Genomic DNA, 72,089 nt, shown 5'->3' with positions numbered 1-72,089 from the left:
GCCAATCATTTAAAATATCCGTTGTTGCAAGATTTCAGCCAATCATTTAAAATATCTGTTGTTGCAAGAAATTTAAATGTTGTTGGGGTAGGAATCAAGAAGAAAAAACTGGTGCGGATCATCGAGTATGATATTTCACTAAACAAATTAAACAAGAGCTAGAGAAATGATTCCACAATGGAGAAAGATGGTTTGACTTAAATATTTGCTTTGCAACACTTTGAAGTGTACCTCAGGCCCTTCTCGGATTAATGTATTTTGTGATCACATTCTCATTACATTCATTAAGAAAAGGAAAAAACATAGATAAGATATTGTTGAGTTAGAGCTTAATGTTGCCTCAATACAAATCGATATTATAATAATAATGGAAAATATAACTTGATTGCAAAAAGCATATTCACGTTTATATAAATACTTAATTGTATTTTTGGACATATTTTGTGTCATCAGACATCTTTCTATGTAACTATTATTACTTTAATCAGACGAATGTGTGTCTATCATGTATATTTATGTTATTTGGCCAAATGCAGACTTTTGTCACTCATTGTAACTACGGACTGAGGAAAAAAAAACGGTTTGTTGCCAAGTCTGAAATTTTAAACTTTTTGATTCTGAAACTCCATATTACTTGAAGAGAAAGGAAGATGCACATAATAGTACACATTAAGGCTGCATGCTCTTCAAAAGAAAGATGAAAAATAACTCAGATTATAAAAGTTATTATAGTTAAAGGCACATTATTTACATAGCCGTTTAATGTTTATATATGGGCGTATACCCATAATCCATTAGTTTCTTTAATGTATTTTCTTTTTTTAGTCTATCCCGATCCAAACATTACCTGACAGTATCGCAACCCGGTATTCATTGCACAAGTTATATACATCAATTATACACTTTGACTTTAGTGCATGAATTGTAAACTAATGAATATTCCACATGTCTACGTGAGCAAACACACGTACGAATAGTAAGACCAACTGTATATGAAGAAGGATTTTTCTCAGAGTCACATGTAATATGAAAATTTCATAACATTTAATATTGAAACCAATATTATATTACTCATAATAAAGGCAAATATAGGTGTGTGCTTGCGAGAGATAAGGCGATAAAGATAGAGATAGGTTGAGAAATGGATATAGAGAGTTATTTATTAATCTTGTGTTTCCCTGCTATATTGAAGGTGTTTCCCTGCTATATTGAAGGTGTTTCCCTGCTATATTGAAGGTGGGCGAAACATATTTAGCTAGATTTCGGAGCAGCAGATACTGTTTTGGCTCCTGCAGGTGGATGTGGCTCGAGAACCCATGCCTAGCGAGGATGGCCGCCAGATTCTGGAAATTGTGTCAATGGATTTAGAGCGTGGGGGTACATCAATTAGTGCTTCGTTCATTACGAGAGCGTGGGGGGTACAGTAATTAGTGTTTCGTTCATTACGAGAGCGTATTAAATATACAGCAGCAAAAACGTCAAACATTCGTTCCTTGTGAACTTGCCCAAACACAACTGCACAGCAGAAATGCTTCCCCCTCTTAAGAGTTTTAAGCGACCTCTGGATATAAAGGTGATTTTTTAATAAAATAAATTCAAAGAGGCAATGTTGACAGTTTTGATAGGTTACCTTTAACATGATAATTGTGCAGAAAGCGACTAATAATTGTTGTAAGAATGGTATATTTCATCAGTATTGAATGTATTTGGCACAGATATTTACAACGAAATTGATATATAATTGTCTATAACTTTGAAACGACAAAAACTATGAGTTATGTCTTTCAAATTAAACATTTAGGTCAACAGGTAATGCATGTTGTTGTCACATTCGTAATTCTTATTCATGCACCAAAATCCATTTGTAACATATTACATCAACATAATAACATTAAAGAACCGTTTATGTTCTTGTTTATTTGCGTAACAGTTTCCCAATACCATCAAATATATTTCAACCTGAGGAGCTAGTACTCAAACACTCAAGACTGGCCCTCTGTTATTCTACAGCCGAGTATTGCTCTCATGTCTGGGCTCGATCATCCCACACTAAGTTAATTGATGTCCAGCTCAACACAGCAATGTGAATAATCTCTGGAACACTTCGCCCTACCCTTTACCATGGCTGCTGGTACTCAGCAACATTCCTCCTCCACATCTGAGTGGACACTAAGCAACCCAAAAAGTATTGGGTAAGGTATATGCCAGTAAAAAACTTCCACAGTACATGGCCATTACCTCACATCCAGCATTCCGCTTGACTTCGAGACGTTCAATCTGGTTAGGTTTGTTACTGGAGGATATGGCAGCTATTTTGACATCGAGAGTCCAGTAGTCTTCAACAGATGTTGTAAACCATTCCTCGTAACGTAGCCATCAGTCTGCTGTCCTGGCCTCAACATTCCACGTCATCTGTGGACCACACTGAACTGCATTCGGACAGGACAGGGTCGTTTTGCAGTCAACCTTGTCTGCTGGGGCCAGACAACTGACTCTTCATGTAGCTGTTGAGCTCTACAGACTTTGTATCACATTATGAACAACTGTCCACTAACAAAGTTCCCCGGTGGACTGCAGGCTCTGCACGTTGCTGATGATGACGCTGTTAAATGACTGAGTACGCACTGAACACGATATATAATAATAAATACCAGCAAACAGCTTCTTTAATATATAGATATCAATTCTTCGACTTCTTCGAATCTTTGCGTTTGAATTATTATTCGTTTATGTAACCACTATTTGTTCTGCGATTACTTCGATAGCCTCTTCAAATGATGCATTTAAGCTCTTTTTCTGTTGTTGATGTTGTTATGGGGTTTAACGCCATTGGGTTGGAGTCTAGGATTCGGCCAATGTGACCATGCATGACGGTCAATATTAATGGTGGAGGAAGAACTCGGGAAAATCCCGGGAAGTACCACCGACCCACGAGAAACTACTGGCAAGCTTTCTCACATGCTCACATTGGCCGAATCCTAGACTCCAACCCACGCAGACAGAGATGAGATGGCAGTGATCAGTAACGGAGAGCGCTTTAGACCACTCGGCCACTCGGGGCCCCGTCTTTTTCTGTAACAAAAACGTAGTTGAATAGGATTGAGCCTAAACGTGATCAGTTTTACGTGCTTTAAAGTTGCATGCTGCCTTCCTTTAGGTTGCATTGAGCCTAGTTTATCAACGCGTGTTTGAAAGCGATTTGAGCATATATACGTTTAAATAGGTTCTCAAAATAATCAAAATTTACAGCTCCCAGTATGTCATGTATTACATTAAAGTCTGTAGAAATATTATTCACGACAGAGGTTCAGTTTTTAACATTCAGTTATTTCAATAAATGCAGCAGAATCTGGATATGTCAATAGAACGTGTGTATACAGAAGTAGTGTCATCTTCACATACATGGTATGTACAGGGAGAAATTGTGTCCTTGTTTTGCAAAAGCACTGTTTTACTTAAATATTGAAAATAATTGCTTTCTTCGTTGCCGACGTTATGTAATTTTTTTTCTCAATTACATCGTGAACAGCGAACTCTTTGTAAGTCATTGAGCTGTCGCATACTATTTCTGAAACTGGTTCGACTTTAGCATTTGAATGGATATGACATATCGCGACATTTACGATCGAAGCGTCTTGCAAGATAATTATACAAGCTTGACCTTTTCAGATGTGCTTGTGCATGGTTACACTTCAGACCAGTTTGGCCTCATTTTACTAACTTTAATAATTAGATACTATTGTTATAGTTGCATATCTTAACCATTTATATTCGCTTCGAGTGCTATCTTTCAAATCAGTATATACATATTTTCTTTTGTAGTGATATTTGTTACTAAACTTATGTAATAGAATGTACTTTTTTGTTATACAAGATAGAGCGAGTTTCAGATGCATCAAACATGTGATAATATATCATACGTATGCTCATACTATATATATATATATATATATATATATATATATATATATATATATATATATATATATATATATATATATATATATATATATATATATATATATATATATATATATATTAACTTAATGATTTACAAAGTTCAAATTTGACAATGAGGATTATATAACGCTCATACCGAAGAAAAGAATTATCTGAACCCTATAAATGCTATAAATGAATTACTGCTTTCAGCAAAAACAGGAATAAAATTATCTCCCCTCGATGTAAAATTAGGTATGTGCACGCCGTCATTACTAACATGCACACAGTGTTTATTGGCAGATAACTATCATTATGTATACATCTAAATAACATAATAATTCAATCTAAACCTCAATCATCAACAAATACTAAAAGGCTACAATGTAATATAAGACTTAAAGCGAACTAGCAATTAAAAATATTTCTAAGTACCTGTACTTTCGAGACAATTATACTCAATAATGCGAGAGTAAAAATCTATAACAACGCAGTGGGGAATTTTATGTTACGGGGAACGGATCAAAAGATTCTCAATTACAATCAACTTTGTTTCTAACTTACACATATCGTTTGAAGAAACTACTGAATAAATAATAAGGAATAGCGTTTACATCTTAGGGTCATGAAACAAACTGAATTGGTGGTAGTTATCAGGTATCTGCACGTTAAGGTTTTGATTGATGGTGTTAAAGAAAATGTTGCGTTATTAAACCAGGACATAACTGTGTCACTATCGGTGTTACACTAAATAAAATTTTAACAAGTGTATAGGGTAAAAGTGTAACAATTGTGATATTTAAAACAAGGTTTTTTCTTTCCTTTTACCTAGACTTTGAATTTGAAAGACATCTCTCTTAAGATCATAAGAGTGAGAAACAACGATTCTATGCGAATTTATCATTGCGCAAGGCCACTGGAAAAGGGGTGGGGTCCGTTGTTTCTGTAGTTGCCTTTTCCATACACGCTCGCAGTAATGTAACTGCTGATTACTGTATCATCACGACCTAAATCCAATATCACATTTACAAGACTTTCGTCGCCCATCGTCGCTACCCATGGATAGTTGATCTACATTTACCCTGTGCTTATGTAATAGCCACTATCCTATTCGATGCAGCTCAACTACACCCATCCAATCGGATTAAAAGCTACCTTAATCTAGAAAAATATATGCAAATAAGTAAATCAGCTTCGGTAGACGGCGACCGGTGTAAAGTGTTTCATCAATTTAAACAATTCATTGCGTATTTTGCAAGCCAATAAATGTGGATATAATTGAAATCACCATATTGGACAAGTAACAAGGTATCCAATTAGTTAACGAAGTTTGCTTTATATAGACAGTAACTCTTCGTTTTAAGACTAATGTCATTTGGATCCAATCCATAAACCATATTAATAACGTTTCTACAGCCCGATAGGAATAACATACTTTTTTCTTAAAAATAACATAAAACATAAGCGTCTTATCGTAACTCGCAAAAAGTATTTAGATTTACATATTTGCTCTCGATGTGCATTCTAGTACCATTATTCAGACAGGAAAACGCACTTTCTCAGTCGCAAAATAATAGCAGAAAAGGTTTGCGAAAATAGGCAATTTTTTTCGAATCCGATATTTTTAAAAAAATTGAGATGTTATCTGTCAGCAAGGCATTAACTTAAAATTAAGCGCCAAAATATACATTAGACGGTTGTGCAAGTATTCAACGGGGTTTTAATCAAAGGAAAACGTTTAATTTGAAGTTGAGCTAATAAATATGCAGTAAACGGTTTTTAAATATATAAGATTTAACAGCTTTTACAATTTGAGTTTTCATCTTCATTTACATAAAACATGTTAGAGAGTCATAAATTGTCGCCCTATCGATGCGTGAAAATTCATGATCAAACAAGCTGACATCACAGATTTGGCAATAAATCTTCTATTAAATCCTCTTTATAATAATGAAAAAAAAAATCCGCATTTAGATAATATCCACGACAGTTTAGACACATATATGTTAAACTCGGATGCAATTAAATATTGGCAGGTAAAAATATGTAAAAAATTATTCGTTAGGCTTACATTATTTCTAGTAGTAAGAGAATTGCTGAAAGAAGGATGGGCATTTAGTATAGAAGCTACACTTTTGTAGTATCCGTCCTTGTCTCAGTTATTCTGACCTGAGATCCAAATGACTCAGAACAGGTGATAAATGCACAGACTGCAGCATTCGCGACCACGTTAACAGCGACACATATTTTGCCATCAGAGTTGTGAATGTTGATTGAAGAGTGGGCGAAAGGTTTGGTCACACGGTATCTTAGAGAAAAGAGTCAAAAAGTAAATTTGACATAAATAGAGGACTTTTTTTCGAGTTCTCATTGCCAATATAGTTTTGATTCCAACACCATGTAATATCAAAGGTATTACAGTTGAGAGTATTATCGAAATGGTTTATTGTATGACCCAGATTTTATGATTTGCACAACTTTCTTTCTCAGTCTATTATTTATATTACTCCGTGTCATTTGTTTTTATTTCTGCCTCACTCTATTTTCATACATACACAAGCACATACATTGGAAACCGTATAGAGATTATCTATCGAAATATTTGGGTCGAGGAACGACAATCACTGGGCTTAAACGAACTATATAAATATTTAAGAATAATTGATTTTGATCCTATGGGCAAAGATTGAATATGCAATATTAATGAAAAATAGTTATCTTTTTCTTAAAAGAAGGAATGACTGTATCTGCCATTTAAGAATTGATCATATGGTAATTTGTAGTCGTTTTCTGTTGTCTTCAATGGCTGAAATGAGCACGGACAAATATTTATACAAATTTTCAATTGCTTGAAGGTGCGCACTGTAATCAAGGAAATAATGATTGGCTAGAATGATTTTGTAGCCTAGAAGAAATAAAAGAAAACCCTCCGGTTTATACATTATGAAATATATGTAACTTATTAATAAAGGAAGGTGAAAACAAGAGTACACTGGATTACTCTGAAGTTTGAATCACAAGGTGGACCAAAAATATCAAAAATTAAATTATTCAATTTCAATATTGTCCACGTATCAGTTATTTCCAATGATCAATCTGAAGATAAGTCTGACCAAAGACATTACCAATATTTCAGTTACTTTTAGGCCCAGTGTGTATCATCCAGTGAAGACTGGTCTCTATCGCTGCGTTTGGTTCACTAGTCCAATAGTTCTTGTAATCGAAATATCTAGTTACATTCCCGCGTATAAACTGTTTCCGGGAGAGGACATATTCTCTCTAGGTCTGGTACTTATTCAGGTCAGCAGCTGCGGGATTATGATACAAGGGAAGGCCTAGCATTATGTTTATGGTATCACGGTACCAATTGTTTTTCCATATACCTCAATGCTAATGTTTTGTGAAATAAATATACTTTCTGTCCTACTTGGGCATGCATGTCACACGCTGTCATATAGAACAATGCTAGATTGTCAATTTGACAATGACATAACCAGGTACTCCATTGCATTTAAGAGAGATAACTCTACTGGAACTAGACAGGGGTAAGAGTTATCTAGTCACAACAAGCACATTTTCAGTCATGTGTACCATATTTTAAAAAAATCATAAAAAATACAAAATATGATCTAGATAGAAATTAACACAAACTCACATGTTGCCAAGAGGCTCAACTTTTTTTTAAGCCAAACAGAAAGTACAAGTCTTACATAATGCACCAATCACAGCTAGTTTTGTTCTTTAATTCTGAATACAATGTTCCATACACCTTAAGCTCCGCCCACCTGGACTTGCGCAATTGGTACCGTTATACCTATAGCAAACCTTAATTTTTCCAATAATCTGTGAAATAGTTCGGGACTGTATAAGTAACAAATATACTTAGTCTCACTTGTGAAAAACAATTTGATGAGGTACTAACCTATGTCTTACATGAATGTGTATAGAAATGTCATTGAGCTGTTTGAACTATTGTTTTCATACTTTTGCTTCACCATCAAAATCATCTTTTGAAATAAAATGAATTCTTTCAACTATGAGTTGCATCTTATTCATATCAGCAATTATTGAACTTCACATAGGTGATATGGGATAAATCACATTATATCATATTATGTAATAACTAGGTCAAAGGTCAATGTACCAAATAGTATGCACCTGTCCTACTTCAAAATGTACAATTCACCTAAAAGAAAGGAATTTATATTTGTTTGGTAGGTGCAGAACTTAACATCAGAGACAGGTGGACATGACCCAATCTTATTATAAAGTATAAGCTTTGACCACTTTACACTATCTACAGATACAAGAGGTCACTAACCACCAGTCCTCACACAAAGGTCCACCTACCCATCCTCTTTGTAACACAAATAGTAAGCTTTCCTCTTTTGTAATGTGAATAAAATTGTTTCAATAAGCCAGTCAGTCACCAAATATAGTAAATCGCAGCTTCTAAGTGGTTATGTTTGGATTGGGAGGTGAAATTAGGGGAATAAAATACAGAAAAATGCCAAATATAAACAGTAAGTATAGCACATCAAATGGAGTTAAAAACAGGAGGAAAGTGTTTATCTAAAAGGGAGAGGTAGCTTATGATAAAGGAATTAAAGGTGGCAAAATCAGCAATGCGAAAAATGAGAAGTGAAAGTTTGATGACCTTACCTTGGACAAATATATGGGGCAGGGCCCAACAGGTCCAAGGACAGCCCAAAGGCAACTGTGCTATAACATCCCTTACAGGACCCAAATTTCAAGTGAAGTTGTGTTCATTTCCATCTAATATAAAAGGGTGAATAATTTAGATAATATAGATACATATAAAGTATATTTCTTCTACATAAGAATTTAATAATAATTGGCATAAGATAGAGAGAAACTTATCTCATAGCCAAGCAGAACATACCTTATCAGTTTTTAAACTTGTAAACTTTACTGTGAGAAATTATCAAATTGCTTCTACTTACATTTGCATCAAGATTGAGGGCTAATATAATACTTCACAAATCTTCTCTTTATTTTCATAATCAGTCACTGAAAATGTGAGATTTTATTTCCTTGAAATGTTATGACTGGTGTAAGGGAGATAACTGAATGATATACATAAGGTGTGGTAACCTTGAATACATTATCCATGTAATATAGATGAGTTCATCAACAACCTGTATTAACTTCATTGCAATTAAATTATCTCAAAATACATTACTGACAAAGTGAGAACCTAACATTTAGACTCCTATGTTTAGTGGAGACCTCAAGAGTCATGTAATTTTAATTTCTAAGATGACGCAGCTCTTTCATATCACATAGTTCATATTTTCTACAATGCCGGCATGTAGAGTGCAGCCTTCCATAACCATGCAGATATCATCTCATGCCAATTTGGATTCTTGCGATGGGATGCAAAGTTTCAAGAACAGTGTGGATTTGAATGGAATGAATACGCACTGTGTGACTAAAATGGTTATCATTCTGTAATGTTGGACCAAACATGGAAATTCCACAAGAGCAGCTTGACAGAAAGAAATAGGATTAATTGAAAGTCAATAGTAGATTATAATTGGGCTTATACAAGTGCCAATGGGAAATGCTGACTTAAGGAAACTGTTCTTGTTTGTTGGTATTCACTGCTACTTCAACAAAAGGGAATGCAAGAGAACTGAACTAACTACATGAACAATTTCAAAGCAGGAGAGTGTAAAAAAAAAAAGGGACAATTAGAGCAGGACAATTCAAATCAAAATGGGAAGGAATACCAAATCCATAATAAATTACCTAAAAATTACTCATGCCAGAACATCCCACATGGTACAAGTGATCTATCTACAAGTGTACTTAGAATGTTCTCTATCCCGGTTTATGGCATGCCTTACAAGAACAAGATAGTTGCTTTTGTACACATGATTTTTCATCTTTTGCAGGTACAATAGCCAATATTTGGCCAAAATCAACTATATTATGTTTACATAACTTATTTTGTTGCATGCATTCCAATCTAGGAGGTAACAGCACATGCATAAAGGCATCAGGTAACACAAGTCTATATCTATCATAGCTATAGTTATCAAAAGTCCCCATCCAAAGCCATCTTGTGCTATTTTCTAAAGATTTCATACATTTTATTCTTAAAGAACTTTCAATATTTGACCAAAAGTGTTCAGCATACATTTGTTTTCCTACATCAAACTAGTATAGTTCATAAATGCCGCCCACATGTATGCGTTTCTATGGAAACACTGTGTGGCTATTCTTTCCTTTAGGTATCACGGTACCAATTGTTTTTCCATATACCTCAATGCTAATGTTTTGTGAAATAAATATACTTTCTGTCCTACTTGGGCATGCATGTCACACGCTGTCATATAGAACAATGCTAGATTGTCAATTTGACAATGACATAACCAGGTACTCCATTGCATTTAAGAGAGATAACTCTACTGGAACTAGACAGGGGTAAGAGTTATCTAGTCACAACAAGCACATTTTCAGTCATGTGTACCATATTTTAAAAAAATCATAAAAAATACAAAATATGATCTAGATAGAAATTAACACAAACTCACATGTTGCCAAGAGGCTCAACTTTTTTTTAAGCCAAACAGAAAGTACAAGTCTTACATAATGCACCAATCACAGCTAGTTTTGTTCTTTAATTCTGAATACAATGTTCCATACACCTTAAGCTCCGCCACCTGGACTTGCGCAATTGGTACCGTTATACCTTATAAGCATATTTGTCTGGTGTCCGGCAGCTGAATGTGCGCAAGTCTGGCGATTGCATGTAAAACGAATTAAAATTTCATAGTTGGCCCACCACTAGCCAGGGCCGAATCAGGTCAAATGTTCGGGGAGGGAGGAGTTTCCAAAATTGCAAAAGGACTCTTACTTTCCACGAATGGGCACCAAAAAGTAAACTTCTACTGGAATATTTATTGAAAGTCTGGATATTTGCCAATTGTCGTGGGCAAGAATACAACGATGGTCCAATTTCAAGCGACGTGTGACTGCACAAATTTGTGCGTATATATATATATATATATATATATATATATATATATATATATATATATATATATATATATATATATATATAATGATTAACGTCATGAAATCATAAATTATGTACCTGATTTTACTGTGAACTGCTTATCTAACCAGATGTGCACATACAAAAGACTGCCAACGCGCACCCACCCAAAACAGAAATAACTATCTTTTTAGTGTCTAAACTTTTGATAAAACAATACGTTGTTCATTTAGATAATTGTTTCTTCACTTACCCATGATTATTGCTGTGTTCTTAGTTCTTGTTGGTATTCTTCTTCTTTTCTTCTTCTTCTTCTTATTATTATTATTATTATTATTTTTAGTAGTAGTAGTAGTAGTATCGTGGTAGTGGTGGTTATCATTGCCATCACATAAATGTAAAATATCCTGAACATTTGTCCAGATTATATTCCAGAAGTACTGCTGCATAAATTTTCAAACTTTTTACTTTGTTTTTGTTTTGATTGTTAGAATCAAAATGTCAAACAATTTTGAAATCAAACTTAAAGACTGAAACTCGTATTTAAAGGCGGCTAAACTTCGACGTAAGTTGGGCTTGCATCTAAAATTATGATTTGTCGACGCTTAGTATGGTAATGTGACAAATAGAAATGGTAATCAAAGACGCAAACGGCGTGAGTGGATGTTTGTGATTTAATATTAATTTCTGTGATAATGAAGGACTAAATGCTTATGTTTCCCATGTGATGAAAGAGTTTATATGCCTACTAATACTTACTTCTTTGGTAAAGCAGTTGTTGTCGCAGTTTCAGAGTAGTTGATAGATAAAAAAGAAATTTCTTGTGTAATGGGAAAGTTTATATCAGATATCTCTCTTAAAATATTAAACGATGGACTAGTCTATCTTTTAATCCATACGGTAGAGACATACTAATCTCATTTTCAGCATCGATGTGAAAGGCAGATGGATCCACACACATAGATGTACAAAGGAAAAGCCATATACCGTTAGTGTATTGACATAAAAGTAGATAAAGGAAATATTGAACAGGTCGCAGCTCTTGGTTACTATTAAAAAAATAAAGTTAATTATATAATGATGAATGAAATATATATTGAATTGACCCAGTATAGTTTACTGGGATAACATTGAGAAAGAAATTTAAACCTACAAAAGCGATTCCCCCACTGATTTGTGGGCAAAAAAAAACTTGCTATATTATTTTAAAAAGAATTAATTCTCTGGAGGCAAAAGAACGAAACATTCAGGTTTAAAAGAAAGGCCAAGTTGTACTAATCCCCCTCTGTCAAAATAAGAGGTTGGACACTTTTGTCTCATGGCACTTTCCAGTTCACCATAGTTAAAACTATTACAGAAAATATAAAAGTATTCTAAAGTTTCCCCACTTGATAAATTCAAGTTGGACAGATGGTAAGTGAATAATGTATTATAATGTACATGACATGCCTCGCATTCTATGAAGCTTCTAGCAGTTCAAACACTCCTCAAATTCATATCTTAGTTCACATAATATGTCCTTGTAAAGCATTCTCTGGAACCAAACTTTGTAACCAAGCTTACAATCATCCCAAAAATGTACCAGTATCCAAACCTTACAATCATCCCAAATACGTACCAGTATCCAAAGCTTACAATCATCCCAAATACGTACCAGTATCCAAAGCTTACAATCATCCCAAATACGTACCAGTATCCAAAATCTTACATTCACCCCAAATACGTACCAGTATCCAAAATCTAACATTCACCCCAAATACGTACCAGTATCCAAAATCTTACATTCACCCCAAATACGTACCAGTATCCAAATCTTACATTTTCCTTGAAGTAAGCTGAACCTAGTGTCGGAGGGTGGAACTGTACATGGTATGAGATACTGTCTAGTCAAGATATATACAACACATCAGAGGATGGAACTGTACATGGCATGCGATCCTGTCTAGTCACGATGCATACAACATGTCGGAGGAATGAACTGTAAATGGCATGCGATATTCTTTAATCACGATATATACAACATGTCGGAGGATGGAACTGTACATGGCATGCGATCCTGTCATCACGGTATATACAACATGTCGAAGGATGGAACTGTACGTGGCATGCGATACTGTCTAGTCATATGTACAACATGAGCAGAATTTCATGAAATCTCCCCATTTGCCACAAGTTATGAGCTGGAAGAGCAAATTTTAATAGAATGATAGATGGATATAATATTATTTTTTCCCCCAGTTTAAGAGCGGTCTAACTTTTCATCAACAGTTACAATATAATTTAATTTGACACCATAAACGGTTTTTACTTGACCTAAATTACTGAATTTTCCTTACTTATGCAGCTTCTGAACTACATTCCAACCATAAAAAATGACACTGACCTTTAAAATTGGATCATAAAAGTAAGTTATGTGAATGATTTTAGGTCATTATGCATGAATAAATACAGTTGCATCTCAGTGTCCATGAGAATGTGTTAACTAGTTTCTCGACACAAAAACAAATCGAAATTACTAAGAAAAATACTTAAAAACGATGAGTTAAACATAATTTTAATTAAACTGGCTTCAAGTAAAGCCCTAGCTACAAAATTATTAAACCTCACATGTCAGTTTGACCTTGCTATAAATACCAAGCTTTTGATACATATAATAGGTATAATTGATACAAGCTGAAGCTACGATTTTACAGGTGGAAAAATTTCATTCCATGTTCTATAAGGACAGCGTCTATATGACAGTTTCGATAAGCAAGAAGTTATATTGATATGATCCCGCCCTAGACCTGGAATTACAGCTCCCTGAGAGCTACAAGTGACAACATCGAGGCATCATTTCCTCGTCTAATAAGTTTTACGTCTATTACTGTATTCAAACGCTTGCAAGATACGGTTCCAAGAAACATAACTTTTATTTGATATTGAACGCGCAGGACACACGCAGGCAGCTTAAGACAGCAACGTAATGCTTACATATGTTAAGCGGCAGTGTGTAGAGAGTGTACTTATTAAACGTTTTAGCGTACAAACAGATGTATGAGAAAATAAATGGAGCGTGCATTGCTGTCTTATGATGCAGAACACGTACACAGTACATTGTGAAGAACAATTTTGATAATATTATACATATACATGTATATGTACGCATACCTAACCATACGTATACGTATGCATAGATACGTGTATGTGTGTGTGATTTGGATTTTTTTTTACCTAGCTTTAACAATTGTTCAGTCATATTGCTACGATGTCTGTAGTGTGGCAGTTTATAGTGATGTCTATCACTGGGGCATCATGCCGCAGACATGTAGCATGATGTCCCACCCAGTCACGTTATCCTGACACCTGGCCGACCAGTCCTAATACTAACCTTTTAATGCTGAGCGTCAAGCGAGGCAGCTGTCAGTGCCATTTTTGTAAGTCTTTGATGTGACTCGGCCGGAAATCGAACCCACGACCTTTCGCATCCGAGGCGGACGCTCAAACCACTAGGCCACTGGAGCGGTAAATACGTGCATGTATATACATACGTACGTGCATGCGTGGGTGCGAGCGTGCGTGCATGCATATATATATATATATATATATATATATATATATATATATATATACGTACTACATACGTACATACATTCGTGTCATACATGCATACATACATACATACGGTGTAGAAAGACTTTTTAATACTTAGCAATTTTTGGAGGAAAGGGTTTATCAAACTTTATTCCGTTGAGATTAGTACAGTAAAAGATGGTACGAATTTATATCTTTCTTTTAGGAAAAAGGACACACAAACCAGTTGTGAGTTTCATTACATATGTGTTTCTATGTTCTTTCAAACAATTTTACAAATCCCAACAAAATTTGAAGTATTGTTTGAATTTTGTTTCTTCATCTTTTCAATAAAATACATCGTTCATTCCATCATGAGTGACAATATATTTAGCATTAGATCTCTATATTTTTATGATTCCGTTCTTAATCCTTTGAAACGAAACGTAAAATATTTCATTTATCACCTTCATTCTTGCACTTACTAGTCAGCCGCTGGTGAGGGATACTGTGAGCTCGATTGTTTATTACTGAAACATAACGATCTGACTCGATACTCTCCGGAGTACTAATAGGTCTTTATACGGGACAATACCACATAATACAATTAGAGATTAACCAATAGAAGGCACACTTTCAAAACCGAATGAAATTGTGGCAAGGACCGTACTAAAAATAGTTTCAATAAATATGATCAAACATGATCCGTAAAGATAACAAATTCTCCCAAATTGTGCACTTATTGCAAATTTGAAGAAATATTTCGTAATGAAAATTACCTTGTCTTTAAGTTCGCAATGCAAGAAAGGTCACAATGGATTGTTACAAATAATATTAAGAGTATCAGTCGATGGACCTATGATAACGTAACACAAGGGAATATTCGATTCTTCACCACTCGATATCTTCCAACTAGCCAGTAATGCAAGACCTACTCCAGGAGTAATCAAGAATGAATCAATTTTAAACATCTAAATAGTCATATTTAAATGGATGGCATATTGGGGAAATTTCGTCACTGGCTGATTTTGAAGAACGATAAAGTATTTGACGTTATTATTTGGATAGTCTTGGATTTCGCCCTTAAAATAGCTAATATTGATCTTGATTAGTTTTTAGCTTCGCGATGACAACATTGTTGCACCCTGCACTGTAAAACTTTAAAAACAGACTTATTGTAGGCAAATACGTTTTTGTTTAATTGTGAACAAGTACCAATTTTATCTTACTATAACTGATATTGTGATATCTTACTATTATCGATATTGTGATATCTTACTATTATCGATATTGTGATATCTTACTATTATCGATATTTTGATATCTCACTATTATCGATATTGTGAAATAAAGAAATGGATGACCAGCAGAAACTAGTTATAAAATTCGTTGAAAAGACCACAGCTTCCTATGATAGGACTGCAGTAGAACTTGCAAAACTAAACACACTAAGCAAAATGTTTGATAAATGATCTAAAAGTGGGACAAGGCTTGTTTTTATGGCGTCAAGCAGAAGAGGTGAAAGTGTATTAATACATTATGTAACTGCTGAACTATATGTCACAACGATTCAAAGATTCCCTGGCATCAAAGATGGGCGATTTCGTAATATATGAACTATTGAACCTTGTAATATGCAATGATGATGTTAAGCGACATGAATGTAATAATTTGAATGTTGGCGTTTAAATCAAAAATGCAATGTATATGCTAAGCATGACAGTTTTCAGTAGAATATGTTGTTGCCCAGACATTTATGAAGCAGCGAAACGGTTTTTGGAGGCGTCAACATGAAAATACCCAGGGACTTTCATCAGTCACCTCCTGTTGTTAGCACTGAATAATGAGATGATAATGCATTTATACTATCATCAAATCTAATGAATTATTTCCACCACACAGTCTACACACATACAAGAATGAGCCTGACCCCAATGTAGCAGTTCATTCGATTTATATTTAATGAAGCAAATTTCCAACATGAAAATCTTAGTGGAGCCTGTGAATTTGTTTGAATTTAGTAATGTTTAAAGGTAACACAGGTGCAAATTCCAAATTCTAATGAAGGAACATCAGTAGGGTAGTATGCATGTACTTTCTTTACCAATCACCTAATAATGTTATGTAGTTAGAAAGGAAAAGAGCTACCTGTACTGTAAACCAAAAATGTATATGTATTGATCAATGAAATATGTCCCTGTTTGCAGCTATATTTCATATGTCTCATACACATTAGCCAGTCCTGAAGTCTTCATGTGTACCACTTTTTCTCTTACGTTTAGGGCAGAATTTTATTCTGGTAACACTAGCCAAAATGTCTCACCATAATTTGTTGTATTTCTTCACAGTACAATACAATATTCCCCTGAGGTATTCTCGCTGTCCTTATAAATGTGACTGAAGCGTTGATAAGAAAAAATATAAAAAACACGATATGAATATGTATCTGATGGTGATCCAACCAAAGGTGTATCATTTTTTGTATAGAAGCTACTGGTACCTGCTAAAATCCCAAATTTTCGATTAACATTTTTAAAATGCGGTTGTCAAAATAAACTTGCCCAAAACCTACTTTGATTACTGATTTTCATTTTATTAGGTCATTTACAATTTAAATACACCGCCTCTCTTTTGGATTATATATATATATATATATATATATATATATATATATATATATATATATATATATATATATAAGATACGTGGTTAGATGGGTACGTTACATAAGGAAGCATAGATGGATAGACACGATACACGATACAGTGGACACCGGATTTTGAAGTCTTTTTTATAAGCTATCCCATCTATAAGTCCAGCTTTCCACAGGCACAAATATAGTACACTGGTACTAGTATTTATCATGTTTGCCCTTCATGATAGGCTGCCTGGTCGACAAGGTCATTAGTTAACTATGGAACTGGTGGTGTTCATGGGGAAGAAAGGAAATAGATAATATTTAACACTGCATCTTTCATCTGATTCCAAGTGTTTTATAAACCTTAAACTGTCGTTGTTTTTGACATTGCTATAACCATCATGCATTTTGGATTTTCCTCGTGGACAACGAACAAGAAATAAAAAATTGTTGTACAACAAAACGGTCATTATAATTCATTAATATTGTCATTTGAGCAAGAACCTACCGACAAATTATACAGTTAGATTAATTAGTCTTGCTGTTGACGATTTTAGCATAAGGAATGAGAATAGTCACAACCTTAAGACTCTTTATATTAAATCCTTTAATGTCTTGAAAGCGTTTGCATAACGTGTGCAATCTATCGGATTGACACCATTTACATAATGTGCAGTCTTTTCCAAATTTAGCAAAATATTAATATACGTAAGACGACTATTATAAATGACCACAGTCAAAGATATAGATTTATTGATCATATATCCTAATGATTTATGAGGAAAGACAAACGGTCTTGGCAGGCCATGTTTCTCGATAGAGGGAAGGTTTTTCGATACAGATTTATCTGCGTAAATAAAGTCAAAATCAGTATATTGTTGTCTAATATATTACTGTATATAACACGACAACATTTTGTTGCTGTTAAATAAAAGGTTGTATTCTTACGTGTGAATGAATTGATGTCATGTTCACCACGTCATTTATCAGTTACAAAAAGTACCATGATTGTTGCTTAGAATATAAACAGAACCTGTATTAAGTTTGTCAGTGGTGATGTAACCTTAGAGACCGAACAGCCGCTTAGTCGCAGTAGAAATAATTATCGACAGGAGAGAATCCCGTGTAGCATTTTGCAAGGAACTTCAAAGTTCATCTTTGGATTGCCAGATCTCTCTGTGAAACGGAAAATTTCCAGAAACATCCGACCTGGGTAGGATTCTGCGTGTTGATTGTTACGTATTATTCAACACCGATGAATTGATTTCTGAATGGCATTAAATCAGATGAGAAAGATTACACATTGTTGTTTCAGTGAATGAATATTTATTTGCCAGAAACCTACCAGAGTAACTGACCCAACACAAAACGGTATTAGCTCTCTTTGATGGTTGCCTTGGCTAAACAAGCACATGGCACAGGCACCCAATGTTCTGGCTTTTCAATTCAAAATTTTCACTTGTACATGTATATACATAATATTTTGAAAACACAGGTGGCTGTGAAAGATGGGTGGCAATCCACCTATCTTATTGATTTTACGAGACCACATTAAATGCAATTCAAACTTTAAAGAATAAGGATTTTGAATATGAGAATCATGCAACGTAAATGCATGTCCTTATATCATTTGCTCGATACCCTATATATGGTAGGGGCATATATTTAGTGCTTGTCCATTTGTATGTCCATGCAGACATTCATTATGCATGCGTATAACATGACATTTAAGGCAGTTCCTTTTCATCGTGCATGACAGACAAACATAAAAGATGACTACAACCCTCTTTTACCAAAGTATTCGTATTTTCGGATATTTTCTAAAGCACATAAATCAAACCAAACATTTCTACAACATGTCTATCATTAGGGGACATTCCAAAATGTATGGAACCATTGGGTCCGTTCTAATAAATATATACACCTTAAGGTCATATTCAAACATGTTAAAGGTGGACTTTTATTAAGTACTGTTGTTCACTCTATTACATTAGAAGTTGAAAAGAAACTACCAGCCCCCAAAGGCAAGAAAATTTATTGAGCAAGCCAGGACCGTCTTTTTTGTTAATGATAGTGAATTTGGAGGCATTGTGTTATACGCTTTTTTCTTGTGCAAGAAACTGGAAATATGGAGAAAAGGAATATCCTTAAATATGTGTGCTTTTCATCTCCACATATTACTGTAGATGCAGCAACTGGACCACAGGATTAAACATCTATTAACAGCTCTCTCTCTCTCTCTCTCTCTCTCTCTCTCTCTCCTGACGCATTTGTTATTTTTTTACACTGTTTATATTATATTCATATTTTGTTTCCGAACATATTCACAAGAATAATACTATAAGAAAAAGGAATAAAAATATTAATTAAATTTAGAACGTAACGAAACATCTGTAAATTATTGAATACGTGTAATGTTTGAATAATTATCTTGAATCATGCTACAATGTCAATTTTACCACGTGATGATACACTTATCAATTTCTTCGCTTGATATCATATGTTTCTCTCCCGTGCTGAATTTTATAATTGAGGTTGTTTTGGACTTACCCCACAGTAAATGGGTTAAATACAAGACTATCCAGATGCTAACGGCAGCTTCCGTCCGTACTTTTATTGTTCTTCGAAATCAGCCAAAAAGTGTAATTGAACGAGATTTGTTGAGAAGTTCACATTAGGAGACGAGAAAAAGACAATCAAGCAAGGTTAGGTGTACGGAGAGATAAGGAATCTTCTTGTCCCTCCTGTTAAATTGTTACATGTCTGGACCACTCTACTGTAATATCATTACCGATTTGATTAGGAAGGTGTCCTGTGAAAAAGTTTAAGCAGGGTGTAGTGTTGTGTTTCATGATGGATTGTAGGGACCGACTATTCAGCATGGAATAGGGAAGGGTGGGGATAGGGTGTTTTGAAGAAGAAAAAAAAAGATCTACCCTCACATAGCTTTAAAAGTATACACTTGCTCTAATTTGTACAAAATACAATTCTACCGGTCATATTTGAAATTTAAGAAAACAAAGTATACAAAACAAACAAAATATCCTAGTTGAAACGAAATTTTATGATCCTTCGAAAAATGTAAATGATCAATCCCTAATGTGCTTGTATACGCTTGTCATTTATATACCTACTTGCACATCGCTTAAAGGTATACCGAATCCTGTTTGAACTGGTTTGGAGGAAACGAGCAATTAAGAAACATTTATCCAACAAGAACAGGGGCAAACTCGGAAGTGGTCTATTTCTGCCTCAACTGATAGGCTCCTCTGTGGACAAACCAGTGTTGGAATATGAAGGGAATACCCTGGAAATAGGAAGGTGTCCAAGGGAATAACGTAGGAATAGAAAGGTACGTTATCCATTTGTGTTTGTGAAAGGTGCGAGCATGAATAAACACTAGCTCAACAGATATACGCTCCAAAATACTCCCTGAAATATGACGATTATAAGGGAAAAGTATTATTTTCTACATGTACCAGCTAGGTAAATGCTGCCCACAATAACGACAAAAAGGATTCCTCGAGATAGAAAGGTGAATTTAAATAAATAAAAATATAAATAAATCTTCGTTCTCGTTTTACATTGGTACGATATATTGCTTTTTTATACAAGCAATATTTAGATAAACCATGTTTTGAGAATGACAAATTAAAACAATATTGAGTTTAATCAAATGAGAAATTTTCTTGTTATTGCTTTTGTTAAACAAGTATAAATATATTGAGGAAAACTATATCTGAAACAGAAGAATACATAATCAGAAAATATTCATGAAGTCCACATTCATGTCAATTATTCTCTTTATTGGTATGTAATAACGAGATGCCATTGGATACCTTCCATACCTGGATTTGACTGTCAAAGTGTTATTTATTTGGTACCCTCCATACAGGGGACTGGACTGGTCTGCATATAATCTAGCACTAAACTGGAAGCGATAAAATACATTTAATGATAATATATGTCTAAACATGTGTTAAAATCAGGCATTTTTCTGATTTGTTTTGCCAGGTATGTAACTAAGCTTCTCGCATCTTCGGTACCGCTACCAATATCTGTCAAACTAACTACAGTATTCTTTGAGATACATGGGGTTTCTTATGAAGGTAACAAATGCATGTCGCGAATAAAAGTTAGTCTGGTCATACTTTAAGCTTTCATTGTGAATTTTGAACAGAAATCTCCCTCTCAGTTTGGTAATGTAAAATAGCTACATACATGTTCCCTTTTCTATTGGTGGCCCGAGTGGCCGAGTGGTCTATAGCGCTCAACGTTACATATCATTGCCGTCTCACCCATGTCTGCGTGGGTTCGAGTCTCAGGTTTGTGGGTATGTGAGAAACCTTCCCAGTAGCTTCTTGCGGATCGATGGTTCTATCCGAGGTTTTCCCGGGTTCTTCCTCCACTGACCATTGATACTGGCCGTAATGTATGGTCTATCTTATGCTGAAATATTGACGTTAAACCCTACAATAACAACAGCTTTTACATAGGTATGTACAGGTAAATGAACACTATTTAGCCTTGGTGAGTTAACACGTGTATGTTAAGTGATTATATACGACTTTGACCTGATTTTTAACATTTTTGCATTTTTCGAATGCAGTTCGTGTGAATTAAAGCTGTCAGCATTCTTAATCATCCTGTACTGGTTTTGTACAGATGCATTATTGAAACAAGAGCATCCGAGCATCTATATCCATGGTCATATAACATTTCGTGTTATTACACAGCTATTAAAATGTTTTGTCTGCACCTTTGCGTATACACTAGCTGGTAACCTTAATAGTTGTCCCCCCTTGCAACATCTTTGAAGTCAATTATCCTATTCCAAAAGCATCGCCTCAGCGGTCGCCCTAGTGGAGTATGAATTTATAGCTGGTGTAACCTTCGCCTCCGGTAAAATGACCTCAGCTAACAAGAGCGAATAAACACTCTGACAGTTCTCTGCTTTGTTTTCGTTTTGTTCTTTTACTTCACGATACTTGCAGTATTTCCAGTAGTACAGATAATATATCAGTTTCTTAGTTTCTACCAAATGAAGGAGAGCTGTTTGTTTCAAGTGTCACGTTTTTCACAAAACGTGACAAGACATCAACTAATTGACCAATCATAATGCATGACCTGATCTAAAATATAGACATGAAAACAAGACTAGTTTTAATTACAGTAAAGCTGAATGGTAAACGTGTGGTACCTATTTCAGTAAAGAAAATAATAATAACGAAAAGGACTTACATCACAAGGTTTAGACGGTGCCCATGAAACACATCGCTGTTCTCTTTGACAAGTGTTCAATATTCGATCAATATTCACACGACAATTGATACAGATCGATGCCAAGAACAGGTGATAAAGAATTAAAATGATACAAGAAATTAGCTTGAACAAAACACAGACACACACCCAGAAATTGGAAAAGAAAACGGCCGACATTAAAGAGGAACCGAATAAAATAAAAAAAAAAATGGGGCAAGGAAGCATACTTCAGTAACTCAATTGAGTGATGTTAAGTCCCAGAAGAAAACAAATGCACACACACACGCACACACACACACACACACACACACACACACACGTAAAAGACGTTCAATTGTATCAATGCATCATATATATTCTCAATGCATCAAATGTATTCTAGATAAAACTATCTTTGCTCCTTGTTGCTTCAAAGATTTCTAAAATCAGCCCTATCTTCACATTTGTTGTTCCATTCCACGGAATCTATGGTATAACTTTATAATAGGTTTCCAGGTTTAACACTGGTGTGCTAGCAGTTCCTGGTTTGGTGGTCTTGACAAATGCTAATGTACTATGAGGTCCTAGTTTGTTAGACATGTATGCTGTTGATGTGTTAAGAGGTCCTGTTTTCCTAGTCATGTCTACTTTTGATATTCTAAGAGGTCCTGTTTTACTGGTCATGTCTACTGTTGATGTGCTAAAGGTCCTGCTTTGCTATTTACGTCCACTGTTGATGTGCTAAGATGTCTTGTTTTGCTAGTCATGTCTACTGTTGATGTGTTATGAGGTCGTGTTTTACTAGTCATGTCTACTGTTGATATGATAAGATATCATGTTTGCTAGTCATGTCTACTGTTGATATGATAAGATATCATGTTTGCTAGACATGTATACCGTTGATGTGTTATGAGGTCGTGTTTTACTAGTCATGTCTACTGTTGATATGATAAGATATCATGTTTGCTAGTCATGTCTACTGTTGATATGATAAGATATCATGTTTGCTAGACATGTATACCGTTGATGTGTTATGAGGTCGTGTTTTACTAGTCATGTCTACTGTTGATATGATAAGATATCATGTTTGCTAGACATGTATACCGTTGATGTGTTATGAGGTCGTGTTTTACTAGTCATGTCTACTGTTGGTGTGATAAGATATCATGTTTGCTAGTCATGTCTACTGTTGATATGATAAGATATCATGTTTGCTAGACATGTATACCGTTGATGTGTTATGAGGTCGTGTTTTACTAGTCATGTCTACTGTTGATGTGATAAGATATCATGTTTGCTAGACATGTCTACTGTTGATATGCTAAGATGTCTTGTTTTACTAGTCATGTCTACTGTTGATGTGATAAGATATCATGTTTGCTAGACATGTATACCGTTGATGTGTTATGAGGTCGTGTTTTACCAGTCATGCCTACTGTTGATGTGATAAGATATCATGTTTGCTAGTCATGTATACCGTTGATGTGATAAGATATCATGTTTGCTAGACATGTCTACTGTTGATGTGCTATGAGGCTCTGTTTTGTCTACAGTTGATATGATAAGATATCATGTTTGCTAGTCATGTCTACTGTTGATGTGATAAGATATCATGTTTGCTAGTCATGTGTATTCTTGATGTTCTGACATGTCATGTTTTGCTGGTTTTGCATGCTCATGATGTTCTAGGTCTTGACTTGTTGGTCTTTGCTAGAGCTAATGTGCTAGGAGTTCATGTCTATCTGGCATGAGTACACGTACCATCATTATGAAATTGGCAATAAATATTTTGAAAGTCACATGACCTTTAACATCATTGGCAAATTCTGCCTGAGGGACAGAATTATACATGAGAAACGTGGTTTAGCCGTGTGTCTGAAAAATGTTCTTTATCTGAAAATGTGGAAAGATTCTACCTTTCAATTAGGCACACAAATGGATTCAATTAGGCACACAAATGGATTCAACTGATTCTTTTTCCTACCTTTCGGAAGGAAAAATGAGGATATAATCAAAACTGTGTGTGTGTCTATGTGTGTGTGTGTGTGTGTGTGTGTGTGAATTCTCACGTACCCTTCAAACTGCTAATCATATACTGAAAATTTTGTCGCATTAATATAGAGAATAATAAGTCGAGTTTGCACAGAAAACGTCCAGTGTAACCTTGAATTGGCCAACTAACAAGCTTCAAGCGTCCTAAATCTCAATTGCTGACAATTTGAGCAATGCCACAAATGTGAATATTTCACACAGAAAAAGAGAATGTTATCCATATGTTTAGTCAAGACAGAAAAACTAATGAAGTAGTACTCGATTGAAGAGCAATAGTGAGAATAATATTTTATTAGCAATTACAAAAATAACTTTTTAACTTGCAATTGCACTACAGAAACCGTAAATGTCTCTAAGCCAATCAGTAAAAAAGGGGACTGACTGACATTTAACAATAGCCACTGCTAACTACTCTAATATTACTTCGTACATCTCTTGCAATTCATGTTTATATTGATTTTGCTAACGAATCCTCAAGTGGCTACGGAAATTTGGAAGTGTATATCACTCTGTATACATTATGGTTAAAACAGAAACAGACTAAACTAGTCGACGACTCATGATTGAGGTCATGAGTGAGGTAGGATAGAACTATCCTGTTCCGATGTTGTACACTGGAAAACACAAGCATACACATATAGGAGTGTGAACAGTTCCCGTCTTGTCTCATTAAATACTAGTGTCAGCAATGTTAATATTTTCTGTGAATGTTTATCGCTGTCCGAAACAGGGGTTGTCTATCGATAAGCACTGCCCCATCTGCCACTGATTTTATCGATACTGCAATATGCAGATTTTTCGTACATTTTTCTTTACTTTTATGTTCATTCTTTCGGGGGGGGGGGGGGGTTCTTTCAGGTATGCTGCAACTCCACGAACTAAAATGTTTGCATTCTTAAACATCAAAATACAAACACTGTCAGCTGTACGTGTAACCATTGCAATGTTGATAAAATTGATTTAAAGTCTTAATAATAAATAAAATAACTATGATATTACTACTTCTACTACTACTAACAAGAACAAGAACAAGAACAATAATAATAATAATAATAATAATAATATTGACAACAACAATAAGAATATTATTACTATTAGTATTAATAATAATAATAATAATAATAATAATAATAATAATAATAATAATAATAATGATAATAATAATTATTATAATAATAATAATAAAATAATTGCTGCTCAGGCGAATTTCACCAAATTTAACGTTATTAACGTCAGAGTTTAAATATTTGTTACACGTATATAAAGGATGCCTATCCATCATTAAACATGGGCACATTTTTTTAAAAAATATAGTTGAACCTTCACACAACTTTGTCGAAGAAAACCCTTCGTAACAGAACTTGCAACTTCAGCTGAACAAAACATACTTTTGTTTCGATGTTGGACGAAAACTTGTTGGTTTGCAATGCAACATGGTTACATATATTATTTGGTGAACATATCATGCGATCGGTTAGATGTGCCATGCGAAGTAATATGTACTCACTTGGGTCTCTTGCTCAAGGCAGATTTTTAGAATATAAAATTTCATATTTATTATGATGATATGTCTGCAAAATTTCTTATATATGATGAATTGCTGAGAATTACCGGAAAAGCAAGAGCTAAAATATCGTATTAAAAAGTCATATATCTTTAACATAAATCAATTTATTTAACTACGACATACCACCATATAACATCAATACAAGGGTGAAAACTTGTGCCATAGTACCCTGAGTGATCCTGCTTTTCTTAGTGTGATACAAATGCAATCATAACAATTCACAGGCGATATTATGCACTCCGCATTGGTATCCTTAAGAAATAAACCTTTGTTTCCACCTACACCATGTACATTGGTATCCTTAAGAAATAAACCTTTGTTTCCACCTACACCATGTACATTGGTATCCTTAAGAAATAAACCTTTGTTTCCACCTACACCATGTACAACTGTCAACAAGACACACCCAAATTTCCCTTTCATGATAGACAAGAAGATCGGGTTTTATGTTGTTGCTTTTATATGATGACTAGAAAAAGCTGTGTAGACCATGATCTGACAATACATTATGCGCTGTTCACAGTTACATGAAAATTCAGCGTGGGTAAACATTGCCCGATCAGTTTCATTTTGTTATAAACGTTCTTTATTAATAATTTAATCTAGGAAAGCAGTCTGACAAGATGGACGTTAAAGTCGCTGTTGCTAATTACGAAAGGCCGCCAGAACTAGAGGGAAAGGCTCCAGTGAAGGTCGTACATGAGCCTTTTTTCCCCGATAACCTGTCTTTTCCAATACATCAAACAGTGGTCTCCATTGAATCAGGTATATTACTGTACTGTGGTCCTCAATATAATATTCTTAAGTATGAAACTCCTCAGTATATCATAATCAGTCCCACAAAGCTCTTCAGTATATCATGGTCAGTCCCACATAGCTCCTCAGTATATCATGGTCATTCCTATAAAGCTCTTCAGTATATCATGGTCAGTCCCACAAAGCTCCTCAATATATCATGGTCAGTCCCACAAAGCTCCTCCATATATCATGGTCAGTCCTATAAAGCTCCTCCATATATCACGGTCAGTCCTATAAGGCTCCTCCATATATCATGGTCAGTCATATAAAACTGTTCATTATATCATGGCCAGTCTTATAAAGCTCCTACGTATATCATGTTCAGTCTTATGAAGCTCCTCAAAAGGTCATGGTCATTCTTATAAAGCTCCACAGTATATCATCGTCATTCATATAGAACTCCTTATTATATCATCGCCCGTTCTATAAAGCTCCCACGTATATCATGGTCAGTCTTATAAAGCTCATCAGTATATCATTGTCAGTCCTATAAAGCTCCTGAGTATATCATGGTCAGTCCTATAAAGCTCCTCAGTATATCACGGTCAGTCCTATAAAGCTCCTTATTATATCATGGCCCGTTCTATAGAGCTCTTCAGTATATCATTGTCAGTCCTTTAAAGCTCCTGCGTATAACATGGTCAGTCCTATAAAGCTCCTCAGTATATCATGGTCAGTCCTTTAAAGCTCCTCAGTATATCATGGTCAGTCTTATAAAGCTCTTCAGTATATCATGGTCAGTCTTATAAAGCTCTTCGGTATATCATGGTCAGTCTTATAAATCTATTCAGTATATCATTGCCAGTCTTATAAAGCTCCGTATTATATCATGATCCGTTCTATCAAGCTCTTCAGTATATCATGGCCCGTTCTATAAAGCTTCCACGTATATCATGGTCAGTCCCATAAAGCCACTGTATATCATGGTCAGTCCTATAAAGCTCCTGTATATCATGATCAGTCCCATAAAGATCCTTTGTATATCATGGTCCGTTCTATAAAGCTCCTCAGTATATTATGGTCAGTCTTATAAAGCTCCTTATTCTATCATGGCCCGTTCTATAAAGCTCCTCCGTGTATCATGGTCAGTTCCATAAAGGTTCTCAGTATATCATAGTCAATCATGTAAAGCTCCTCAGTATATCATTACGCCTCTTATAACGCTCCTTAATTCATCATACCCGTACTATAAAACTTCTTATATTATGACACCTGCTACAAAACTCCTTAGACCGCTCCGGTGGCCTAGTGGTTAGAGCGTCCGCCTCGGATGAGTGAGGTCGTGGGTTCAATCCCCGGCCGAGTCATACCAAAAGACTTGCAAAAATGGTACTAACAGCTGCCTCGCTTGGCGCTCAGCATTAAGAGGTTAGTGTTTGGACTGGTGGTCCCGGTGTCAGGATAATGTGACTGGGTGGGACATCATGCTACATGTCTGCGGCATGATGCCCCAGCGCTAGACATCACTAAAAACTTCCACACTGCAGACATCGTAGCGATATGACTGAAACATTGTTAAAGCTACGTTAAAAATCCAAATCACACACACACACACACACACACACACACACACAAAACTCCTTCCTACATCATGACTCCGTAGTATAGTGTGACCCTTCCCATTGCGGGAGGGCCCCGAGTGGCCCAGTGGTCTAAAGCGCTCACCGTTCCGGATCACTGCCATCTCACCTCTGTCTGCGTGGGTTCGAGTCCAAGGCTCGGCTAGCGTGGGTACTGGGAAAGCCTGCCAGTAGCTTCTCGTGGGTCGGTGGTTCTTCCCTGAGTTTTCCAGGGTTCTTCCTCCACCATTTATACTGGCCGCCATGTATAGACTATCTTGTGCTGAAAAATGGCGTTAAACCCTACAACAGCAAAAGCCCATTGCGGGATTGTGTCCATTTATTGTATTATGTGTATTTCTACGATCATATTTTGTACTCAATTTTACTTTACTTCTTTAATTAAAACTAGTTATACATAAGTATAAAGAACTACCCAAATGACACAGTCTCTGTAAAAGCACCCTTTACTTTTAGTTTACCTTATAAAATTTATTTGTTCATGGTTTTCATGATACGTTTTAGTCAATAAAGACTATCATTTTTTCTGAACTATTTTTAACCTGATGGGGGTGCATTCCTATCCCATACTTTATAACATTATTGTTGTATATTCCTCTATGATCACATTTTTGTGCTTATCGCACAGTCTTTCAGGGTTCTAATGGACATTAAACGCCAAGTCATTAAATGGTTTAGTTTTTCTTTACATCCAGTCCCTTACGAACTGAAGTTGGATGACAAAACCAATGCTAATGAGGCAATTGAAAATAACGACGAGAGGCAGTTGTTAAACACCATTCAAATTACATCAACACCTGAAAGGTACAGCACCTGGACTGGGTCATATAAGGAATGGTCAACCAATGTAAATCTTGGACCCTTCCGTGAAGGTAACAATACCATAACCACTACAGCTAAGGCCATCGTTACTCTTTTTGCTACCAGTACTACAGCTGTCACCTTTGTTACTCTAGGCAAATACAGAATTTAAATATGGGCATCAGCTGAAAGCTTGTTTTTCTTTTTTCATGTTTCTCTCTCTCTCTCTCTCTCTCTCTCTCTCTCTCTCTCTCACACACACACACACACACACACACACACATGCACACATACATACACACACATACACACGATGTTACTTATCAATACTGAACACATTGTTTATTTTCCTAACCTGATATACAATCCTATTAGTTACAATATATAAAGCGAACTACAACATTCCTATCAATGCTCATTCAACTTGCAAGAAAACAATCCGCTTAAAAACCTCGTTTCTTTTCAAGTTCAAGCTTTCTCGTTTTGTAATCACCTAGCTAACTTTCCAGAGTACATACTGCGTAACAGTACACTTTTGTATTGCCAAGAATAAACGTTGGAGAAAATATGCATGTGTAACAGTTTGCCCATATGATACTTCTTCATTCAAAATTTAATACAAGAACCACAGACACATTTACTTACATCCTATTTGTTGAAGTTCTACACTTAAATACTGAATTTATAGTATTAGCTATATGTGTATTACAATTTGATAAATGGTGAAAGTTGTTAATGCGGTAGAGAATAAACACTGACTAAAACATAAAAATAATTGAAATCTAAATTAAAGTAGATAACAATGTCTTACATTGACTCTTAAACCTGTTTACTTTTCAAATACTCTATAATTTCTGTGCTTGCGCAACGGATGGCTGGCTTCCGATTCGAACTATCCAGGGCCTTAAATATCGTATAGTTGGAATTTAAATAATAAACCGTTGAAAGTTGGAAGACCGTTGGAAAATTTTTAGGATATTGGAAAAGTATGTAAATTCGTGAAAAACCCTAACCCGTATTGCGACTAAGAATCTATTTAAAAAAATGGATAATTATTTAGAATCAAGCAAACACATTCGGTGAAAAATATCATGGGAAAATAGTTTATTTAAATTTTATCCAAAATATGTCGCTGAACCGCAGTTTAGTAGCTCACATTGCCCTCCGTACGGATGTACTATACGGGTATATCCTGCGCATGGTCAGTGAGCAACCGACAGTAATGGCCGCCATCTGCGGAGGCTAAAAGCATTCATGTATTAAAAGAAGCCCAGTTTTTTCAATAACAATCTGATACAACTATTACATCTCATATGCGGTAGCCAAATTTTTATCGCCGCAATCACCACTTATCTATCAAACATCTTGTGTAATGCAAAAACTTGTAAACCAAGCGTACAACTGTTCACATTGTGTAATGAGCTGGTAGCTGTGGAGACCCTTTTTGTTGTTGTTGTTGTTGTTGTGGGGTTTTAACGCCATTTTTCAGTATACGATAGGCTATGTATGGCGGCCAGTATTAATGGTGGAGGAAGAACCCGGGAAAACCCCTGGAAGAACCACCGACCCACGAGAAGCTACTGACAAGCTTTTTCACATGCCCACATTGGCCGAATCCTAGACTCGAACCCACGCAGACACTGGTGAGATGGCAGTGATCCGTAACGGAGAGCGCTTTAGACCACTCGGCCACTCGGGGCCCCGCGACCCTTTCTAGCCATTAGCTATAACTTTTCTCTTCATATCTGAAACATGAACATGCTGCAAGACTGTGTGTAGTAATTGTGCTAATCTCATACGTCATACAATATAGTGTTTCACGAACCGTCATCAGTTACCGTAAAGACTAAAAACATAAGTCTGTTACACTACCCTCTGCTTGATGTGAAGCGTCCTCGCAAACACGTACCTCTAAAAAAATTGTCGCCTCTGTTTTACAATGTCTTTATTTATTTGTGACACCAAAGAAACCAGACTTTTAAATAAAACCATTTCTGCTACAATTATCATCATAATCTGCTAATGTTGTGGTCATTCCTTTCTCCTTTGCGACTGGCATCGCTCTCCTTGATGGGAGTGCGACTGTTGGCGACTTGAGCCATGACTGGTTCAGTGTTTGGATGGTCTTGGTTATTCTAGCATTAATTTCTTACATAGCCCCTGTGACATTTCTTGTACCCTCTGCTGGTTTCTGCAAGGATGTGTTACTTAGTTCCAAGGCCTTGTTTTTGATGACATTCTGTTGTGTCTGTGTCTCGTGTCGCTTTTACGGTAATTGCAGTCTTACCAGCGAGGCCACAGCTGTTGGTGGAAAACACTGTCGTCTGGTAAAGTATGTGATTCTGAGCATGTATTGTCTACCTTAGAATCTTCCTGGGAGGGCGTTAGGACATTACCGGTATATATTCGTCTATAAGATCTTGCAAGCTTTAAGTTGTGGTACTGTCCTCAATCAGTCTCTGTTCTGCCATGTGTTGACTCATGAGCTGTGATGGAAGAGATATACTGGGGGGTAGCTACGATATCGTAGCCTCAACTTGATTTGTTGTGGTTGAGGCTACAAACTGATCCCATATCATGTAATGGAACACAAAACAACTCATCATTAAAGTCAGAAAAACAAATAGTGTAGAAATCTATTACATAAGTGTAATCATGTTGTGAAAGAAGTTTGGCTTATTTTTAATTTTTTAAGCCCTTACACGATAAAATAAATTGGCATAGTTAGACTAACCTCATCGTGTCCGCCATGGCAGATAACGTGAGACTCTCGCCGTGACCCCTTTTCTAAATAAGGCTCGCCAGACCATATTTTGATATTCTACGCTATGTTAATAATTGTTGAATGACTTAACGCGCAAAGACGTGAACGGATACTTACATTAATGGCAATATCCAGTTTTTGTTGAGAAAAGGCAAAGTCAATGACTTTCTAAATCCAGTGTGTAGCAGTACAAATACATCTTCTTGTCAATCAAGTGGCAAATAATGGCTTCTTGGTGGAATTTCAGACTCCCGGTAAACCGTATTTACTTTTAATGCTCAGAATTTCTGACCCAAACCGCGCCATATTTGTACTACGATTTGTTTACGTTTCCAGATAAGGCCTCAATGTCCTTATATGGCAAACAAACAAACGAGACTGAGAACGGAAGCAGTCATTATTTGAACTAATATGGCGGACGATCTAAACGAAAATATCTGATAGAGAAAGGTAAACGAGAGTTTACCACTATTTCTACAATCATTTGCCATACTTCCGGTATTAAATAAGGGGACTACTCAATTTAATTCATTATATGCAAGGAACATGTTCAAATTGTTGATATTATGCTAAACAAAAGCGCCGGGTCTAAATCACACCCCACTTGCTCCATTGACACACATAGGCTCACGTTAGTACCCCCGTCCACGAGGTGGGAGTATGGGTACTAATATTACTACTGGGGGAGGTAAACTGGATGGAGGAGCATTTTTCTTTCATCCCAATATTAAGCTGTTGTCTCCTGGTAATATTCTAAGATATCTCTTTCTTTCAGTAGAAAGTACGAGTTGTTGTTACTGTTACAACTGGGTTCTGAACTGAGTAGCAGAAAAGAGCCAAAACCAACACGTTTTGTAAAATTAAAATACAATTTGTTTTCCTAAAATGCAAAGTCAAAATTTAAAAATAACATACAGTATGGTGAATTAAAACCTAAACAGTTCTAAATGTTTCATCAAGTCAAAATGTATCGATTAATCTAAATGAGTTCCATTGGTAGATCGTATGGAACTCACTATTGTACTGTTGATGAGCCACTCTGACATAATCCCATAACGTCTTTTAATGAGTTCACAGAAATTCCAAAATAGCCCTTAAGCTCTAATAGTCGAAGCACCTTGTAATTCCAATGAATGATCGAATTAAAAATGAATCTTCTCAATTAAACACAACTAAATGTCCTCCAACTGATGTTGCAACTAGGAATACCATCATATTCTCAAGCAAAAATCTCCTTTATAGACAACTTAGACATAAGACAAATTTGAGTGAATTTTCATTCTAAAATAACCTCATTTCATAAACAAGAACTGGGTCCGCATGGCCTTTCAAGAACTAATTTCCTGCAGTCAAATCCCAAGAAGTTTACGTTAGTAAGAGTACATCTCAGTCAGGAAACTATGAAAGAATTTACGCGTTCGTTTTTACAAAAATGGCCCAGTTGTTACACTGCAAACGTACGATCATATAGAAAATTAGTATTTAAAATGTTAGTAACTAAATAACATTTACAATCTATTATAAATACTATATTACACATACTATAGATATTTATTTATTGCAGATTATTTCTTCGGACCAATTATCATACCACTCTTCTTTTATACTTCCATTGATGATTCGATTTTCCTCATAATGACGGCCTGGCCGCTCCGGTAGAATAGTAGTTAGAGAAGTCCGTTTTGCATGCGGGAGGTCGCGGGTTCGAACCCCGGCCAAGTCATACCAAAGACTTTTAAAAAATGGTGCTAGCAGCTGCCTCACTAAGCGATTAGCATTAAGAGGTTAGCGTTAGGATTGGTCAGCCTTCTGTCAGGATAATGTGACTGGTTGGGCCATCATTCTACATGTCTGCGGCATAATGCTTTGGGTTTGTAGTCGTGGTTCGTTTTTACTTGATTTCCAGCATTTTGAATATCTCTGAAAAATGCCACTCTCCAAAGTTCTAGCTTGATTTGAATGCATGTATATAGGACACCTTTATTTTGTAATTACCTGTTTCAGTATTGTCTGAGCACACTATCAATAGCTTGATCTGGTATTGGGAACACTTGAACTATGAAATGTTACTCCTACAACGTGATGGTTTTCTCTTGGGTTTCTAATTAAAATTCTTAATATGTTCACAGCTAACCTGTGAAATGGCGATCCAACTCGAATATCCCCAACGGTGCACATGGTGTTTTATGCGGGTGTTTTATCGTAGCGCACATATCACATTCCATTACCCAGTAATTATTGTCTCTATTCTTTTAAACCAATAGAATGTATGTTGTGTCTTCTCCCTGTTTTTCGTCATACCCGTGTAACCACTCATTATACGGCTGTGCATAAGGAAGTCTGTTCTTAGACATATAGGTAAAGTCAACTGTAAAAGGGTACCCGTGCCATTCATCTTATGACATACAACAAATCACTAAGAAATTTTAAAGAATCCCACCATAGCTTATAATGTCTTGCTTCTGGACTCTGCATCGCCATTTCAGTGTTGAATGTTGGATGGTATCTCTTCATTCCGAAGTCACGTAAAGATTAGTTCTATATCTGCATCTGCTATTTATAGTTTCTTCATATTGGTTACTATGTTTATCCCACTCAAATATTTCTTTTAACTATTACTCTGTGCAACATGTTATAGATTTTCATGGCTGCTTTACTCGAGACCGGGCATACTAGTATGAAGAGCTGTACTGTTATCTCATCTAGTCGAGACTAGTATGAAGAGCTGTATTGTTATCTTATCTAGTCCAGACCAGTATGGAGAGCTGTGCTGTCATCTCATCTATTGGAGACTAGTATGAAGAGCTGTACTGTTATTTCATCTAGTCGAAACTAGTATGAAGAACTGTAATGTTATCTCATCTAGTCGAGACTAGTATGAAGAGCTGTACTGTTATCTCATGTAGTCGAGACTACTATAAAGAGCTGTACTGTTATCTCATCTAGTCGAGACCAGTATTAAGAGCTGTATTGTTATCTCATCTAGTCTGATTAAATCGTGTTTGTCTTTCTATAATACTGCGCTGTGGATGAGATACGTATTCCGTTGGATTTCCGTTTTGTTTTCAACATGAGCTAATTCCGTAATACTGTCATCGATAGATCTATTATACTGTTGAATTGAATCGACAATTATGGATGCAAACTCTTGCAGTGAAGCATAATACGGACATTCTGCCTCCTGGTTTTTCGCCCACCCCCCACCCCCACCCCCCAGCTCCATCTCCAGCAGCACCTTCTGTTTTTTTCCTTGAACTGGCTCCGCTGATCGTTGCTGTTTGTGGAATCAATTTCTGTCTGCAAGTTTCTTTCTTTCATGTTCTCTTTACCTTGTTCTCTATCAGGGATAAAATCCGATATTTACTTATCTGCACTGACTTTACTTAATATTTACTCCCTAATTAATCCACTCCATTTCAATATGACCTACATGTACCAACCTCTACAATGGTGTATTATCACAATCATTCTCTGAAAACCTTAACCTCTCTTCATCATCAACGATGTCAACAGTTGCAACTCTAGATTTGTGGTTCATTTTCATTCCCATTGTTTCTAGTAATTTGTAAATTATTTATTTCTCTTGCGCTCTTTGCTAAGCCTTTCTAATAAAGCGAACGTAAGTTCAATCAGCGGTGACCTCAATGATTGCCTCAGAACATTACAGCTGGCTCCCACTTCTGACACCAAAACAATTGTAACGTGTTTAACCGAATGGCGCTTTATTTCTCTTTCACAACTTAATACGTTAAAACGAAACACTGCTGACTGTTTATTTGCTAAAGACACATTATGCCATAAACTGGTTCAAACGTACGACATGATGGGACCTCTTTATGCTTACTATACACATTGATTCACGACGCAAAATCAAAACAAAATAAACAGCAATACACCGAAAATTCCCAAATCACTTACATTCAGGGAAACTCTTCACGGCGGTGGAGATGTGAACTTTGATTTCAGGTCTGACATTCGGTTATTTTCTTGAACGTTCGAGTTTCATATTTGCTTGCAGTCACTGATATGCAGGGGAAAATATTACTTTATGTATCTGTTTATTATTACTTAATGAATGTGTGGATAGGGGGGATACCATTGAAAGGATTCTTTTTATTCGCGTAATATACAATCTTGGGCAATGTTAAGCTGAAAACGACTTTGTCGCCTGAAATTCTAGCAGATAATATTAACAAGAGTTAGTTGTACTGCAACTGTTCAGGAGTTGTATCCCTTGAATCGCGTTTCAAACACAGAAGTTCGCAGATTGAAGGTTTGAGTCCAGGAAAGTGTGATAGTTGAAGATAGGTATTCAAGTTTACTCGTACATTTATATAACTGAATATTTGTGATATAAGGAGAGAATTATTATTATCACATCACCGCAAAAACTTGTGGTAGTAAAAGCGTTGTATGTGAAGGGAAAATACGCTCATCAAAATGAACACATATAAATAAATCAGAAAGAGGCGATATGTGGTGAAAATGTCACCATTGAATACCCAAACCAAACTGTATAACGACAATGCATCGAGACCTCAGAGAGAACTCAGTTACATTTGTACAACTGGAAGATACAAACACATTTTCTCAGAGGACAAGAGCTAAATGGTGAATATAGAAATATGTCAAGGTCATGATAAAGGATCCTAGATGAAATACAGAAGTTAAAAAATTACTATTTTGGAATAATACGAGAAATTGAAGTTCTACATTTATGCACTGAAATTACAGTATTAGCTACGTGTCTTAAAATATTTTAAAAAGTGAAAATTGTTATTGCGATACAAATAAATCCAGAGCAAAAACTAAATAAGTGACTAAATTAATTGATCTCTAAAATTAAATATTTCAATGTCATGAAAAAGGACCCTTGATGAAATACAGAAGTTAAGAAATTACTCTTTTGGAATAATACGAGAAGTTGAAGTTCTACATGTAAGTGCTGAAATTGCAGTATTAGCTGTATGTATCTTACAATTTGTTAAATTTTGAAATTTGTTATAGCGAGACAAATAAATTAAGAGTTAACACTAAATAAGTTACAAAATTAATTCATATCAAGAATTAAACTAGATAACTATGTCCTGCTATATGGACGCTTAAACCTGATATATGCTAATGTACATACCCGAGAAACCTGGGTTTCAGACGCTGCGTAATCTATTTGCTTGCGCAACAACTTCTTGACTTCCGATTCAAACTTTCCAAGGCCTTTAATATCGTATAGTTCGAATTTAACTGATACACCGTTGACAGTTGAAAGAACGTTGGAAAATTGTAGATATTTTAGGACTTAGAAAACTGTTGGAGAACCCTAACTTGTCTTGAGACTATAGATTTATTCTGAAATGATAATGTATTTACGCCAAATAATATAAAATTAAAATCAAGGCAAAATACTTTATGAAAAATGTATCCAAAATCATTTGATGAATTGCAATTGCATCAATCACATCGTCCTCTGTACGGATGTACTATACTGGGCCTATTATTTCATTTGCGGTAACTCAATATTATCTCCGCAATTGCCTGTAGTATATAAAACTTCTAATTATGTCAAACTTGCAAATCCACCCCTGAAATTGTCAGTAGGTAACACGTACATGTGTCTCCAATCAGCTGATAGCTTCGACGAACCTTGTTAGTTTTAACTTTAACTTGATTTTGTTCCTATTGTCAAATATGCACACGCTTAAACAGACTTTTGATAAGTGTACTAATTTTGGTGGTCATATACGTCATACATTATATTGTTTATCGAACTGTCATCAATTATTTTAAATAATAGAAACATTCCGTCTGTTACATATGTTTTTTTTTATAGGTATACCCATTCCACCTGAGGACAAATACGTCATGAAGTACTACGAGTCCCTACAGTATATGTTATACGAGACTGGATATCCCGAAACTGTGGATAGAACAAGTCAGCCAAGGACTGCGTCAAAGGATGATATTACCATCTGTATGCTCTCTTCCCCTGTGGAATGCATGTCCACTCTAACTGAAGGTTATTTTATAAATTTGTATCTAGTTTGCATATGCTAACATCACCGGCCTTGGAAAACGTGGTACCCGATTTTTGATCAGTTGGCGGTGACCCCTGAATTATCCCTGGAACCCCCTTTAAGCACGACATCTGGACATAACTGTTTAAACAAGTTTGATATGATATTGAACTTAAAAGTTTCTTCCATCGCTTTAAAATTACTTTCTATAGATATCTTTCTTTAAAAATTACTAACGCCCCTTTGAGCGCGGGATCCGATTGGTCTAAATGGTTCAATCGGCCTAAGGCCGGCCCTGTATATTAACCAGACTGTGAAGAAATTCTAGCCTAATGATACCCGTCTCCAGAGATGCCGACTCTTCATATATTAGTTACTTTGTACGAACTTTGTGCCGTTCTCTGAATAAAATTATACATCAGTTAATATTTACTAATCTCGTGAAATGGGTATGAAAGCTTACGGTATGTCATGTTTAGTGCTCATAAACAAAATATTTGAGCATTTTACACATAAATTGAAATTTTCAACGCATTAATACAGCCAAAAGAACTGTATATGTTAATTGATAGCGTGTTTGATCAATATAAATTATGATACCAGTTCTACAGTTCTAGATGTTTCGTGTCTTTTGAGATGATTGTATGGATTACTGTGAGAATACTATGTTAACCGGTGTGACACAATAAAAACAAATCCTTCTTCACTAAGACGTTTTGCAATTTTAAATGAAGCTGACAAGACAAAGCCACGTGTCGTAAGTTTAGTGTTTAGCTGTGTTCATGGAAGTTTAATAAAGTTCCACAGCCATAGAGTAAATTACGCAACTTATTAAATTCTTGGCAATAAATCTAGTCGTCCCCTGAATCTAATCACAGCCTGCTGCTCTGCGTACTACCAATGAAAAGAACAAGCTATGTTTCGATTGCATGTACGTAACTGAGGGAAATTAGGACCAGAGTCCCAATCCAGCCCATTCATAATGGTGCAGCTGATTGGCTCCTTCAGTGTGTGTCAACCAATCAGCTATTGCTATTTTCATGCTCCCGAATGTGCGCTGGACATTTCAAAGAAGAGCATGAGTACGAAAAACGTGCAAAATAGTCCTTCCAGAGGCCCCAACCAGGTACACTCAGTAAGAACCATGTATTATATTTGCCCTGGTGATCAAGGATTTTCCTGATTGAGGAAGTTTCTTCCCTTACTTGGGATATGCGGTTCTGAGAAACGGGCCCCGGATAGCAGACTGGTCTAAGGCGTTCGCCCTTAAAGATCACTCACACATCTCACATCTGTCCAATTGATTTCGAGTCTCGGATCGACATTGTACGTATATAATAAATTAGTAGCTTCCTGTGGGTCGTTGGTCTTTCACGAGGTCTTTCCATGTTCTTTTTCTCTAGAAAACCAGTATGTTATGGACGGATTGCCATCTATTGCTAGAACATGTTAAGCGTCACAGATCCAGACAAAACCGCATTTTATGAGAAATTATTGCCTACAAAGAACTATAAGATAGTAACACGTTGTTTGATGTATCATTTAGTCACTGTGACCTCTATTTTACAGTCTAGAAATGTTCGCCATACATGCAACTTGTGGTGCGATATTGTAATCAATATTTGGATGACATCATCCTTTGCACCAGTCCGAGTTTAGTTTTTGCAATGATTCCTTTTTTCGAAACTGTTCTCTTGGCATGAAACGTTAGGGTGCATTCATTTTGGAGAGTTCAAATGACCTTGGAAAATTATATTGTCCACTACTTGTGTGGTTTAGTCATCATTCTTCATGATATTTATTGATTTTTCAAAAACGAAATGGTCCAGGTTTATTTAATCGCAGAATTGATACACCAGTTTTGCGATACCGTCCGCTTCCGTATCAGATATGTTTGGTTTTGCTTAAATCGTTACGGTCTTATTAACAAAGCACGGTCAGGAATTGTGTCTTAGTACGTGCCAATATGGCGTCCCGAAATTTGATTTTCCAAACATCGGCGCAAAACAGATATTCGCATGCAAAATGTGACCTTTTATTCATCAGGATTAGGATACAATAAAGAAAGCCAATACAATAAAGAGAACCGAATCAGTAATCATTGACTGCTTTGCCAGAGTCCGATCCCAACAGATCTCTATGAATAGATTCCTCAAGTTCAGTATACTCCTTGTCACCGTTGGAGTACATACAGAACATGTTAAAGAAAGTGACCGATAAGATGAATATTTAAGATTGTCACGGAATGGTGAAAATGTTGTTAATTAAATACATGTACTCGGGTTTCGTTTCTTTTTCTCTGTACAACGATACCCGAGGGTGATTATAATATGGTCTATGTATTTCGAAATCGTGAGTACGATTCGTCCTGTGCCACACGTGCAAGGTGCCTTTGATAAAGAATAACGAAAATTCTAAAGGTATAAATACGTTACTACATGTAAAGGACCTTGACAATACTAATGGTTTTGTCAGCAAGCGGCCTGCTTAAAGGATTCGCACAACTCCAGCTGTAGGGCTGAGTTTTTGATGGTAGGAATATCCGGGGTGTCCGGTGTTGTCAGAGGGTAGAAACGTCCGTGTGTCCGGTGCGTTTAAGGTGCCGGAGCGTCTAATGTCTAGCGTCCGGAATGTCAAGAGTGACTAAGGTGACCCAGCTGTAGAGCCGTCAAAGGACCAGGGGGACCGGAGGGTCTAATATTTCAAGTGTCCGGAGGGTCTAATGTTTCAAGTGATCATAGTATTCCGAGGGTCCGGAGTCTATATTGGTTGTGAAATTGATTCGGGGGAGCTGTGGAGCGGATATGGTGCACGGGTGACGGAGTGCATCTCCACACATGTATTTTTAGCTGTATGCTAATTTTGGGTTAGTAAGACCCAGTGTATTATTCAGGACTGGAAGGATAGATTGTATATCCGTTCTTGTTTAGTGACATAATTTCGCTACCTGAGCGAATACATTTTTTTTACTATGTGTAAACGCTTACATTGTTTACTATTTGAGTGAACTATATTCATCTTTCCATTATTGAATCATTTGTGAAATCATTTATCCTGTGTTTTAGGGTTACTGACCTAAATTTATTTGTACATTTTTTCCATCTTTGAAACTGTGCGTTTTTTGTTAAATAGATCCAATATTTGGATTATAAATACGCACACATCTTCATCATCCACTACTCATATAAATCGCCACATTAAACCATATATCTGTGTCGTCAAAACGTGTTCTGTTGTTAATCCGAAATATCCCACCCGGTTATCTTGTTACAAAGATCAACAACGTTTAATCGACCGGAATATCAAATTTATTTTTGAACATCTGATGTGATTTGTGAATGTATTAGGCAAATTATCTTAGATCGGCTAACATTAATAACAGTCTAATCATTTGTCACGAAGCGGGCATACTATCAGCCGCTATTTCAGCGTTGGCATGCCGACCTAGAATAATTTGTCTAAAACATCCTTTAGTCGTATTAGATGCAACAATATCTAATATATTGCAGCAGAATAGAAATATAAATCTTCTTTCACTTTGACAGAGTCTGCAATATCGTTTCCGTCTATTTCTATCTATGTCTAGGACAACCACACTTCCATGATGCGTGTACGTGTGTATAGCAGGGAATGGGGTGCCAGGTACTACCTATAAGGAACTCTTTAGCATTTAATGATTCAAACAATTTAAATATAACCGTTGTAATAAGTATATAGGCAATGGAAACAGTAGAATGAACACATCAGTGATTCTAAACACACACACACGTATTTATGACAACACATCTCACATGATTAGATAGGTTCCCATTTGATAGCATTATAGACATTAGATGCTTGAAACTACAATAAAATACAATAAAATATCAACTGGAAAAACACAATAAAAATACAGTAGCTAGGCTAGGATAAATACCTTTTCCATAGACACTTGTCTTGGACATGTGTCGGTGTAAATATGCTGTGTTTGGATAAAGTTCTGTCACTCGAGGAACCAGTTTACATCCACATCCTTCTGTGAACAGAATTGAGTTTATTTACTTTTATAACTTAACATTATAACCACGCTTGTGTATTCCATGTGATAGGTAAACCTCCCGTCCATCCCCACCACACACACCGGTTTTCAACTGAGCAAAACACCTTAGTTTTACTTGGTGTTGTAGTTCTTGTCTTGAGGTATTATGCCATTTTTGATGTGAAGATATGTTGCACATGACATAACAAGACCTTGTGTGGGTATAATGGTGATTGGTTGTTTTTTTAGGTCATCAACATCATTGTACACAATATAACATATAATTATTCAAACTTAGGTAATCTTGTTCCTGGATCAAGCTATCGTTGCCGAGCGCGAGCTACTTACATATGACTGCGAAACAGATGACTGATTCTCTGTTCGGTCAGCTTTTGAATTCAGCTAAGAAACAATTATTCAGAATGTAAACACTATCTAGGTTAATCGGTTGTTTGACAGAGAGTCTGTATATGTGAAAGGCCTATGACGACGAGATAATGAAATGAATGAAAAGAAATTTCATGAATCTATGTCATACTAATAGATGAACCAAAATGTCACCTGCCCTTACACGTTTTGCAGATGTTTGTGATTATTGAACCCAACAAGAAGGAATGTAAGTTGTATTTCTCGTCATAAGTTATCATTGTTTCTTCATAGGTAGCTTTATTTTACAGTCAAATATAACCGAGGTAGATATTGAGCTAAATATAACACTGGCAAAAAGGTTGTTTTACATTTCTGCTTTGATCACACAACTACTTTTCTCACCATCCAGCAACGAATTGTTTCACCATCTATGATAAAATATCGCAATTTCAAATTGGATCTATTGACACTTTTGATGTTTGCAGCCCGAATAATTGAAAGTCGTAATTTCACGCGATATCTGAAATATTTACACATCGATTCACATCCTATTACCTTTCACAACGCATTCCTCATCAAACAAAACTTAATTTGCATGCACACAGCCGTCGATGTCGATATATTCACATGGCAGCTTAAGGCAGGAATTAACCATTATTTCGTTAGTAAACTGCTTTCTGTAACCAGGTGACGCTGTATAAATGTGACTACCTGTATATACTTATAAACCCATAATATTCAAACATTACATAGGTTGCAATCAATGTCCCGGTAACATGCTCCTGGTCTTGTCAACTACCTGGCTGTCGAAGAAGAAATCTGAGACAAAGGATGGCTTTTATTCGCTTTACGTCCACAAGGCAATTGCTTTTGGTGTTGGTGGTCAGTCTGTTCTGGAGACCTATGATCCTCCACGCAGAGTCACTTACTTTGTCAACTTTTTCACCAGGGCTTGTACGAATGGACAAAGACATGATGGCAAAGAAGTCGAGGTAAGATTTTTCTCTCACTTTCTTTGCTTTTAAAATTATGCATTTTTGATTTAGGTCGTTCTTTGTATGCCACTCTAATACTTAAGAATTTCGGTTCGAAAAGGAACATGCATATCACTGTTATCCCTGCAATGCAATTCCCATAATTCTCTGGAACGTGGCCCCGAAGTAATCAACCGGAATTTAGATCGAGGGTTCAATCTAACGTTGCACCTGCCAAGGTATCGAGACAGCCTTGTTTACTTGGCATTGGACAGCCATCAGGCTTTGTCGCAGCATTCAGAAACAGCTGATAACGGCTTTTATGCCTAAATAACTCTAAAGGAGAATTAGCATGATTTTGAATAATTTTACAGTTATTTATGAACATGAATTTCCAAGCAACTAGTATCGTCTGTTTACAATCATAAGCAGTACATATCTATTTGGTTCGCCAGGGAACTATAATTGGTATATATTCTTGACTTCCATTCAAGTTTGTTCTTCCTATAATACAGGCATATCTTGACTTACCTTCATTTTTTTGTACCTATAACACAGGCGTATATTGACTTACCTTTAAGTTTTTCAACCTCTTACACAGGCATATCTTAACTTCCCTTCAAGTTTGTTCACCTATAACACAGGCATATCTTGACTTGCCTTCAAGTTTTTATTATCTATAACACAGGCATATCTTGACTTACCTTCAAGTTTGTTCACCTATAACACAGGTATATCTTGACTTGCCTTCAAGTTTTTACTACCTATAACACAGGCATATCTTGACTTACCTTCAAGTTTGTTCACCTATAACACAGGTATATCCTGACTTGCCTTCAAGTTTGTTCAGCTATAGCACAGGTATATCCTGACTTGCCTTCAAGTTTTTTCTACCTATAACACAGGCATATCTTGACTTACCTTCAAGCTTGTTCTACCTATTACACAGGCATATCTTGATTTACGTTCATTTTTTTGTACCTATAACACAGGCGTATATTGACTTACCTTTAAGTTTTTTCAACCTCTTACACAGGCATATCTTAACTTCCCTTCAAGTTTGTTCACCTATAACACAGGCATATCTTGACTTGCCTTCAAGTTTTTACTACCTATAACACAGGCATATCTTGACTTCCTTCAGTTTTGTTCTACCTCTTATACAGGCATATCTTGACTTACCTTCAAGTTTGTTCACCTATAACACAGGTATATCTTGACTTGCCTTCAAGTTTTTACTACCTATAACACAAGCATATCTTGACTTACCTTCAAGTTTGTTCACCTATAGCACAGGTATATCTTGACTTGCCTTCAAGTTTTTACTACCTATAACACAGGCATATCTTGACCTACCTTCAAGTTTGTTCAGCTTTAGCACAGGTATATCCTGACTTGCCTTCAAGTTTTTTCTACCTATAACACAGGCATATCTTGACTTACCTTCAAGCTTGTTCTACCTATTACACAGGCATATCTTGACTTACCTTCAAGATTGTACTACCTATTATACAGGCATATCTTGACTTACCTTCAAGCTTGTTCTACATATAGCACAGGCATATCTTGACTTACCTTCAAGTTTGTTCACATATAACACAGGTATATCTTGACTTGCCTTCAAGTTTTTTCTACCTATAACACAGGAATATCGTAACTTACCTAAATGTTTATTCTACATATAGCACAGGCATATGTTGACATACCTTCAAGATTATTCTACCTATTACACAGGCATATCTTGACTGCCCAATGAGTAGCTCCCTGAAATTAACAAAACTGGTGGACGACAAACTATGGACTCGCAGCATCGTGTCTGAGCTAGGACTAGCTTTTCCGGAGACTGTGGCATTCGCTTACAACTCAGATATTGTTTATCCAAAGCAAGAACCAGATATCCGTGTTGTTCACATAGATGAGAAGAAAACAAGCTTGGAAGAGATCGTAGATGTAGAAGTCAATAAATTCCTTGACAGATGTTTTAAAAAAGAAGTGAAAATGGTAAGACAGTTATTTGTTTGTTCAGATAATGCAGGCAAATGAAGAGTGTTTTAAGAGTTGTTTCCATTGCTGATATGATGTTTACGAGAATGCAACGATATCGTTGACGGATATAATTATTTATGAGTATGGGTTATTTGGGACTCTATAAAAGGTAGATACCTGGAGAAAATAATATCTTTGCTAGTAAATTGCACTTTAGCTGAGTAATATTTGTCATATTTCTTATTTATCTCTAATGGCAAACTTCGACAATATCCTTGATAAAAAGGTTAAACGCATAATTTGAAATTTCTACAGTAGTTCTAGAACGTTTAGCGAGGTTGGGAATATATAGCAATCCTTAAATATTATATTTTTTTATTCTCCACCATCCAAGAAACCCACTAGTGAAGTGCTTTTTCTTGTTTCGTTTTCGTCTGCAAGCATTACGTACTGGAAATCTTCAATTTCCACCACTTTAACTTTCTGTCACTTTTCAATAATAAAATAAATACACAACCAGCAAATCGTATCCTTTTCATTATCAAGATTGTGGTGAAACCCTCTGGAATCATGTGGCACGCTAGTAACGGTGTGACGTACCATTGGATTCATAACCGCAAAGAAATCATCCAAGTGATCCTCGAATTCTTTACACTGATTGATCAAGGAGACGCTGTGCTGGTGGAAACATTCATTGAGACCATCAAACCCATCAAAACCTGCAAGGGTAAGTAGAGGCAGCACGTACACTACAATACTAGAGATTCATCTCTTCAAAATCACCACGGTTTTTCTTTTTCATCATCACTATCCCTGCCTGACACAGTTTGACCATGGTTCGTGGATCACAACAAAAATGTGTTAAAATAGTATGTATGCTCTTCCGACAAATATAAGATATATTCATTTATAACATATTTATACCCATCCATCGCATCGCTTTTGGCAGGTGGTAGCAGCAAACCAAATGCTGGTTATAATTTGCTATGGATGTCCACAATTAAAAAAAATTGCAAAAGCAAATAGTATAGAGTATTCCAATCAACAGTTGTAACATTGCCACATTTGACGTATGATCAATTCACTCTCTTAAATTTCATCAGTTGGGCAAAAACATTATCTATGTTTTGTTGATACAGACGTCTATTTTGATTTCCCTTCCACTTTTTGACTCGTGGCACTGGATTGTAAATGTAAGAAATCCAAAGCAAGGGGCGACATGCACGAATTGTGCCTGGAGTGTACAAAATGTAAGCCATCTTCTCCTTGCAGCATGCGAAGTTTGTAATCTAAGAATACCTGGTCAGCCAGATGCAGTCAATCCGAAGGAAGGGAGGACATGCATGAATTCTGCATGGAGTGTACAAATGTATCTCATCTTACACTTGCAGCATGTGCAATTTGTAATTTGAGGACACCTAGTCAGGCATTCAGCAAAAATCAAAAGGCAAAACGAAGAGTGGAAAAGAGCTAGTTTGGATGTATTAAGCACACATCCAAATACAGAATCATTTGTGAATCTTATGGGGGAAATAATTGTACCCACCACCCACGTCAGTAGGACCATGTCTTTATCTGTGACATCAGCATATGTTGGGGGGACGAATGTAGATTTATTGCAGTTGCAGTTCTTTAAGATATTCTAAACAACTTCAGCGTGTTTCCAAGTAGTTATATTCGACCATTCACTGTATCCATGTGATGCCAGTAGCAGGACCCAAAATGTATACCAGTCTTATTAATGCCGATCGCTTGATGGCAACATAAGCAGCAAGTTTGTAGAATGACCAGCATACGGTTTAGGATTGTAGTCGTTATTAAAAGCTGGACAGAGAGACATACGGACAGATCAGCAGACAAAGGCTATCCATTTCCTAATGTATCGGGAAATATAATGCATTCATTTATCGGAACATTACTGGTACAAGGTGCGAAAATGGACAGATGTTGACAGAGCTCTATATATTTTGTAAAGACTTCTAAACGTGATATTGGCACAACAATCAGATATGTCCTTTTGTTTTTCAGTTCCTAGATGGAGGTGTACAGAAAGCTGTGCTGTTCATCTGAGATCAACTGTATGTCGAAGAAATGACGATACACCTATGACGACAAATGTGAGCGTCTGTTGAATCTTTGTCGTGCCAGGATTTGGGGGAAACGGCAATCAGAACAGCACACATCCATTTCCGTCTTGTCGTGAAAGAACGTTGGAGTTGTAGGATACAGACAGATTTGACATGTTTGGTGAATCGCCTCTGGCACAGTGTTCCAACTGTGTTGTTTCAGGAAAAAACCTAAGATACTGAAATTTTGTCATTAACTCCTTTCCCTTCCATGTTGTGCCAGGGGAACAAAATTAGTTCAAAATATAGTTTCCAATGGCGAATAATTATAACTGACATTTACGTCTCGACTTGATTGGGAAGGTTGAGGGCTGTAAGATTTGGGGAAGAAAGTCATTGGCAGTCGCTTTTCTATACAAATTTATTTTAATTGCTTTATTATCTCTACGAGCTGGTGATTGAATGAAGACAATTGTCATAAATTTATTTGAACCCAATACAGATCTCTCCATATATTTAATGTATATAGTTCAAAACTACTTTGCATGATCAGTTCTCGTCCTTACATGGTACCGATTACACGTGATCCATCAACATAATATACAGGGATGTTATTTTACTTCTTTAATTTTATTCATCATTTAGTCCTAAACTATTTAGAGTTTGCTGTTTTCTGGTAATACTTTATAAATCAAGACCATTCATTTTCTTACATTTGTAAATACTGGTTCAACTTCTTCCATACGATCCCATTACTTACTTATCTGGTTGCCAAGTTGAGAGCCCTTCAAGGAAACGCTCAGTTCCAAGGCTATATTAAATATTTGCCCTCTTTTACCTATAGATCAATTGCGGGATTGCTTTCGTAGAAGAGCCAGTAACAGATACCACTGCGATTTTGCAGCCACTGAGAACCACTCTGATTGCATATGGTGTGACTGACGACGACGAAATAGACCGGTTTGAAAAAGATGTAAAAGAAGCATCTGCCGCTATTCTTGACAGTATCATGACATACGAAAGTGACCTTGACACTTCGGAAAGAGGAGGTCTTCTTGCCCAGACAGATATTATTGGTACGTTGCACTAAAGTCTAGAAGAAAACAAAGTAGAACGAATATATGAATATAAATATATATATATATATATATATATATATATATATATATATATATATATATATATATATATATATATAGTAGCGTAGATATAACGCATACAGTAAATACAATACATATGAAAAAAGCTGCAATCAATATTTAACAATATCAAACCATTCCTGCTTGAACCAAAGTGTGGATGAAATTCGCATTTGGACAAATTATTCTGTACAACTGATGACTCTCAAGTTTTTATACCTGTTAATGTCATCTTGCTGAGTCAAAATTGATCTGTGCAGGCACAATTGTTGCGTTGGACGACTTTTAGACCGTTCCTTTCGTATGTTCTTGGTTTTATGTCCACCGCTACTAGGTGCCTAAAACACGCTCACTTGCTCAGTCGTAGAGGCTGAACACTCAGATAACTTCACTGCAGTAGCAAGGGAATTTATACAAAAGGCTGGAAAGGTGTATGCCAAATATGTTCATCGCGAATGCGTGTTATAATGATCTGCATTCGGCAGAAATGTAACTGCAAATACATCTAAATCAGCAGTGTAAGTAGAAGTGTTTGTTTGGATATACTGTCACTCTTTGTTGCTGCTCCAAATGCCTTTAATATTGATGAATTGTAGTGTTTTGCCTTGTGCATATAATGGACAATTGGTAGTTTTCTAATGAAGAGACTGTATAAATCCATTGTTTCATCCTCTTTTCCTAGCCAACATGCTAGCCATAGCTTGATGCGCGGACATATGGAAGAGTTTGCATGCTAACATTCTTTGTAAGATGATTGACCGATGATGCCTCGGGTGTAAGAATAATTTTTGACAGTAGTGTTTTCTTTTTACTTACTAAGCAATCAATAGTCTGGTTTCTAGCATAGGAATCTTAGATGATGAGATGACGCATATAGCTGCTGAGACAGGAAGAACGATTTTGAACGTGAATCTTATGGACTCTACTTATGGTCTGTGACAGTTATTTGAAAAAAAAATACAGCCGTTTGCTGTCTGTTATGGTTGAGCCTGCCTTGTTGCATGCTTGGAGGTAAAGATCATTTTTGCGTACATGTGTATGGACATCTGCCCGTGCCTACGTTCATATTCTAGATTAATCTGCTCGTGCTTCCGTTCATATCCTAGATTAACCTCAATATTAAAGTATTTTATATCCCTGAATAAAGGCGGAGTGGACAAATACGTACATCCTGTCCTGAAATGTTCATTAATAAATATGTAAATGATATACACGAAATGTCATGTCCAAAATTATAAGGTGATATCAGTATAAATTTCAAATCTTTTTAGCGTCTCTGTCAACTCTGCACAATAATAGTTTTAGCGTCTCTGTCAACTCTACATAAAAATCTTTTTAGCGTCTCTGTCAACTCTACACAATAATCGCTTTAGCATCTCTGTCAACTCTACACAATAATCTTTGCTAATTCCGTCTCTGTCAATTCTACACAATAATCTTTGCTAACTCCGTCTCTGTCAACTCTGCACAATAATCTTTGCTAACTTGGTCTCTGTCAACTCTACACAATAATCTTTGCTAACTCCGTCTCTGTCAACTCTACACAATAATCTTTGCTAACTCCGTCTTTAAATATTTGCGTCTCTGTCAACTCTACACAATAATCTTTGCTAACTCCGTCTTTTAAATAGTTGCGTCTCTGTCAACTTTACACAATAATATTTGCTAACTCCGTCTTTAAATATTTGCGTCTCTGTCAACTCTACACAATAATCATTTTAGCGTCTCTGTCAACTCTACACAATAATCTTTGCTAACTCCGTTTTTAAAAATTTGCGTTGCCTGAATGAAAATGCCGTCTCTATGTCGAACTTCGATGTTTTTTCAATTTTTCATTTTTTGCAGATATACTTACTCGAATTGTAATTTTAGGTATTGACTTTGTAATTGCCAATCGCAATGGTGTTCTTACTCCTGTCTGCATTGAGGTAAATAGTCATGACTGCACCATCAACTGCCACACATTCGAAACCTTTTATCCCAAGATGAAGGAGATGACAGTTGGACCTTATGTAGAGACCATGATAGCAAGGTCTGTTAATTTCCTGATGGTCGGAAAGTGGGTACTTGTTGTTGGAGGAGGCGATTACAGCAAGCACTTCGTCTGGCCAGCAGCTGAGGAAATGGGTATAAAGGCAAGTATCGCTAGCTCTCCATCAACCGATGAATAGGCACGAAATTGTATGTTTAGAAATCGAAAGAGAACATCTACTGTAGCAGTAGCTTTTGCCCATTAAATTTGCTGTTGATATGGTGTCAGGATTTGAAACTGGCCAGAAAAGATACCGATGATTAAAAACATCATACACTGCCCATATTTACCAAGACGAGTTCTAATGATAATAATATAAAATATACATGAAATGAAGCAATGCGTATTGTCTGAGATAAGTTCTAAAATTTAACGGTAGGAATAAGAGCCTGATCTCTCTCTACGGTGATTGTGTTGTCTGTTAGACACAAGTACGTGCATTTATAATGAATAAAGTGCACCTTGTTATAGCAAACTGAGTGAACTATCTTATGCCCACTCGAGAATTCAAAATAATATCCCCTCACAATTATGGACGATGCGTGTTGTCTCTCTAAATTGTTTAGGTTGATATGTCAGTGGCTATGGATGATTGTTAGTGTTCTGCAAACTTTGTTGAAACCTTTATAATTGTAATGCACAATAGTTTGAATAATAAAGATAACTAGCCCGTATGCTGATGAAGCAATATATCGAATTGACTGGTATTCCTGATTCGGATGTGGTATTTATGTTGTTACATGGAGAAATAGAATGAATCTATTTGCTTAAACCGACAGAGCTGAAAATCACAGAAAGTTGTGGAAGAGTGATTATGCTTTTAAAAATATTTGGTCCAAAAAATGAGAAAATGATATGTTATTTAATTTTCGTTATTTACCTTAGTCCAATCTTTAAAAATAACTGAATAAAACGTAGTTTTTTATGCAGGTGATGCTGGTTGAGTCTGATCCAAATCATTTCGCCAAAGACGAAGTGGATGAGTTCGTCCCTTTTGACTTCTCGGATCATACTCAGGATGACCAGCATGCTATGAAGATCTTCAATTACATAAGGAAAAACAAGATCAAGCTTGATGGCTGCCTCACGTTCTGGGAAGACTGCGTCCCATTGGTCGCAAGGTTGTGCCATCTTCTTAATTTACCAGGTAAGGATCTAAAAGGACATTGTTACTTGACGCTGCAAGGAGATTTATTATTTGACTGAGGTGACAACTCGGATCATATTATTCCTGAAATCATCAAGTATTGAACAGCATTTTCAGGTACGAATCGTATCGCATATTTTAAAATTGTTTGCCATTTATAACTGAAGGTTTACTCTATAAGTATACACTGTAGGAGTAATCACTTGAAATGTATATATAAATGTTACATGCCTACCAGATAAAGACGTGCCCTTGTATTCATGCATTAGTGTTAGTGAGCAATGTCGTAAAGTCACTTCATCAGTGTGAACAAAAACTAAAAACCAGAAAGGCAGGTTTTGTCAGAAATATTATGCAGCAATCAGCGAAATAAATTAAGACAAATGTCATATTTTAGGCAATTTTTTATGTGACATGAAACTGAGGAGAAATATATAGCCACATGTGATTCTAGAGGTGCTCTGTACTACAGTATAGTAGTCTTACAAATGTGCAAATTATGCATTGTTATGAATATAAGTGGAAAAATGAATGCTATATGCCACATGAGAATGTGTCAAATTATGATCCATTCCACGTAAACCTCATAGAATAGAATGTTTTTGATGAAACTCACTTTTTCTGTCCAGTGTTCAATTACATTAATGCCCTAAATAGCCTTGTATCCGATGCATTACTGAGTGATCGGCATACAATCAGATATTTCGGCAGTCAGTGCTTTACTAGGAAAGGGTATTTGATCTATGACGATTTCATGTGAACAAGCTTAGACTTGAAACAAATGAACATCCAACGTTTGTTGGAATTTTAATACACGCCTCCGCAATGAAATGATTTCTTTTTATTTTCAGATATATGAAGAACTAAAAATACATCCAATTTCGTTATTGTTACCATATTTGCAAGATTTTAAAACAGTTATAACCTAGATCACAAAGAAGTAACTCCATCACATTCTCCTATTAATATATTCCAAGATGTTATTAACATGTGGGAGATGATTTGATCTAGCAGTCGAGGAAAGTCGAAATATTTATCGTTTATATTCCGTATAGAATATAGACAAAGGCAAAAAACTTTTCCAATCTTGACCTCCATTACAGGCCGATAAGTCACTACGTGGTTCACCAGCTTCTAGTAAAATACATCGTGTCGCGTACTTCACATTTGATCAAAGTTAATCTTATGGATTATTTAACATCCGTGGACAAAGTTGATATAGAAGTGTGTGTATTACTCTTTTTAGTGGCATTTTTTTTAATGTTTATGTGCAGTTGTTGGTATTTTGTTCATTTGACCTTGTTTTCCGGGATGTTATCAGCCACACTTCTGGTATCTTTACTTATTGATTACTTATGAAGTTGAACGCTTTCCATTCGTTACGTATTGAAAACGTTTCGTCAGTCCTGTCTTTCAGAAGCTCTGTAGATGATGTATCCGAAATACCTAATATGCCTTGCTTGTACCAAATGTTCATCTGCAGTTACACGCAGTCTTTGTACTTTGTGGCCACATGATATCTGATCCACTGTAATGTGACGAACATTAAAGACAACTAGATACTAATTTTACACCAGAAGAATTTGTGACACGTTGATGGTCACTTTTCCATCGAAAGTTATGCCGTCATTCTCCACAGAGACCATAACGTCGAATCAGCTGTAACCGGAAGATTAAGTGGTTGGGCATTGTCACCAAACTTTGATCGACAGGCTTTGTAGGAGTGGCAGATGCTGATATTAGTACAACATGCGATCATACAGTTGCTTTCCTCAGGTGAATTTCTTCGAGTTGTATCTCTTTTTTGTCAATGATTACCGAGACTTTGCAAGAGACTATCCTTTTTTCTGGACTTCTAGTTTGTCTGGTGAGCATAATTGCCCCAGTTCTTAAGCTTTTCCACGGGGAGTTTAGGTTACTGTGAATGATGCCGTTCTAGCTGCCGATCAGCAGGTCCGGTTGGCCTCGCCTTTGTATGCGGGAAATGCGGAGATCTTGTAACCCATCCATCCGTTTTACCACTCGGACCATCCTGGCGTTTTCTGAACCCGGACGTCCAACCAATACTTGAGCAGGACTTCCAATGTAAAGTCGACCGGCGAACATATGAATGAGTCATCCATCAGGGTGATGACTGAGCTGAATGGCACACATAATTACAAGCATTTCTAATCCGCAAGACAAACATTGGCACTGGTGGAGATACCGTCTACACAACAGCCGCCTAAGAATATACCTCGTATCCTTTGGGAAGATACCATACTTCCTACTCCTTATTCCCCTCCGAAGGTTTGCTCCTGTGTTGTGAAAACGTCCGATATAGAATCTTCCTCAATGATGCAAATATAATCTTGGCGACTTACCATGCATCGATTCTACATTACAGCGTACATGAAAAGCTTTAAAGGAACAGTGGATTAAGTCTATGACGTTCTACCGATTTACTGGATTCCCAAATCCATTCGAAAGGAAACTAGGTCTATAAAGTCAACTTTTCGTGGTCTAGAAATACGATTGACAAAGCGCGATGTTTTCGCTTTCTTGTACAGTCAGTAAAAAAAAAAGAAATCTCTTTCCGACAGACTGTTACAATACACGATATGGGCAATTTCAATAATCTCGTTTCAGAAAGCCAGCTACTATTGTTGTTCTATGCAAGATTCTTATCGCACGGTTCCGCCTATATTTAGCACTGCACTCATGTTCACTGAGGCGGTCAGTGTAACCATTCCTCTGTTTCGTAAGGTGGACAGAACTGTATTGCACACCACTTCTAAATTAATTCGAGACACAAATGCTACCTTCTCTAGGCTATATTCGGCTTCACTAGTAAAGTTTCGACTTTCCTAAAACAGAAAGCTATGGTGACTGGGAATCCACTGCCTGCATTGCTAGGGCGATTAACAGGGCAGTGCATCACTGGCGGCACAGACCCAGACGTCGTCGGGTAAGCTAGATCTCATCAGACGAGAGGTCTGAACACGCTTGTCAGACCTAAAGCAGCATTATGCATTGGCCCTTCGGTCGGATAATTTAGGAATGTCAATGCTGTTTGGTGGTAAAAATGAGGAAGTACGTTAACAGGCATCCACGAACTGCATCTTCGTTTTGCTTGCACGCCTATTGTTTTTTATGGGGGCAAGACTCCCTTCTTTTTTCGAATTTCCTGGTTCGACATGTTGGTTAACCGATATTATTTCCAAAGGGCTTCGAATGTCAATTATCAAACTCCGTCCCCTTTTGACTTCCATGAGAGACTTATTCTCCGATCTGCAGAAAGCAGAATTTAATAAACAGTATCTATAGTCGCTACTCGACATGACAGTGAATATATTTCATAACCCAAATTGACTCCTGACTGTTTCTAGCACTTATTGCTAACTGGAATTACAGACCGGTCAAAGACGGCAGCCAACTCAACAAATAGTTAATCTGTCCGAGGTTCCAAATGGTGACGTACGACAGGAGAGTTAGCTGTCAGTTTATATATTAATTACTACCATGTCCATATACGCATATGCAAATTACGTCTAGCAACAGATGCAGGTTGCTTCTCGCAATAAACATTCCAAGGTAAATTTAGGCATAACGGATATAGTTTACGATAATTAAATATCAGTGATATTAGCGAATATTGAACTGAATAACTCAGATCGCTAAATTTGTTTCCCCAACAGAACTTGTCGTGGCAGCTGACATGGCTAACTGAAATAAATATGGTCCCTTAGCGATCTCATCCTTGCAGCTGCTACTATAGGAAACGTGCATCGGGATAGCTGTAGCTTCGACATCTCATGTGAGCGAGATGAACAAGTTACATTCCATTTCATTGGGCTAAACTAATACAATGGTTAAATAGTCCATATGATGTAAATAGATATCAGCAGGCTTCAGTGTATGGAAAAGCAATGCTTGTTGATGTGTATCCTCTTCTTCAAAGATTAGTTGATGTTGAACCCGTTCCGCGGTCTCGATCACTAATTTAGGCAGACGAAAAATGTGAATTAGAATCTGGCAACGCCTCTCTTTTAGATCAAGATGGAAAATGGGATATAAACACCCAACCCATGGCATAATGGATAACGTGAGGAATATGTCATATTCCGTAATCTCAAAAGATCAAGGACTCCGCATAAAACTCGTCACTCATGAAATCAGAACCATCTCTGCAAACCTCATGGTCGAATGGAAAACAGGTGATCCAGAACTTAATATATGGAGTTATCTGGCACGCACTGTCAACATTCTCAAGCTAAAGTATGCGTAATCTGACATTGCAAAGACAGTAGTTGAATCCAGTCTGGTAGATGCAGCCCAGACCATCGCCAGACCAGGTTGAAGTTGGAACATCATTCGCTTGGTTTGCCCTTTGATTTTACTAGATTTCTGTTACTGGCAAGTTTGCTGATTGTGAATCAGGAATACGCTTTACCCTCATATTAGGAAGAATCATTGTCCCCTATATTTAAGTATTGCCCCATGCTGGTACATTTTCTTATAGACCGTATGGGAATATATTCAAAGGATAAAGCAATTTGTTTAGTACTTACACCATTAAATGATTATAAAACCCTCACACACCTGCCCGCAAATGTAAACATCCTGGTGAAGGTAATCCTGAACGAGGTGTGGGGGACAGTTGGGAAAAGTTTCGTTCCTTGTTCTTTAAGAAATATATACGAGAGCGACATAACATTTTGTTGTACCGCTATTTCTTTGTTTTAGAGATAGTGGAGCTTCTTTGGGTAAGTATTATCACAGAAACATTAAGCTACGAGATAAATGCTTTCTTTCCAAAGAATGTTTCTTACTGCCTTTCTAACCGTTCAGTACAAAGCTGAGTCATTTTACTTTAACTTTTAAATAAGCAAACTACTTCTGGCTTTTCTTTATATGGTTTACATCGAGGTTTCAAAATATGGAAATATTAGCACTGAAAGATTGCAATAATTGTGCTTCGAGACCCGTTAATACACAATGAATACCTTTTATGATAGATTCATACGTGATCTCAGTTGTTGATAGCAGAGCTTTATATAGTTGATACATGTTTTAGCTTACTTTAGCATTTAAGCAAAGAGACTTATAAAAGTCTTTTTTTCTCATACAATATTCCATTTTTTTATTATGTTACCTTGCAAGGGTCGTCCGTGAAAGGAGCGTTGAGTGCCAAAAGCAAGAGCGATACACTGGCTGTCCTGAATAAAGCGCCTGGTAGCAGCCCCCATTGGCCATTAACGAATCTCTACACATCATGGTTCCTGCCATTGAGATCTCAAGCAGACATTAACAATATCCAGAAGGTACGAAAATTCCCTTTGATCATGAAATTGGAATATGGGTCCAGAGCCGTTGGTGTCACACTAGTGAGAAATGCTGATGAAATGGCAGAGAAATATAAGGACGTTCGTGCTGTTCTACAGAAACCTGAAGATTACCCTGGCATTGGACTTGGTCATGGAAACACCTTGATGGTTATGGAGTATCTCGTTGGTACAGAGCATGATGTAGATGTCATTCTCCATGGAAGAAGGCTGGCTGGTGCCTTTGTCTCAGACAATGGTCCAACAAGAGGTACGACCTTCACTGAGACTGCCGCTTGTATGCCAAGTGCGCTTCCTTATGACAAACAACGACAACTTATTATAGCCGCTTACCAATGCTGCTTAGAGCTTGGTCTGAAGAACGGTGTCTTTAATGTGGAATTTAAGATGGAAGCAACTGGTCCAAAACTGATTGAGGTGAACGGCAGGATGGGTGGCTTCTATCACAGGGACTGGATCAGAAAAATCTATGGAATAGACTTGCTGATGCCTGCATTCGAGATCGCCTGTGGAATCAAACCGTATATACCAGATCGACTGCCAAGAGGACAGATGATGGGAATCATGTGCATCCCTTCATTGCATAGTCACATTCTTCAAGACCCATATTATATATCCAAAAGGCTGGATTTAGAGGCTGCTGGAAAAATTCACTTCAACCTATTAGACCAACATTCTGCGGTTCGTGCCGGTGGCTTTGAGGTGCCGTTTGCAAATGTTGCTGTGATGGCGGAGGACCTTCCTACAGCAAGACAAAAACTTATTGCACTCGCCAAGGATCTGAATATCGTCCATCCTGATTACAATGTTGACAGCTTCCTGGAGGATTTCTGGAGCATATAGACCAGAAAAGTTTCACAGTAATCTTTCTGTTTTAGTCCTAAGCGATATTTGCATATTTAACAGTAATTTCTAGACTTAGAATCAGATAAAATATTTGTAAACCTTTAAGTAAAATGTACTTGCTATCGTGTTTACTTTGAAATAAATGTACTTTGTATCGTATTTACATTGTGTAGTTTTATGTCGAGACATAAAACAGTTTTAATTTGCTGTTTAATTTGTACTTTCGTATAAAATTGTATTTTTTGTACAAGTTATTCCTCATTCTTTTATGCAAAAGTTTGGTTCTGTAATAGCTTACAACTAAGTTGATATTTTATTTGTTGAGAATGGTTATCTGACATGATAAGAAAGAGTATAAACCACCTTATATTATAAAAATAGCACAATTAATGATTGACCCTGTATTGGATTTTCTGAGCTGGTTGCCATCATAAATGTCATATTTCTGATTCCGTTTTAAATGATCTTGGAAACAGGTATGTGCTATCAAGATCTCGATGAATTCGATAGTGAGCGAGATCTTATGTATTATTGAAATTATCTTGCATCTAATGGGCCGAACATTTTACGATTTGAGAGGTTGCATTTGTGATTCTAGTTTCAACAAATGTGGTAACTGGATTCAATTCATGAAGATATCATGCCTGTGCCTTCACGTGCATGCTGAGAAGTAATCATGCATCTGAATAGCTATATTTCAAAGATCCCTTTATATCTTGAACTGTTGCGGCTACAAGGCTTATGGTGAAATTGAAACAATTTATATATTTTATATACAATGCACATTATATTTTATATAGACAAGAACATGTATATGTTGTTCACATATTGTCAGCAGTGACATAAAATAATTTTACTCTCAATTATTTGTGTTTGTTTGGCAAACATTAAAATATGATGTCACTGTCTGCATGTCTTTCATTTTCGTGCTCAAATTATTTTCTTAATACGCTGTGTTATTCCTATCCCTCTTGCGCGTTGTTTGCACATTCATTTGTTCACAATGATTGTCAGAAACAATATCCGAAAAACTAACATTATAATATCGACATGCGTAATACAGACATTACACATATAGATCGACAGATATTGCTTCCGATATGTCTGAGATTCTTAAGATAATGAAGGCCACACTGAACATCTCATGTAATGTTTGATGAAACCCTGCAAGTACGAATTTATTATCATTGCCACGCCCGGAATTAATAGTGAACGCGAGTATCACGTGATATTGAGGTGATCATGCTTGCGATGATTGGCTAAATTTGTGACTACATTAAACATGCTGTATTGCTGATCGGACTTGGACTAAATGCGGTAACTGTACTTAAATTATCAATATCTAAGACGGTACAAATATGAGCAGTATCAAAGCATGCTGGTATGGTGATCTGCGTCTAATTCCCAGCGTTTGATGAAATTTGTATCCATCCTTGTAACTATCCTATAATGTTATGGTGTTGAATGAGACCTTAATATGTTAATGGTTTGGACTGCTGTTAGAAGAAGTCCTCAATAAATTCGTTTCCGTTTTAATCAGTGTGTTTTTCTTCTTCTAATGTACCATCTATGTAAGAAAAGAAAAGGCAAGGAAAGGAAGCCACTATATTGACTTTTGAAATGTACAACTTTGGAATTAGAAAACACGTTTTTCCCTTGCAAAGCAATGAAAAAGAGATTCATTTTAAATATTAGACATATAAAATGCATTTGTTATAACGAATAAATTTATTTAAAAAATGTTCAAAACTTAGGAAGTGAAAGCAATATTTTCTAATGCTTACCTGAAAAACAGGTATTAAATAGTAATGTATCAGTCCAGGTGAGAAAAACAAGTATATATAAGATACTCACTTACTTATATTGAATTAACGACGTTTTCGCCCAACACGGGTACGTACATCGGTTTTATTCCTAAAAAGCAGGATATTTAATTACTCCTTGAGGAAGGAATTAGTGCCTCATCCCTCAGGCATTTATGTGTTCACAGAAAACTTTAATTCAGCCGTCAGGTCGTAGGACTATTTTTAAGTCCCTAACGACCTGAATGAAGGACTACCCATGAGTGGGAATGAACCCAACACGCACTCATGTTAAGTAATGAATTTCAGTCTGTTATCCCTGTGCAAGTTGTTAACCAAAGCAGTATGTGACGCCAGTAGCGATTGGTCGCCTCTATGACGTCCCATCGGGACACCCAGGCTGGATGGGTGGAAATAGTTCCACATCTCCGTTTATGTACGAATGTCCGGGAGAGGCAAGGAACAAAAGGAACCAGGCAAAAAAGGCGCAAGAACCCTCAAACACTAGCAAATCGAGTCCAGTTATTTTATTGTACAACAAAAAGTGACAAGAATGTGTAACCCACTTGTGCAATTGTTCAAATAAACTTAAACTAAGTCAGAAATTTTGAAAATGATTTATTATGAAGATGGAATTAGGTGTACAAAGTGTACATTCGATATTCTAATTAAATACCAATCGGTAAAGTCGAAATGGCTTATGAATAATTTGTATCACGCATAATAAGAATTAGATAATACAAATTTCGATGGCGGTAACCAAACGGATCAAATTAGGATACTGAAAATAGAGATATCAAAAGCAGTTTCCAGTCAAAATGAAAACAGCATAATTCACTTTGGCAGTTTTGGCAGGTAGCTCGACCTTTTCTATATCGAGATTCCGGGGTCAGCAGAAGTAAGGCAGTACTTGCTTTACCGCACTGCTTTGTTCAGTCCACAAAAGTCCACTAATACCACTTTGAGGGTCCACCCAACCATTCGACTGTTAATATCCCAGCTGGTAATTTGCTTGCATACTGAAGTGTAAATTTTCCTTTTAACAGCAGCAGTACTCTCCTCCATTATTCAATAGCTGCAGACTCGTTAAAATGCAGGTTGCAACGTCACCCTTTTAGTAAGAGGGATGGTTAATTGGATTTGGCTGCTGTTATCTAGAGGATTACCTTCCTTAATATTATAGCCCGGCGGGGGTGATAGAAGAATGGAATTTAAACAGAGAACTGAGCGAGAACACTGGGAAGAAATAAAGCAATACGAGCCCTCTTTCACAAGAAAATAACAAATTGAATCAAAACAAATTAATAACGGCAATTTCAATTCAAGTTAGATTATATCAATAGAGTGTGTCTAATTGGGATTTATTTCATCATCATAACGAGAGGTGAAAAGAGCGCAATATCCACGACCGATTTGCGTCACCTTCCTGTCTGACCGTATATCAACGTTTTCTACTTCATCCTTCCTAAGCTATGTGCTTTGCCCCTTCATAGACCTCCTGGTCTTTTTATTCTGACCTCGTCCTTCTTTCTTTCCCCGGACTTCTGTCTCCAGACTGTCTCGTTTCTTTCTCAAAAGGTTGTTCCTTAAAGGTCAAAATTACTCCATAACTCTGTATACCACACTCTCTAGAGGTACATACAATTCACTTACGTTATTCAGAGCATGTTGCTATTCACACACTGCGTAAATTCTGACTTAGTACGGTAGGACATTGATCTCGCTTTCCAGCGGCAAGTTTTAAATTACCGTATTATTTTACACATGCTACTACATGATATCTGTATCGTCCTAACAAATAAGAAAGTTATTTAATATAACCCTATGAAATCCTACACATATATACATTTGGATTGCACGCGATCAACTTTACCAATGAACTAATAACTGTAAAATTAAAAGGTAAATTGCATAACAATTCTAGTATCAACACTTTCCATCAAACTGAATAATATAAATTGCATAATAACTATAGCATCAACATGTTTCCATACAATTGAAAAGAATAAATTGCATAACAACTCTAGCATTAACACATTTCCATGAATGGATTAAACGATACATAATATGGAAACCTAGTCATAGCAGACACATTTGCATAAAACAAACAATCAAATAATAGAATATTACGTGAAAATAAAATTGCGTATCTTAGCTGTTCTCTTTCAGAACGTGTGCGTCCTAGCACTAAACATATCTTTCTTTTTATAAGACGACCACCTGGTCCCTTTCTTATTTCACGTGGAAAGCACTAATCTCTTTGTGCCTCTCCGGATTCGAGACTAAGTTTCCTTTTCTAGGAAACTTTCAGACTAAAGAATTTTGACTAAGGTCGTCACTTTAAAGTCTGATTGCTCTAAAGTGTATGCCATAATTTAGTCTGCCTAATCGTAGGCAGCGATCCGTAATGATTCCAAAAGAAATAATTCTTTTCATCAGGCTTAGACAGCTCAGAATCTGTGAACGACAGTGCTTGACAGTTTCTCTTTGAAAAAAATGATAAGTGGACATAGGTTCCGACCAAGAGGTTAGAATTGGTAGCTCAAATGTTTACTTTATATCCATGGCAGATCAGCTTATATATTAAGGGTGTGTGACTTCCCTTCCAATAGTCATTTCACTCTCAAATCGAGCAGAACGATGGAAGAGTCTACAGAGATCGAACGTTTGATCAGAGCTTTGCGAGGTGTGATAAGAAAATTTTCTTCAGACAAACCGACGGACTACTCCCCCTCCTTTCGAGATAAAAGTCAAGATACTTGCTATATCTGTTAGAAGGACATTAGTCTTCAGAGTGTCCAGACCGTCAAAAAAGCAAAACATGTGCTAGAAGAGACAAAAGTCAAGCTATCTGTTATCATTGTCATGAACAAGGACACTGATCTTCATATTGCCCTAAGAAACAACAGGAACAAGAAGAAGAGAGGGGTTCCGAACAGGAAGAAGAGGAGGTACCCTCCCCAAGGGAAGAATCCAGACACGTTCAGCAACAAAATTAGAATAAAAGAAGACGAGGAGAAAGTGATGACAAAGTGGAGGAAGAACCGGTGAAAGTGAAGATATTTAAAAAACAGACAGAGATAGAGAGAGAGAATGAATACAGACACAGAAGAATCTAATGAACTTTTAAAAGTGTTGTGTTGTGAATTGGATTGTAAAATGTGTACCAGAATACACCAGGCATAAAACGTAAGTGTCTCTTGGTTTTAAAATAAGAACCTACACTCACGCACTCACTCAAACATTCGCACACGTGCATTATGGGTTAAAAAATGGCTTTTGAGTTTTAATTGATTTTGGCAATTGAAATACTATCTCTTTTCGCTAGAAGTGGGTGGCCCTGAAAAGGGTCATTGGGTATTTGTCTGTTTAAAAAAACAAACTCAGGAACGAAACGTAATCATCTTTAACTGCCTTAAGCCTTTGCCACGACCAAGGCCTACTTCTGGACTGGCTCCTGTCGATGATAATTTGGTAGAAATCACTAGGGGTGGTATCGCAGGCGTAGTAATAGAGCTCGGTTGTTTGGCTCGGGAAGGTCTTTTTCTCTTGGGTCGTAATAAAGAAGTCTGATATATTTGTTTCAGACTCCTTAACTCTGTTAAATTGTCTAAGAGTACCGTTATCGTTTGACTTTCACTATTCTCCTCCTCTCTTAGACCTTGTGACTTCTCTGCTTCTTCTTCCTGTCGTTTCATTCTTGCCTCTTCTTCTTCTTGCTGTTTCTGAAGGATAAAAGATTGTTCTGCTTCCTTCTGCTGCTGGAAAAATTTATCTTAATCTTATTTCTGTCTCTGTTTAAAATTCTCCACGTGTGGTAAAGAAGGAGAAGGTGGCGAAGGTTCTGGTACCGGAACAAATTCTTGCGAAGAAGAAAGAAAATCGACTAAATCCCAATCAAAATCAACCTCTTCTGGAAGTAGGCCTGTGTTGACTTTGGTAGCGGCTTCTATACCATTGCTTGTAGTCTCCACAGTCGGTGCACCCCAATTCATTGTCTTCTTATGTTCCGTCATGTTTGAAAACTGTGTCGCATGGATTGACTAAACACAGACTCTAGTGCATCTATATTGGAAGACAGACTCCGTGTTGTGACTGAAATTTGTAAAGAGTGTTTGAATTGGTGAATAAACTCAATCCATTTCGATTCGCCCTTCCCATATAAATAACTGCAGTTCACCGCATTCCCTTCACGTGTTCGCGTCACAAGATGTCGACCAACGTAGAATCATCTACCATCGTTTCGATAATGCTGTTCCGTACTGACTTACCCATGTATGTCAGATCGTCATGGACAATTATCAGGATCGCGGATAAAAACTTTTGGAAAAGAAGAATTTATGTGGAGAGACAATTTGTTTTATAAAAAAAGGGTCCTTATCTACGGACCAGAAGTCAGAAGAAGTTTGAGAAAGAGAAGACGACCAGTGCGATGCCCTCTATGTTAACGGATGATATTACCATAAACCCAAAGGACCTTTACAGAGCCACACATATGCCTCGAAAAGTTTCGCTTTTTTGCCTCAAAGTGTGTGTTGTATAGTTGTTTATGTTATATAAATCTAAGTCCTCACTCTTTATTCCCTTTTGAGGTCATCCCGGTGCACACCTGCACAGTGTTACCAATCTTCCTGCACAGTGTTACCAATCTTCAGTAATGTGATGTCACCTCACATGGTTGCAACATTGTTACCAATCTCTCATACCGTGAAGTAAGACGTTATACAGACCCAACTTTCCCTTGTCCTTAAACAGGCCCAATATTCCCCATGTTAAATTCCCACTGTCGTTAACAGCCCCAGGGGGTTTTGTAATATACTTTCCCATTGTCGCTATCAATCTTGTCGCGATATCGTCGCAGGGGGTCTTGTAATGCTAATTCCCATTGTCGCTATAAATCTTGTCGCTATGTCGTCCCGGGGTGGGTGGGTCTTGCAATGCTAATTCCCATTGTCGCTGAATCGTCTCACTATACTACTGCTGCCTCGCCTTTTCGCGGAGATTATCTGGCTCTAGCAGCCATGTGTTGCCATCTCTTTCAACTACCAGGTAGTGCTCTTTATAGCACCCACCAAGGTAATGTGAGGTGATTTCTCATTTAGATGAGGTGAAATGTCGCTCTTTATCAGTAATGAAATCGTCACAATTAAGTAACGTATTTTGATACTTGCCGTATGATTTGTTCAATGTTTTTCAAAAATTGCTTAAGGGGATTCTGTTGCTGTCAAAATGTACGCGAATATGTGCATTCGTATATATACATACATATATAAAGGGTAGTAACTTGAAGATTATTTCAAGTTTGTGTTGGGCCTTTGTCTTGTGCCTGACTGTTGTTTATAAGATGTTAATGTACTTTTCGTTGCTTTATTAAAACGTCAGAATCAAGCCGAGTCGTTTTAATTTCCAAATAAAAAAATGCTAGTTTATCTGCACATTTTTTATTTGAATATTTAAAAATAAACAAAAAGTGTAGTTTCGATATCGCAGATTTTTCCCTGGAGCATGACAATACAAAATGTTTAACTTACACGTGATCATTTGTTCGCATATAAAACCTGTAAATAGCTCATGGATGCATTAACGTATATTTGGTGTATATGTGTATATTTGTAATTCTCTGTCTCTATCTATCTGTGTTTGTGACAGACATACAGATGGACAGACAGACAGACAGAAATACAGACAGATAGAGCTTATCAGTATATATGTGAGTGCTCCAAGGATCTCTTTCCCCAATACCATTTCATGACGTATGGTAATTTGCGTGCACTGTCTGGCATATGTCATTTACATCGGTGAGCGATATCAGTCGCACTTCATCCTCTTGTTTACTTACAATCTAATACTTGATGCTAGACTTTCTTGTAACCCTTTCGCTCTCTATCAAAATGACATTTTTGAAGATGCGCTTCTGATTCCTACAGTTCACGCAAAAATAAAGATGTTGGCTAACTTTGAAAAAAGATGAGACTGTGCTCATGGTCATATTCTGGCATTCTCTGATGTTTTCGTGTAATATAATGTATACAAATTTAATAATGGACTAATGAGAAAGAAATATGAATGACTGACTTGACAAATATATACAGGGTTTTCTCCTCTTCTAATGAATACGTGTGTTTTATGGGGGAGGGGGGCAAAATTGCACACGATTTTCCTTTTCTACACAATATGTAAACTGTGAAATGCGAATAGTCGACTACGAAGTAGAGATTGCCACCCACTGCAGTAGGATCCGGGCCACAATTATATTTCCTATTTTTCTCTACGTGTATTTCTCCGCACTGAACTTTCCACTGTGTCCAAATCGTAATAAATCATATGCTAATCTAAAATATTTTCAAAACTGAATTCACCGTGAAGTTTTGTCATAGTTTGTCCAAGATTTCTTTGACGGGCTAGACTGTAAATATAGCAAAGTGCAACGTGCAATGGAACACATATTTCACTTCCGGATCAATACCTCATTACTCACTGTGCATTGTCCCCTAAATACACACAGACAGCCACACCATAATGCTCAAATTATAAAGAATGAACAATTATCATTATAACTCTTGTATTACTGTCTAAATGATAGGGGAATACATGCTCTAAAAGTAGACTGGTACTACATTTTTGGGTACTGGACAGGAAGAAATAACTGAATCCCGAGTTCAAGAAAGGTATAATATTTCAATAACATACTGGATGGCGACCATTTTGAATTCAATCAAGCTGTACTCAATAATATGACGTGTACCAAAATTATCACCTATGGAAAGGTTTTGCGTTTGCACTCTTAACATCGATTTGAATATAAAAAAACGATATTCCCGGACGCGAAAAATGCATACACAAAATTGGGGATTGGGTGCAAAAACTTCTTTTGCTATGAATTTCGTTTGACTTGGCAGGTCACGTGAATGATACTATTTTGTTTTGTTTTATTATAGCTATCAAAATATGTGGATCATTTTGACATCCCTATTGTATTTTACGTTTTATGGTGAATTTGTATACAAGGCAAGTCGATGAGCATTAAATATGTGCATGAAAACCGTCCCTTGTACCATATGGTTCGTAGAACTTGCGTGACAAGGTATACTGATCCAAATAGCGCACACTACTGCATGTTGTCCGTTTATAGCATGATCGTATATGTGTTTGTAATTAAGCAAGAACCACAATATATGCTCATCGAGTGGTCTTTCTTAAGTTTTCTTTTCCCCAAAAATGTGTAAACTTGTCCATTTTGTACATGAAAATTTTTACCTAGTGTCCGAAATATGTACTTTCAGTGATATTTAATTTGAAACATTTCCTGCTGGACGACTATTAAACTACATTTAAATTCCAGCTCTCGTTCTATGGCACGGCTTCAAATCTATTCGACATACTATGTTGTTCCTGGTTAAAAACAATTCTTCGTTTTCTAATTTGGAAATTCCGGTCAAAATCAAACCTAAAATGCATTTATGTGGCTGTTTTGCAATGTTTCGTATTGATAGAATTCTGTTAAATCATCATTCTCTTTTCACAGCAATGACCAATAGTTGCTGTTATCCTTTCTCCCATTTGCATTACTGTATCTTTAGAATCGGGCAGCTGCGGCGGATCATTTGTTAGCGTGCCGGACTCATCGCGAAAGATTGCGGGTTCGAATCCTACCATCAAACCAACCTGAGTCAGTTGCCTTGATGTGTCCTTGGGCAAGGCACTTTGCTCTAATTGCCTCGACACTAAATAACCCCAAATGGGTTACTGTGTCGTAAAGCGCGAAATCAAACCAGATCTGTCCAATCGTTAACGAAGATTTGAGTTTAAGTACTATTTTATTGTATTACTTTAACTGTTCAAGACGTGGAAGAAAATAACTATCAACTGAATTCGTTATCTTTCACATGAGGATATCTAACTCAGTTATCTCGTGGTTTATCTTTTCTTCCTCTGCCCTTTCGCTTACATCGCTTTGTGCATTTTGCTATGTTGTATCAGACAAGACAATAAATAACCTCATAAACACGTCCACATCATTGAAGAACCATTTCTTGTTGTCTTGAATTCGTTTGTGCACCTCTTAAGTTGTAGCAACGTTTTCAGTTTCATTGTTTCACAGTTTAAACGTATTGTCACCTTGTATTCTCTGTTTATAAATTATTATCTTCCCAAGTTTGACTTATCTATGTCATTCTATATAAATAAATTATATTCTTCTTCTTCTTAGTATTATTATTATTATTATTATTATTATTAGTAGTAGTAGTAGTAGTAGTAGTAGTATCGTCATCATCATTTCCATCATTCATCATCATTATTATTTTCATTATTATTATTATTATTATTATTATTATTATTATTATTATTAGTAGTAGTAGTAGTAGTAGTAGTAGTAGCAGGAGTAGTGAGGTATTAGAAGATTCACTTCCATGCATATTCCATTAGCTTTTTGCATATAAATCTTAGACAGCAAAGTCCCCAGGTCAAACTGCCTGGTACGGTAACGGCATCCTATAATTTTACTGGATTGCCTAAACTAGTAATAAAATTGTGTTCAACTTTCTCATTGATTATTAATCTAGTGTGACATCTTTCTAATATGTGTTTGCGCTGATTGATAGCTTAATTCACATGGACCCCTTTCAAGGTGTTTATTCCACTATGTTATTTACTTCATATGAAATAGCAACTTAATTTACGCGAGAAACAGGCGTTGGTCAAATAGCGAAAATTAATTACTTTGATATTTTCGTCTTTATTGAAATTCAGTTTATGTGTGGTTCCTCTTGAAATAACTTTCTTTGACTATCAACGCTGAATGAAACAATATAACTATTAATGATATGTTTAAAGGACAGAAACTCGAGTAAACCTGAATAATGTTGTACTATATTTGTATACTAATGATCTGATAAAAATATATATTACAATTGAGGTTTCATACACCCACAAACAATATCCGATTTAGAGGTTACACATACAGATTTATTACAAATTGTACACTAATTATTACTCGGAGTTGAAAGAACAAGTGAGATAGCAGCAAATCCATCTCAAAGTTTGTAAAAGGAATTAAGAAAATGGCTGTGGAGGAAAAGGTGGTGGTCATAGTCGTGTGAAGCAGTTAGCTAAAATAAAAAGCAGGAGCTTGGTCGCCTTGACTAATTAGGGATATAATTAACTGGATTTTTCATTAGCCTGACAAGCTATTTCTTTATCAGCATCAAAAATATTACATCACCATCAATACTTTAGTTTAATCCAATTCTGAATCTAAAAACAAATGCTGAAATAGTATCGAACGTTTTCACCTGAGTCCAATCCTCTCCACTACAATTATTTAGCCAACAACGTTTTCAACCGTGTCTTGATTAGTGCCAACAGACTGGGTCACGTAAGCTTTATGTTTTACTTGGGCACTTAAAATGTATGACACAAAGCCTCGAGTTATCTAGCTATTTTTTCCTATGTCACACCATGGCTGTTTAACAGGGAAAGAAGAACGCTGCATTCTTCAGGATCACTTTTCTCCGGTATTCATCCGTTCTGGCTCCGAAACTATGATGTCTTCCGTGTGCATTTTTACGTTATATGCCAATGACTCCCAGCCCCCCCTCACCCCCCCCCCCCCCCGGTTTCATCCCGCAGACCCCTTGCCTAATTCTGTACACTCCCACTAAACGATATTCCTGAATCCCCCATGGTTATGTCCACTGGGACAATACCATGTGTATTGTATCGACCTATACACCATGGTAATCATTCATTTATGTTTGTAAACATCGTCATGAAGCCTTGTAAATCAATACATACTTTATGCTGATCCAAAACTGCAAGAGACAGAGCAGAGAGGTCAATGTCCAAGAGTCAATGACCGAGCCTTGAACTGTACTCTCGTCGGTCGATCTACTTGAGAGCAGAAAATACCGAGCAGGTCAGTTACCTATGTATGTTGTATACAAACGCAAAACTGGTTACATCATGTGACTATACATATAAATTTACACAAATGACAAAGCGAGAAAATGCAGCATTTCAAGTACTAATACTATGCAAGGTACACACTTCACTTTTTTTTGTTTTAACTTTTTCCAATAAAAAAAAATCAATAGTCCATTCTCCTTGTGATATCGTTTGTTCATTATTTCAGCAGGTCAATGAACTACCGTATCTCACTGAATATAAACAATGCTTTACATGAAGAAGGGGTTAAAAAAACGAAAAAAAAAAAAACAAAAAAAAAAAAAAAAAAAAACAACGCAGAATGAAAACCGGTATACACTCTGCACAAGTATTTTCAACCATTTCGAGCTCGTATGATGCCATGCTTATTGGTGTTTCTTTGAGAAGCAAATACTGAAGTCCAAGGGTCAAACTTCAATTACTGTCATCGTCATGCTTTTCAACTGATGACAAAACCATGCCTAACAATTTAAAATATTTAATGATAGGGACAGGAGACAGAAATGGAAACAGTAACAAAAAAGGATATATCAAACTGTAATAGATATATATAAAATTGGTTATATTAATTAAGGTAATTACTTATACAGTTAGTAACTAGGGCAAATCAACTACCTTATCATGGAGTGTTTTAATACTTTATTTGACAAGCAGAAAATAAGAGCATAAAGTTTAATTTCAATTAAAAGCTACGATGAATGAAAATTGAATATATATATATATATATATATATATATATATATATATATATATATATATATATATATATATATATATATAGAGAGAGAGAGAGAGAGAGAGAGACAGACAGACAGACAGACAGAAGATACAGAGACAGAGAGACAGAGACATACAGACACACAGGCACAGTCAGTGAGTGAGTGAGCGGAAATGCGGACGGCCAGAGATAGGAGAAATGGGACTTTCCTGGGAGGTACAAACCATTGCTTAAGACCGACCTAGATGGTGGAAGATATTTGTAACTTTATGTCCTACACGGGAAGAAGAAGACTAACTAACTCAATATCTATTTATTTATTTATTTATTTATTTATTTATTTTATTATTTATTTATTATGTGGCCATCTGGAAACGTGTTGTATTGGACTTCTTTACATTTTACTTAACTTATAAGTACGGTATAGACCCGTGTATAAATGAGATGAAACTGCAAGCCGCATAGACCCTGGTATGGAGTCTCATAATACGTCAGCAGATCTAGGTCTATGCAGTTAGGACTAATAAGTAAAACAAACAACACATACATTGATTTATCAAGGCATTCTGCAATGGCAGATCAGGGTCTATTCTGATTTATAAAAGTTGTATCTAAGTTACTTTGCTTTCCTTTAATAACAGCGAGGAATTCAACAACATTGGGACCATCAGTACCAAATATAGCTTTGTTAAATTTCTTGTTTATACTAAAATAATTACTCCTTCAACCAATGTTCTCATTTAGTCCATAAATGGTTTACCTTTTTGCCTTTGAATAATAAATGACCGGTAGCCTAGCGGTTACAGCGTCCGTCTCGGATGCGGAAGGGCGCTGGTTTGAACCCCGGTCGAGTCATACCAAATAGTTATAAAAATGGTGCTAACAGCTGCCTCGCTTGGCGCTCAGCATTAAGAGGTTAGTATTAGGACTGGTCGGCCTGGTGTCAGGATAATTTGACTGGGTGGGACATCATGCTACATGTCTGCCGCATGATGCCCCAGTGCTAGACTTCACTATAAACTGCCACACTGCAGACATCGTAGCGATATGACTTAAAAATCGTTAAAACTACGTTAAAAATCTAAATTTCACACAGACCCGAACAATAAATGTACAGTCTGCTTTTTCTCCCTGTTCATTTGTCGTTATCTAATATTCCAAACTGGGCGTAAAATTAGATGCGTTATCTAGTATTCCAAACTGGGTGTAAAATTAACCCAAATTCATGAAATATTGTACTATTGCAAACTGAAAATATCTCAATATCATATCAGTAATGGAAGTGAATTGAATCTTTAGAAACGAAAACTCAATACATGTATCAAACTCTCTTCCACTGCTGGCGTATACTGAGTATTATGGTATGTATTCAATAGTATGGTATGTACTCAATAGTATAGTATGTACTCAATATTCTTGTATTTGTTCAATAATATTCTGGAATATACTCAGTATTCTAGTAGATGCTCAATATTCCGGTGTATACTCAATATTATGGTATGTACTCAATATTATGGTATGTATTCAATAGTATAGTATGTACTCAATATTATAGTATGTACTCAATATTATGGTATGTAGTCAGTAGTATTGTATGTACTCAATATTCTTGTATTTGTTCAATAATATTCTGGAATATACTCAGTATTCTAGTAGATGCTCAATATTCCGGTGTATACTCAATATTATGGTATGTACTCAATATTATGGTATGTACTCAATAGTATAGTATGTACTCAATATTATAGTATGTACT

At 36.3% G+C, this 72,089-nt stretch overlaps 1 protein-coding gene across 1 annotated transcript; it reads left to right on the top strand.

Moving 5' to 3' along the window:
• Nucleotides 1–20,355: 20,355 nt before the first annotated feature.
• LOC149789604 (carnosine synthase 1-like) lies at nt 20,356–59,404 on the top strand. The gene is made up of 12 exons (XM_089971621.1): nt 20,356–20,505; nt 26,620–26,778; nt 29,087–29,263; nt 37,784–37,969; nt 43,108–43,346; nt 45,063–45,329; nt 45,861–46,041; nt 47,343–47,431; nt 48,225–48,456; nt 50,392–50,654; nt 51,482–51,698; nt 56,841–59,404. Exons 2-12 carry the CDS (start codon nt 26,637–26,639, stop codon nt 57,863–57,865), a joined length of 3,018 nt encoding a protein of 1,005 aa, XP_089827747.1. The 5' UTR covers nt 20,356–20,505; nt 26,620–26,636; the 3' UTR covers nt 57,866–59,404.
• The last annotated feature ends 12,685 nt before the right edge of the window (nt 59,405–72,089 follow it).

This window comes from Sinohyriopsis cumingii, chromosome 10 (genome assembly GCF_028554795.1).
Source record: "Sinohyriopsis cumingii isolate HCF-2022 chromosome 10, ASM2855479v2, whole genome shotgun sequence".
Classification (NCBI taxonomy): domain Eukaryota; kingdom Metazoa; phylum Mollusca; class Bivalvia; order Unionida; family Unionidae; genus Sinohyriopsis; species Sinohyriopsis cumingii.
The sequence above is the reverse complement of the archived record's forward strand: the minus strand, read 5'-3'. Positions and strand labels throughout refer to the sequence as shown.

Bases quoted from the DNA above. Each gene is read 5' to 3' on its own strand.
- LOC149789604 (XM_089971621.1), top strand. From the start codon at position 26,637: ATGGACGTTAAAGTCGCTGTTGCTAATTACGAAAGGCCGCCAGAACTA. The intron at 29,264-37,783 runs GTAACAATACCA...TTTTTTTTATAG, and splicing joins TCTTGGACCCTTCCGTGAAG to GTATACCCATTCCACCTGAG. The intron at 45,330-45,860 runs GTAAGACAGTTA...TTCATTATCAAG, and splicing joins TTAAAAAAGAAGTGAAAATG to ATTGTGGTGAAACCCTCTGG.